The 72,089-nt window shown below is 36.1% G+C and overlaps 1 pseudogene; it reads right to left on the reverse strand.

Moving 5' to 3' along the window:
• Positions 1-23,284: 23,284 nt before the first annotated feature.
• Positions 23,285-58,298, reverse strand: LOC149205255 (putative MYST-like histone acetyltransferase 1 pseudogene; annotated as a pseudogene).
• Between the last annotated feature and the right edge of the window lie 13,791 nt (positions 58,299-72,089).

Genomic DNA, 72,089 nt, shown 5'->3' on the forward strand with positions numbered 1-72,089 from the left:
ATCAATGATCAAAACTCCTCTTTTATATCATATTAGGGTCCCATTCTGAAATTTTTGTTATTCCACCTAGGTCCTCATTCAAAATTTACTCACTGATGGTAGTCTTATGTCAAAAGCCCTACCCTCTCTCAAAAATCAATATTTTTTGGCCCACCTTCTTGTGTCTTATTTTGCATACATTGATCATAAAATCTCATTTCATCATGTTTTGTATTAGTCAAGTCCACATGGAGTATGCTCATTCAAGGTCCCATTAGGTCACTAGGTTTCATTCTTTCAAGATCCAATAATAGTCCATTTCACTGCATAAAGACAACAAAAAGTATGAGAGTGAGAAAAATAATATCCTTTTGTCATTTAAAGAGGATTGGAAAACATGTAATTATGCTTTCCCAAGTTCTAGTTTTCATTCCAAGTATCAGTTTTAGTTCAGATTGTAATTTTATTCTAAAAACAGAGATGTAATATTTTTTCTAATTTATGTAATTTTATGTTCCTAAGCTGTCAACTCAAAAAACTATGTTCCAACTTCATCCAAGCAAATTCAAAGGTGAAAATTGCCAAAACTCCAGCATCATCCACCTGCAAAAAAGAAAGTCAAAGTGTAAAGGGAAATTAGCAAGCATTTCAAAAAGGAGAATTGAAACATTAGAAAGTGGGTTTTTAAAGATAAATCTCAATTCCAATCAAGTATAAAGGCCTTCCTAGCATGTAACCCAACTCCATTTTCCTCCTATCATTTCTTGAGCAAACCCCAAAGCAACATTCCTCAGGATTTTGGGTGAATTCAGCAAAACAGAGGCAGGCGTTGCACACAGGCTGAAGGCATTGCACACAGGCTAAAGGCGTTGTGCATAGGATGAAGGTGCTAAGCATAGAGAAGACCAGCACTGCGCATAGAGTAGACCAGAGTTGTGCACACACCAAAGGCACTGCACACCAGTCAAACCTCGTCCATAGGCTCTCAAACTTCAAGCAAATGTTCCAAGCCCTCAGCACATGGTTTCTAAACCTATTAGAAAGTAATTAAAGCCCTGTCCATCCCTTCTTACATCTGTCAAAGTCATCAACTCATGCTATGAAGTTCATGGTGTAAAATTTGGAATTCTTAAGACTTGCGAACCCTAGCTTCTTTCCTGCACCCCCAAAACGGTTCCTAAGACCCTACTACCCTTGCCACATCACAATAAACTCATTCCCTACCCCTGTGTTGCTAAATACCTATCCCAAATTCATTCTCCCTTAAACCCTAAGTCCTATGCAACAAATTCATAGGCAACCTCTACCATAAACCTGTAATGTAATTATCATTCCCAACTCCCTTGACATTTTCACCTCCTATCACCTCCCATGGTTCCATAATCCCTCCCCTCATCTCCTCAAATTTTTATAGCCCTATCCCTATTCCCTAGACCTATTTCCACTTCCCATTCCCACCTACCTTATCCCTAGGGTGTTAAGAAAAAAGAGAAAAAATACATCATGGAGGAAGAAAACAGAGATTTTTCAAAAGAGGAAGAAACAAAATAGAGGAGACAACACAAAGGAGGAAAAATACTGAGGTTTGAACCTACCAACACTAGAGAATTCATGGCCTCACCTATGACCGTCACTTCTTTCAAGCATATGGGATGTTTTGATTTTTGTGTACTGGTACAAAGGGTTCAAAGTCATCCTGTTTTGACTAGAGTTTTTGTTTCAAATCTTAAGGACAATCAAGTGATCCTTGTTGGTGTAACCTTCACCATATCTTTAGCCATTATTGTTGCTACTACTACAATGCCTAATGTGGGTGAAAGGTAGTTTAAAGCTAAAAACCTAGATTATCAGTTATATGAGCCATACTTGAAGCCTTGGTACAGAAATGAGAGAAAGAGATTCTTCCCTTTTAGCCACGTTCTTGATACATATGCTCCCATGATGAAAATCATCATGAAGTACTACACTTGTGAAGGCAGATTTTCCAAACTCTACACATACCATATCAGATTGCTCATGCACTTCACAAGATTCAGAATGCTAAATATCCCTTATTATTTGTTCAGGAGCATTGAGAAAATGGCATACACAGTTCAGGGAAAAAGGTATGAGCAGAAAATGAATAGTATTTTTCATCACTCGTTGACCAAGATCATTGTCCTCCATCACCTTAATCAGTTGAACATCTCATGGGACACTTTCATTTCCAATGATATTTTCACTGCTCCAAAACCTCCACATGCTGAAGATATGCCTTCTTCATCTCATCCCACTGATCATCATGCTGAAGACATACCCCCTCCATCTCAGCCCACTACATCTATCCCTCCATCATCTCATCCTATTTCATCATCATCATCACCATTGTATGATCATGTAGGGTCACCTAGCAGAGATGAGGTCATCAATCCTAAGAGGGAATATTTGGGCACATTGTCATGTATTTATCAAAGAGGTCATAGGCAGGTGTTTTCCCCACAAATTTTGGGAGTGGCCCTACCTTCTTCATCACTGAATTAGGTACATAAGGGCAAGAAAAAGATCACATAGACAGTTTTTCATGAGGAAATCAAGCTAGAGGATGAGGACCTACATGAGATAGAAACATAGTTTGAACTTGTTGACTTGGATAAAGATGATGATCATGAAAGCACAAGCTTGATCATCAAAGAGAAAGCAACCCAATTTCCAAATCAAGCAATTGCAAAATCAATTGGAAAGAGCTAAATATGTCATTTCATTTCTTGAGCAAGAAAACTAACAATTGAAGACAAAACAACTAATCATGGAGGTGGACCTTCTCAAATCCAAAAGAGAAGAGACCAAGGCTAAGGCCTTACTTGATGAAGCATATGTAAAATTTGGTGATCTTGATGAGCTGGAAGAAAAAGTGACAAGGAAAAGGCCAAGAACTAAAGGTCTAAAGAGAGCATTGGAATTAGAGAAACAAAAAGATGCTGAACTAGCAAAGGAGCTTACCCTAAATGAGCAATTGGCCATAATAATCAATGAAAACAGGGAGCATTGGCTTGAGAGGGTGAACAACCATCTTGAAAAGATGGACTAGACAAGGCTAAAAGGGACAATGACATACAAAGGAGGATGGCAAAGTATTATTGCCAAAGAAACCAAATAGCAAGGTCAAAACTCAAGAAAGTGAAGTCAAAGATTGAAAACCTAAATGTCCAAGAGGAGAAAGGAAAATTGGACATCCTTGTTGAGGCCTCTTTCCATGCTTAGCAAACATCATCAATAGCTCATACACTAATTTTGACAGGATTTTGGGTACTTTTTGGCACTTTTTGGTTTTTTATGCAACACTAGACAATTGTGGCATAGTTGAACTATCCTATGCGCAACGCCCTAGGTGTTGCACATATCCTAGAGGCCTCCAAATGGAAAACCAAGACCACCACTGGATTTAGAAGGCCATGAACATACAATTTTTATTATTGACACACTAAAATTAAAAAATTTGACAAGGAGAAATGGCCAAAAACACCTCAAAAATCACCTTTTTGCCCTCTTTTTTAGCTAGGTGTTGTGCACAGAAGAAGTTTTGGGATATTGAATTTTTGGAGGGCCAAAACTCATCATTTTTTGGAACCAAGTGCATTTCTAGAAATTAGAAAGTATAATCTTTCTAATGAGATATTCTGAGCTCAATTTGGACATCAAAAACCCCTTCAAAAATCAGCTAGAAGAAGGCACTACGCACAGGCTAAGGGCACTGTGCATAGAGCACTGGCACTACGCATAGGACAAATTTCCTGACTTTTTCACTATTTTGCTCCATTTTTTTATTTTCATCCTTGGGAATCAGTTTTTACTAATGTAACTGATATGGTAAATGTAATTATGGTCTTTTAATATTACCTAGGGGTAAATACATTAGGTTAATAGTCTTCATCAAGTCAGCTGAATCAATTTCAATGTAATTAGGGATGAGTCACTTTGACCACCCTACACTCTAACTGTCAGTTCAGATTTTGGTGGAACTTCTCCTCCTCTCATGGATTCAACCCCTAAGGTTGAGAGGAGTTTGTTTTGATGTCTATATCTTCCCTTTATTTACTCTTTTCAAAGGTTGGACTCGGTTGGATGTTGTACTAGTGATCAGAGACATTCTTGTATTCAAACTTTGGCATGGAATATATTGGATGAGTTGCAGCTATTTTGGTGGGATTCTTGTGGCATGGTATTTTGACATTATTTCTTCTTCAGTTACATGTGTGTGAATGTTTTGTATTTTCCATGATCCATTTTAATTCTAAAGATGTTTGATTTTCAAGTATGATAAGAAGAATTCATCTCCTATGCTCTGTTTTGGGAAAATCATCATAATTTGTTTCATTTCTTCGGTTTAAAAAGAATTCATGATTTCCATGCTCGTTCTAGCACCTCATCAATCTAAACCATTTCATCAAGATACTATGAAGTGTTAAAGTACTTGTCTGCCTTCCCCCATCAAATGTCTGCAATTCTGATTTTCTTTTTCCCTGACCTAATTCATTATATGACCTAATTCACTCATCCAGTGATTACCCCAATCAAATCAAATCAAAACCCTGAGCTACTATAACTAGCCTAAAACCCTAATACATCCAGTCCTCCTGGCTGTGATTCTTTGGAGAGAGCCCTCTGCGGCCTTGTAGGGCTAGCTACCAAGTCAAAAGGTTGGTTTGTGGTTAGCTCAGCTAGACTCTTCCTCAGCCTTGGAGTTCCAAAGGAGTGATAACAAAAACTATGCATAATTTCCTCTTTCATTAGGTGCTCTCATTTTCAAAGTTCATGCAACTAAAATTTTGTGCTCGCAAAGGGTGATAAGAATAGAGAGGGTGTTGTGGTCAACGCCCATCTACATAGAATTTGAAATCAAAAGTGCCAAATTTAAATACTCCTTTAGAAATTGCACCATTATATATCCATATCCACCAATTTGGGTAACTCTATATGGCTACTCTCATACCAAAAGTGTAGCCACTTTAAAACATCATTGTTTGTTGAATAGTGTTACAAATTGCTTCATTTCTGGATATCACTATTAAATTATAAGTTGTTAAATTATGAGGTTTTAGGTTGATATGGAAGTAAAATAAAATTTTAAAATTAATGATAGTTTGCAAATATTAAGTCAATACATCAATTTAAACACACGTCCCTCTAATATCAATGCCTTTATCATCGAATGAGAAATTTGTAAATATTAAGTTGTAGCAAAACTACTCATTTAATTGTTGTGCGAAAGGCGCTTTGCAACCATGTACATGAGGGAAATTTATATATATATATATATATATATATATATATATATATCACCTAATTAATGAAAAATAAAGAATATGAGGGAGAATTTTTCACGTAATGTTATATTAAAAAAAATATTCTTTCCACGTAACATTATGTTAAAAAAAATAAAAAATATATGTTGGCTAATTAATGAAAAAAAATGAATATGAGGGAGATGTTTCCATTACTTAAAAAAAAAATTAAAAACATATGTTAGGTAATTAATGAAAAATAAAGAACAATATTAAATATGTTGGCCAATTAAACTTTTTGACAAAAAGCACATATATACAATTAAATTGTTAATAGAAAAAGGAAATTAAGTGTCAACAAAATTCAAGAAAAAAAAAAGAGTATAAGGTTCATTTAGCTATTGTTGTAGTATGTTTCATCTTTAAAAAAAAATCTATATAATCTCTGTAACCTATAGTAATGAAATGAGATTATTTTTCTGTAAATTCTGCCTTGCTTGGCATTGGGACAACAAACTCACCAAATTGTAAATCTTACTAACACCCCATTCCTCATTCCAATTAGATTAGGTTTTGTTTCTAATGTAAAAAACCATATAAGATTATTTGTCAAAATTCGAAATCACAAGTCAACTCTTATTACATGTAAAATGTCATGTGAAATTGGAGTAATTACAAAACTAAAATGGCAAATCCTATTATGTGTAAAAAGTTGCATGAGATTGGAATACTTACAAAACTAAAATATTGTGTGTTGCCTTTACATGAAATTGGAATTGGAATAAAAATAAAATTTTCTTGAAAAAGTATATTGTTGTGATTAAAGTTTCTCAAAAGTAAAAAATAATAATTATTTCTAACATATAAACCAACAGAGTAAAAAACGATAAATACTTCTAACATATAAACCAACATAGATCCATCTTAACTTCGGATTTATCAAACGCCAAGAGAAATCAAATCTATCAAAGTACAAAATCTCTTTTTTGAATGTAAAACTTAAAGAAAAATTTACACCTAAAAAGATTTGATCCCTTAATACTTGATAAATCTGAAACTAAAATGAATCTATATTGATGATAACAAGCATTGATATTAGAGAAAATGTATATAAATTAATGTATCTTTGTTACAATTTGGTGTTTTTATAATATGATATACGACATGGAAGTGACTTTCTAATTTTCTAATTAACAATTTAAATTTCAAATTTTATATTAAAAATATTATAAGTTATTCAATATTATATCAAATATTATACCATTCTCAATATTAATGCCTTTAATGATTTAAAATTTATATTAAAACTTTTTGATATTCATTATCAAATATTTACATGACCCGTAAAGTTTTGGATTGCAATATTTTTAATTTATTTCTAGTTATAATTGTCTCATTTCTATAGAGATTTGATATTTTAAGTTATTTCCAAATTAAATATGGTTTTGTCTTATTAGTGTCTACCAAAGCAGTGAATACTCAGTTTTAAAATTAAAGTTATTTGATTTTCTATTTTTAAATTAAATTTTCTGAATGTTTTTAAAGTTTTTATTTTTATTTTTTTTAATTAATTTAAATATACTAAATTTTTAAAATTTTGATATTATTTTTTTTTTATTAAAAAAAGCTAATGATATGAATATTTTTTTTAATGGAAGAGTTTTTAGGTTTAATGTATTAATTTTTTTAAAAATAAAAAACATAAAATTGGCATTTATTAGAGGTAGAATATGTATATTTCTGTAGGTTTTAGAAATCAAATATCTAGATGCAGGGAGGTCCTTGTCTCACAAACAAAGGGTGTCATACACCGAGGTTCCTGGCTTGGTAATGACCTTAAAATGAGACTATTATTATTATTATTAGCATATCCATCATTTCTGCCATTCATTAACAATTGGTGCCTCATTACAAATCCCTTTCTTCCAATTTAATGTCAATCAATTCTAATGTATCTACCTTATAATACACTCGACCTCCTATGGGGCCTTCACCTTGTTAACCAACATATTACCATGTTCATTTATAAACAGGGTTTCTAACTTATGAAGAATAAAGTCAATATATTATAAGAATGTGGCAAGGGGTGGGATTGGGGGATATATATGTGTGTGTGTGTGTGTGTGTGTGTGTGTGGGTATCTAGTAAAAATAGGGGGATTTTTTATCAGAAAGATGTATTGGGAAGAGGGTTCAACAAAATGATTTTGGTATATACATATGAATATATAGTGAAAATAGGAGTATTGTTTAATATTATAGGAACATGTGTGCTATGCCATAGGTTCATTAAATGAATACCCTATGGATTATTTCTACCATCTCTCTAAGAGTGTTCACCTTTTTTGGTAACAACACATAATATTAATCTAATCAAGAATATAGTGAATTGATATGCCAATGCCAACTTCAATAAAGGAAAGGATATTGTTGATTTGTAAACTAACATGGATATTCCACTAAACACTTTGTCACAATAGATCTGATAAAATTAAACTTAAAATTTGAAATCTACATTATGAGGGTTTATTTCTCCTTAGATTTATGGATCTGTTAATTACCATTTATTGTGAACATATGCAAATTATAAGTATGAAGAAAATAGAGAACATTGAAAGAAAAACTCACAAACCACGAATTAACACAAGATATATCCTAGAAACCTTGATGGGAGAAAACCCAACTGGGAGGTGAGGCTACTCTGTCTCTTTCTCTGAATGGAAAATGGATGCAAGTACAAAGAAAGTGATGCATGTGCCATGCAGGTCGCTAATCATATCTTTTTTCTCTCTCCCTATCCACTCAGCTACTTTTCTCATCTATGTAACAAAATTAACTTGAAATGAATGGAACCCATCTTCCTCCTAGTGGTTTGATTATAACACAACCCGATGGCCTACTTATGATAAGTTTGACTCCCTCAACTTTTAATTAGAGTTATAATATAGACTCTTCTAAAGTATTCTTCATCATGATCATTTGGCTAGCCCCTTTTCCACAAATAATAGGGGCTAACATGGAATCCTTTTGAATTATGGTGGTCAAAATAGGAAGGTCAAGTTCTGAGTAGCATAATGTTTGCATACAGACCTTGATTGAGGCGATTCTTGTGTTGTTGGAAGGCCTCTATTTATAGGATAACATAGAAAGGTGCATTGTTTAGCGGAAAAGTTTTACCCCCAATATATGTCGTTTGATGCCTCAAATTGCTCCCAAAAGATTTCATACCCTAATTTTCCAAAATGGAACCCAATGGTAAAAATGGTCATGTGAGTTGATTCCTCCACTTTTTCCAGATCGAAAGCATCAAGATGGATGAAAAAGATATAATTATCCAATATGGATCTAGTGCAAGAAAAATATATATTCTTCTCCACATAAAATAGTGATGCAAGATTTGGTTCTAAATTTGAAAACTCTCCAAATATTGGCCAACTTTCACTAAGGTTGAAAGAATACATAAGTGAACGACACAACTTCTAATCCAATGCCATAATTAACTTCCAAAAAAAATTAGTATTGTTTATTAGCAATTTCCAAAGTAATTTTCAGTCATCATTGATCTCTTGAAATAAATGCTTGAGATCTATTTGTGTGGTTTGGCTAGAAATGGAATGTTCAAACATATATAGGCCATTCACTTAAAAGATCCAATGATGCACAATAGATCTGGAATTGTTTTTCTAGGGTTAGAATTTTACAAATTTAGGGTTTTTAACAAAGTTTGAAATGGTTTTGTAATTCAAGATATCACCATTGGAAAATCAATCCACCACAACATAATACAAATTGTGAGAACTTACAGAATTAGATTCTTTCATCCTTCACTACACACAAAGATTGTATCCAGCTCAAATCAACTCATAAATGCTAGTATTCGATATGTTGTATCCTTGAGTAACATAGAAGCTTTTTAAATTTCTATAGGATGGAAATATTCTATAGACAACATAAAATTTCACTAGAAAATAAAGAAATCTAAGTTTGTATTTGTTATCACTTAGAACTAAAATTGATATATGTAACTTTTCATCCTAGCCCGATGACAAAGGTCAGTGCTAGTTTATTTTTGTTTTAATTTTCTTCCCTTAGAATATGAAGTTTTGAAGAGTTTTTGAGTCAAGTTATTCTCAGCTCCCATTGGTTCCCCTCCATCTACCATTGTTTTATAGCCACCTGTTATCTTATGATAGTCACTGTGCCTTTTTGTAGTTTCGCAGCGCAATTTTGATTAGGCAGTTTCGCAGCGCATCATTCAAATTTAAAACTGACAGCACTGTGAAATCATGGATTCGTACATTTCGCAGTGAATCTTTCCCGAAATGTCAAATCTGTTAGGTGATTCATAGGCCGTGTCTTCTCATGTCAGCTCACGTACCCCTCTTATCACATTTCACCACTCATTGCCACTATCACCACCACTAGATCTGTTGATACCCACGAATCATCATTTCCAAGAAAGACCACCGTGCATAAATCTTAATGATGGTCGTAAGTCTTGCATGAAATGACAAATCTGTAAGATTACAACTTGAAAGATTTTAAACGGCAAAATTTAAAATTCAACTGCAAAGATAATCAAGCGAGGCTGAATTCAAATAGAAGCTGAATCACAATTCCAACCGGAGCTGGTAGTCATTGTTTGCGAAGATTTGGAAGAATCAATGGAGAACAAGGAGCACAGATCTGGCAAATGTCTAAGGACTGAGCCTGAAGGCTTAGATATAACGCTGAGAAATAAAGAGGTGGAGAAAGCATTTAAAAAGGCTGGGTGCTGGAATTTTTGCAAAACGTTACAAGGAGGACACGCACAGGTAACTAAAGAATTTGCACTTAACTTCACAGGCTTGAATTCAAAAGTAGCCATGATAGAATTGCAGGTTTCGCCAGAAGTGATATCTACTGTGACAGATATCCCACGAGGACAAGAGCAATGGTTTAAAAATTTCAAGTTTGACATGAATCCTTGCAAGGAGTTTTTGAAGAATGAATTTGTAAATGAAGATTTAAGTAAGGCAGTGCCCAGGAGTTATGTCAAAGAATATTATGCTCATTTACTCACCTGCATACAGAAATATCTGACTTGTGAAGGAAGGTATAACAAGGTTTACTCTTACCATTTTAAACTCCTTTTGCATTTCACCGGGAAGGTCTCCATAGACTTACCTTTTTATCTTTTCCGTAGTTTGAGTAAGATGTGTGATAAGGTACAGCTGAGGAAAGAGGATTGTGAAACCTCTTTGTTTCATCATGGTTTGATCAAACTACTGGTTTTAGATGGGCTCCAAAGGGTAGACAGAGATTGGAATTCATTCATTTTTATGGCTGGCTTCAAAAGCCAGACTGGCCTCACTCCTCTACTTGCTAGAGATTTTACAATAGCTGAGCTCCAAACAGAAGCAAGAGCTAAAAGAGTTCCACATTCACAAGTAAGAAAACAAGCGAAGCCACTCATCATCCAAGATCAACCTCAGCAATCAACTAAGGAAAAAGCTCATGGTAAAAAGACTGTACCTGAAACAAGCACATATGAAGTAGTCTCAAGGATAAGAACAAGAAGCCAGATGAATAAGGAAAAAGGTAAAGCTATAGCTGTCGAAGACAGTCCAGTGTCCAAGGGAAGTTTAAATGCCTTATTACAGGCTATTGAATTTGAGCAGTCTCTACCAGTTCAAATTAAGTTGATACAGTCAGAACAAGAAAGCACCAAGAAAGCCAAGGCCTCAAAAAGGCTTAAATTTGATGAACCAGCTGAAGAGTTTGTTTTTAAACCTAGAAGACCTATGACAAGGAGATTCCAGCAAGTACAGGAAGCACTGTCAAGAACAGAGGAAACAGGGGAAGGGACACAACGTTGGCAAAAGAAAAACACAGGCAAAACAGTCATCACATCTAAAGAAGATAATATAGCAGACCTGAAGAGCCAATTAGAATCAGCTAAGCATGAGATTGCCAAATTGAAGAAAGCTGCTAGAAGACATGCAGTCATACAAGCAAACTATTATAAAACTCTATGGGAAGGGAATGCAGCTGTAGAAGCCTAGGTGAATTCAGTGGTTGATGGCCATTCACAATTTCACACCTGGACAGTACCAGCAATCAAAGAAGCCAAGTACATCAGAAGGATCAATATGCAACTGAGAGCTGGGAATAAGGTTATGAAGAAACAAATTGAAGATCTGAAGGCATAGCTAAGCCAGCTTAAAGGACCTGCTAAATGAGTTTTCATTTCAAGTAAGATTCTGTTTCAAAATTTTGATAAGTTTGCTTGATCTTATCTTTCTGAAGAAATCTAAATCCCTATTCGGCCTTTGGAAAGTCTAAAGAAGTTTTTGGCAATCAAGCACTCAGTTAATAAAGGTCTCAGGTCAAAAACAAGTTGTTTTAAATAACTCAGCAGTTTCGTAGCGCGCTACGAAACTGCTGAAAGTGATGATTTCAACATAAATCAAGCAGTTTTGAAGTTGAAGCGGGAAAAGTTTGAAGGACAGTTGTATACAACGAGAACACCTGAAGTTACAACAGCCAATCAGACTAGAACAAGTGGAAATAAATAGTTTGAATCAAAAAGTAGCATTTTGTCATATCATAAGGAAATTGAAGCACGTATCAGACAACTTGAATACATTTTCCTTTTTGTTTTCGAAATAGTGGATGACACATCATCACATTAGGTTTCATAATAGTGGAAAGCACATCAAAACGTGGCCACCATCATATTTTGAGGGACAACAATTAAAAAACCGACTTATAAAGATTCGAAGATCATAAAGCCGAGAAGCAAGGATAGTCTCCTAATTTTTCTAGACAGTGAAGAAGATACAGTATCCAAGGTTAACATGGAGCATTAAACACCCATCTCAGCCAAACTGAAAGAGAACCAAATGTCATAGAAAGGAATCATCTTAATTAAAGCCATCATGCATGTAATATGGAGTTAGAGTCATAGTTGATTTAGATCTCTAAAAAACTCCAGTCAACACTTTGTTGTATTTATTAAGTAGTTAGAGTTTAAGAGTTGTCGGTAATAGAAGTAGTTTTCGAATTCCCCTCATGCTTGAGGAGGAATCTCGATCAGTTAGAATAAGAGCTCTATATATAGCTGAAACAACAATGTAATCAGGGTTGGAAATTTTATGGAAAATCTTGTATTTGGCCTATGTAAAACTCATTTTCAGTAATACATGCTTGACTTTACTTCTCAGGATTCATGAAGGATTTTTTATGTTCAAAATAGGTGATATTGTCCTTTTCTTAATTCTTACAGTGGTATGGATGTATAATCACTCAGAATTCACTGAATGTGCTCTGACTTCCTGTATACATTTATAAACTGTGTGGTCCCATATGAGTTTATGTTCTGAATGTTTAAATGCTGAATGCCCTGACTTCCATGTAGGGTTGAGTTCATTGTTATATTGAGGTGTTGTTGACTCCATAAGCCCAATGGATAGTTTTGTTTAATGTGTTTCCACCATTCATATTTTTCACAGTTGTTTTATAAGAGTTAGCCATCTTATCTTTAATCAAAATCATTAATCCATCAAGAGAGAGCCCTCTCAGGTTGAGGAGGCTAAGCCTCAACCTAAAGTAGGTTGAAATAGTTACTTAGAGTCAACCTGACCAGCAGCCTATCAGGATCTGATTTTGAGATAACATTTTGGTGCGTCTGCCGAGAGCCTGAAGTCTATTCATTCCCAAAATTAAGAGACTGAACTTCTGAAGGTAGCAGGAGCTCAAACATCTTTTTGAGGCTGCAAAACTACCTTGGCGACTCCACACATTGAATAAGAAATTGGAAGGTGACTCCACTGCTAGAAGATCAGTAGTTCGATGAAGTTTCAAGATGAGTTCCACTGGAAGAATGAATGCCAGGTATGCTCCTATGAATCGGTCTCATATCCCTGGTTTTCCAAATCCTATGCCAAAGGTTGATTGGTTAGATGATCTTCCAATATTCAAAGATGAAAAGAAGGACAATGTTGCTCTTCATTTGGTTAGGTTCCATATGCATGTACGCAGTCTTAAGGTTCATTTCCCTGAAGATTGTCTCATGAAGATGTTTATGACCACTTTAGAAGGAAAGGCATGGTCTTGGTATAAAAGTTTGGAAAATGGTTCAATATATTCGCTTTCCAGTTTTCATGATGAATTCTATGAGATGTATAAATAATGTTATCCTTCCTTATTGCTGCTTAAAGATTGCTGTAGGCATTCTTTAAGTCTTATTCAGTACTTGGAGGATTGTTATGATGATGATGAATTTATGGATGAAGAAATTTTAGAGGCTCTTCATAACAATGCATTTCAGCACCAAGAAGAAAGTATAACATCCCATGAAATGCAACATGAATATCAGCAGGGGTTTACTTATGAAAACCATGTTCAATCCCCTGATATGAATGAGAAGATGCAGCAAACTTGCCAGTCTTTTGGTCATAAAGAGTATGAAATTGATTGCAAACACCAAGAAGAAGTACTGGAAGATAGCTTTTACGACCCTCAGGCAGAGGAAAAGGTTGGTTTTTTATGTCAAACTTCTCAGCAGCTTACAGCAATAAATGATCATAAGAAAGAGAAAAATTATATTGTTTATGAGAATCATTCAGAAAAGCAGTTGGATAACATATCAAAGGAATTTTGTGTGGTTGAGAATCAGTTGTCTGAAGATGTAGAGTGTTATGATGATCATCAAAATAACCATGTCCTTTTTGACCCTGTAAGTGATTACATGGCAAAGCTTTGCACACCAGTATTTCATTTTCATTTGCATTATGAAGATCAGGTACATTATAAGTTGATTTGGTCATTTCACTATCATGGTTATTTTGAGGTCAGATACAGTCAAGAGCCTCCAATATCAGAAAAGACAATTGATTGGCTTTATTGGAAATATCATGTTGCTTGACCTACAAGTGGAAATTGATAGGGTAGGTAGGTAGGAAATTGCAAATAAGCTCAAGGTGGATTGAGCCTTTCTCAGTAGATATAGATTTCTTTCTCCTACAGTGATCATCAAGCTTAAGCCCGAGGTGAAGGCCCAAGACGCTGGAAAAGGATGCTTGTCAACTCCATTTATGTTTTCATAAATTGGACAAAGCACTGGACATACGAGTTCTTAGTGTACTACAGGAGCACACTATCCCAAGTGGAGCCACTGTTATCACTTAGAACTAAAATTGATATATGTAACTTTTCATCCTAGCCCGATGACAAAGGTCAGTGCTAGTTTATTTTTGTTTTAATTTTCTTCCCTTAGAATCTGAAGTTTTGAAGAGTTTTTGAGTCAAGTTATTCTCAGCTCCCATTGGTTCCCCTCCATCTACCATTGTTTTATAGCCACCTGTTATCTTATGACAGTCACCGTGCCTTTTTGTAGTTTCGCAGCGCAATTTTGATTAGGCAGTTTCGCAGCGCATCATTCAAATTTAAAACTGACAGCGCTGCGAAATCATGGATTCGTACATTTCGCAGCGAATCTTTCCCGAAATGTCAAATCCGTTAGGTGATTCATAGGCCGTGTCTTCTCATGTCAGCTCACGTACCCCTCTTATCACATTTCACCACTCATTGCCACTATCACCACCACTAGATCTGTTGATACCCACGAATCATCATTTCCAAGAAAGACCACCGTGCATAAATCTTAATGATGGTCGTAAGTCTTGCATGAAATGACAAATCTGCAAGATTACAACTTGAAAGATTTTAAATGGAAAAATTTAAAATTCAACTGCAAAGATAATCAAGTGAGGCTGATAATCAAGCGAGGCTGAATTCAAATAGAAGCTGAATCACAATTCCAACCGGAGCTGGTAGTCATTGTTTGCGAAGATTTGGAAGAATCAATGGAGAAAAAGGAGCACAGATCCGGCAAATGTCAAAGGACTGAGCCTGAAGGCTTAGATATAACGCTGAGAAATAAAGAGGTAGAGAAAGCATTTAAAAAGGCCGGGTGCTGGAATTTTTGCAAAAAGTTACAAGGAGGACACGCACAAGTAACTAAAGAATTTGCACTTAACTTCACAGGCTTGAATTCAAAAGTAGCCATGATAGAATTGCAGGTTTCGCCAGAAGTGATATCTACTGTGACAGAGATCCCACGAGGACAAGAGCAATGGTTTAAAAATTTCAAGTTTGACATGAATCCTTGCAAGGAGTTTTTGAAGAATGAATTTGTAAATGAAGATTTAAGTAAGGCAGTGCCCAGGAGTTATGTCAAAGAATATTATGCTCATTTACTCACCTGCATACAGAAATATCTGACTTGTGAAGGAAGGTATAACAAGGTTTACTCTTACCATTTTAAACTCCTTTTGCATTTCACCGGGAAGGTCTCCATAGACTTACCTTTTTATCTTTTTCGTAGTTTGAGTAAGATGTGTGATAAGGTACAACTGAGGAAAGAGGAATGTGAAACCTCTTTGTTTCATCATGGTTTGATCAAACTACTGGTTTTAGATGGGCTCCAAAGGGTAGACAGAGATTGGAATTCATTCATTTTTATGGCTGGCATCAAAAGCCAGACTGGCCTCACTCCTCTACCTGCTAGAGATTTTACAATAGCTGAGCTCCAAACAGAAGCAAGAGCTAAAAGAGTTCCACATTCACAAGTAAGAAAACAAGCAAAGCCACTCATCATCCAAGATCAACCTTAGCAATCAACTAAGGAAAACGCTCATGGTAAAAAGATTGTACCTGAAACAAGCACATCTGAAGTAGTCTCAAGGATAAGAACAAGAAGCCAGATGAATAAGGAAAACGGTAAAGCTATAGCAGTCGCAGACAGTCCAGTGTCCAAGGGAAGTTTAAATGCCTTATTACAGGCTATTGAATTTGAGCAGTCTCTACCAGTTCAAATTAAGTTGATACAGTCAGAACAAGAAAGCACCAAGAAAGCCAAGGCCTCAAAAAGGCTTAAATTTGATGAACCAGCTGAAGAGTTTGTTTTTAAACCTAGAAGACCTATGACAAGGAGATTCCAGCAAGTACAGGAAGCACTGTCAAGAACAGAGGAAACAGGGGAAGGGACACAACGTTGGCAAAAGAAAAACACAGGCAAAATAGTCATCACATCTAAAGAAGATAATATAGCAGACCTGAAGAGCCAATTAGAATCAGCTAAGCATGAGATTTCCAAATTGAAGAAAGCTGCTAGAAGACATGCAGTAATACAAGAAAACTATTATAAAACTCTATGGGAAGGGAATGCAGATGTAGAAGCCCAGGTGAATTCAGTGGTTGATGGCCATTCACAATTTCACACCTGGACAGTACCAGCAATCAAAGAAGCCAAGTACATCAAAAGGATCAATATGCAACTGAGAGCTGGGAATAAGGTTATGAAGAAACAAATTGAAGATCTGAAGGCATAGCTAAGCCAGCTTAAAGGACCTGCTAAATGAGTTTTCATTTCAAGTAAGATTCTGTTTCAAAATTTTGATAAGTTTGCTTGATCTTATCTTTCTGAAGAAATCTAAATCCCTATTCGGCCTTTGGAAAGTCTAAAGAAGTTTTTGGCAATCAAGCACTCGGTTAATAAAGGTCTCAGGTTAAAAACAAGTTGTTTTAAATAACTCTACAGTTTCGTAGCGCGCTACGAAACTGCTGAAAGTGATGATTTCAACATAAATCAAGCAATTTTGAAGTTGAAGCGGGAAAATTTTGAAGGACAGTTGTATACAACGAGAACACCTGAAGTTACAACAGCCAATCAGACTAGCACAAGTGGAAATAAATAGTTTGAATCAAAAAGTAGCATTTTGTCATATCATAAGGAAATTGAAGCACGTATCAGACAGCTTGAATACGTTTTCCTTTTTGTTTTCGAAACAGTGGATGACACATCATCAAATCAGGTTTCATAACAGCGGACAACACATCAAAACGTGGCCACCGTCATATTTTGAGGGACAACAATTAAAAAACCGACTTATAAAGATTCGAAGATCATAAAGCCGAGAAGCAAGGATAGTCTCCTATTTTTTCTGGACAGTTAAGAAGATACAGTATCCAAGGTTAACATGGAGCATTAAACACCCATATCAGCCAAACTGAAAGAGAACCAGATGTCATAGAAAGGAATCATCTTAATTAAAGCCATCATGCATGTAATATGGAGTTAGAGTCATAGTTGATTTAGATCTCTAAAAAACTCCAGTCAACACTTTGTTGTATTTATTAAGTAGTTAGAGTTTAAGAGTTGTCGGTAATAGAAGTAGTTTTCAAATTCCCCTCATGCTTGAGGAGGAATCTCGATCAGTTAGAATAAGAGCTCTATATATAGCTTAAACAACAATGTAATCGGCGTTGGAAATTTTATGGAAAAGCTTGTATTTGGCCTATGTAAAACTCATTTTCAGTAATACATGCTTGACTTTACTTCTCAGGATTCATGAAGGATTTTTTATGTTCAGAATAGGTGATATTGTCCTTTTCTTAATTCTTACAGTGGTATGGATGTATAATCACTCAGAATTCACTGAATGTGCTCTGACTTCCTGTATACATTTATAAACTGTGTGGTCCCATATGAGTTTATGTTCTAAATGTTTAAATGCTGAATGCCCTGACTTCCATGTAGGGTTGAGTTCATTGTTATATTGAGGTGTTGTTGACTCCATAAGCCCAATGGATAGTTTTGTTTAATGTGTTTCCACCATTCATATTTTTCACAATTGTTCTATAAGAGTTAGCCATCTTATCTTTAATCAAAATCATTAATCCATCAAGAGAGAGCCCTCTCAGGTTGAGGAGGCTAAGCCTCAGCCTAAAGTAGGTTGAAATAGTTACTTAGAGTCAACCTGACCAGCAGCCTATCAGGATCTGATTTTGAGATAACAATATTGATCAATGCATTCATTCTCCCCAACTAAAGTTTTTTCCCAACATTTTTTCAACACACACACACACATATACCTATCTAGATCCATGGAAATAATATCTCCTATTCAAATATAGAAAAACCCTATCTATCCAAATCCACCTCAAAATTACTAATTATCTATATGATTTGAAAGAGATCAAATATCTATATTCAATCAAAGATAAATGAAACTACAATCAAATATTATCAAAAGAAATCTAATTCCTAGATTCAAGGAACCAACCCCCATTGGTAAAACTAATTTGATTTCCTAGAAGTTGATTTGTAGAATTTGGATGATATTCCTACATCATACTCCCAAGGAAAAAATACCCATAAACTCCTATCCATGAGGTCTTCAATGGTACCACCACTTTTATATATCATTGTATCAGTCATCCAAGTTGCATTTTCAACTAGATGATCCTTTCATTTGACCAAGTATTCAAAATACTACTTGTCACTTGTGTTTTTTCCCACTTCTTGTCCAAAATTCGTGCAAGTTCTAAAGGATTAGTTGTTGGCAACTACTTCTTCCATTGAATTTTCTATTCTTATTCATTGTTCTCTATTTATTTTTCAATTTCACTTGCATGATAGGGATATAAATCTGAAATATTAAAGATATGGGATATTCCTACACTAGCTAGAAATTTAATTTCATATGCATTAGCTGAAAACTTCCTCAATATTCTACAAGATTCTATCTTCTTTAGTTTCAGTTTTTTATACTCACCTTTAGGAAATATCTCTTTTCTTAAATTATCTAACACTGGATCTCCTACTTCAAAGTTTACTTCTCTTCTCTTCAAATCAACTCTGCCTTTGTATTTAAGACTACTTTCCTATAGCTTTTGCTTCACTTATTCATGCAACTCATGCATAGATGTAGCAAAGTCTTCACCATTTGTTCATGAACTCCTCTTGGATGCATACCATATATAATTTGAAAAGGACTGAAACTTGTAGTTCTATTTGGAGAATAATTGTAGGAAAACTCTGCCTAAGCAAGTACATTATCCAACTATTTGAGATGTTCTCTAACCAAACTCCTTAGGATATTCCCCAAGCTCCTATTGATGACCTGATGATGTCCATTTGTATGTGGATGGTAAGTTTAGCTATAACTCAATGTTGTTCCCAACTTCTTCCATAAGGTTCTCCAAAAATGTCCCAAGAACTTAGTATCTCTATCTAAGATGATACTCTTGGGTAACCCATGTAGTCTCACCACTTCCTTAAAAAATAGGTTAGCAACATTTGTAGGATCACTAGTTTTAAAACAAGGAACAAAATGAAGCATATTTGAAAACCTATCAACCACTACAAAGATAGAGTCATTACATTTTGTGTCTTTGGAAAACCCAACATAGAATCCATGCTTATTGAATCCCAAGATCTATTTAGGACTGGCAACAGGGTATACAAATCCTTGTTTTGTCTCTTCCCCTTTTCATGTTGACAAATTCTATATATATTCATAAATTTTTGAAAATTAGTCATCATTTTTGTCCAAAAGTGAATTTCTTTTAGCTACTCATACGTCTCATCATGCCCAAAATGCCCAGCTAGTCCCCCATTATGTTTCTCCTTAATTAATTTTTTCCTTATAGAGGAACTTGGAATAGAGAGTTAGCTATTTATAAATAGTAAACCATCTGAAAACATCTACTCAATCCACTTACTATTTTTCTTAATTATTGGATTTTTACATGCCTCGTATGCCTCTTTAAAATTTGTAGCATCCTCATATAGTTCTTTCTAAAAATCAAAACCCATTACCTATATTTGATTGGCCTGTGTTATCAATCTTCTTCTGCTTAAGGCATCTACAATTCTATTAGCTTTGCTACTGATGTGTTTCAATACAAAAGTAAATCCTTATAATAATTCCACCCATTTAACACGTTTCTAGCTCAATTTTGGATATTGCATTATATATTGTAAAGCATGATTATCTTAATACAACATAAATTCTCTAGACATTAAATAACATCTCCATTTTTTTAATGTTTGTACAATAAAATAGAATTTTTTATCATAATATAAATACTTCTTCCTTGCCTCACTCAAATTTTCATTGAAATATGCGATGGGTATCTCCTCCTGACTTAATACAACCCCAATTGCTTCACCACTTGCATCACATTTTATCTGGAAGGGTTTATTGAAATCTAATGACACTAAGATAAGCTTATTTGAAATGTTTTTCTTCACCAAATGGAATCCTTTTTTGCTTCTGAAACCCACTAGAATAATTGTTTATCATTTTTTATAGTTTCTATGATTAAATCACTTATCCTGTTAAAATTATTGTTGTGTTTGTTTCTCGAAGGTAGTTCTTGGCTGCGAAACTATGCCAAGAAACTAACTTTAGGTTCAAACTTTCCCTCGAACCATATTGGGCTCCCTGAAGTGTTACAAGGTTTTAATGTTGTTCATTGTTACTGGATAATAGCCTATGAAACACAATGACCAGATCTAGGGTTTGTTGTATAGGTGGTTGTTGATGAGTCACTGGTCCCTACTTAACAAATAAAGCCTTCTCTTGCAGAGGCCTTATCAAAGTTCCAATGTTTAACTATGATAGAATAACATAGCTTGAAAGGTTTTGATTGAGAAATAGAAGAGAAATTATATAATCAACTATCCTACTTGAATACCTAATCATCTAACAAGAGAAAAAAAAATATAGAAGAACCTCTATAGTGAACAAAAATACATTTAAGTATGGCATATAAACAACAATCTATTGATTTTTGGGTTACCAATTAACCAAATTGTTCAATTTTTACCCAATATAGAAAATAACTTTGCTAGGGATGCTGGTGAGGTTGATACTCAACCCAACCTTTCCCAATGTACTACACTACCTTAAAAATACGCAGAAACGATTGTATAATCTTAGGTAGCACTCACATGTACACAAATTTTCTCAACAAAATAAAGCCAAAAACCCTTAAATTAAAACTATGTAATATCAAGCTTTACAAAAATATGAAAGTCTTTCTAGGCTCAAAATCCACCCATGTTTACATTAAAAACATTTAATATATCGATATTACATCAAACTGTCGCATGATTCTAGGAAACAAAAATCAAATAAAGACTAGAAATAAAACTAAATCTAAATATAATTGCAAGGTGTCTCAGATGTTTTGGAGATAAAGTTAAATTTCTTTGGAATGGAAATGATCAAAGGATGTCATTTGTTACTAGTTGCCACATATATCCATTTGATTTCTTTAGATTTGAATCTCTACTATTGATTCCAATCCTCTGCTTGTAAATGTGAGGTGGTTAAATTGCTTAAATATTGATTACAAATTCTAAACATAGAATGTTTCAAGATATTTCAAAATATTTAAATGATTAAAATAGAGTAGGTATCCAACTGGAATTTTCCTTTTGAATCAATTATACCGAACTACTTCCACTTGTAAAATTATAAGCCTGAAAAATCCTCTTAAAATCTCCTTCAAATCTGAAGCTGCCTGCAAAACTTGACTACTGATTATGTTCCTAAAAACTGGAATTTTTGCCACTTGTGTTTGTGATTTCTAATTTAACTACTTGAAATATGGGTTTTTATTGCCACGTGTGTCCCTTTGAAGCTCAAATGTTGGAATTAATCTGGACAAGATTGATTTTCCTTGCATTAAGAATATAGAGTGTGACCCTATGCATGTCGATTTTTCTCCACTGATCCTGCCATAGATGGACTTAAACTAGACTTATTGAAAGTTGTTGGATGATCTAGAGGAGAACACTTCAAAACAACTGAGCCATCATGGTCACAAATTTCATTTCCATGGTAAACAATATCAATCCTTCAATTTTTTTTACATCAATTTGAGCCACTTCAGATTTCAACCTTACTGCAATGTTTATTCAAGTAGTGTAAGTGTTGTGAGGGAAACTCCTGTATACATGCGCTAGAATCATTTTCCAAATAGAATTATAGGATTGCATAACTGATTTAAGACTCAATACATTCTACTAGAGATGGAGAATAACTTCAATATCCATATGAGAAACCCCATCTACGTTGAATTCATTATCTTTTCCTTACAATGAATTGGTATTCCAAGTTTCAATTGCATCCTGCATACCACGTATATGATCATGATCCGCCACATTTTCTACAATTAACCTTACTGCCTCTTTAGATGTCCTTTAAACAAATTCCTTGAAGATGATAAATTGAAAACTTAGGATGTTTTCAATTTTCACAAGTTGCAAAGTCATTTGTATTTTATTTCATGAAGCTTCTATTTCAATGCCTGATTTACTCGACCATAATTATTCACATATAGGAATGCATACTCTCCAAGGTGATATGGAATCATTCCATCTGTGGATTGATTTATGAATAATGTCTTATGAAGCATAAGGTACTGGGTACCCATGGCCAAATCATTGGATTCCTTTATATCAACAAAGGACATGTAGTGCCATTCAAATAGATGGCTAACTGTGTGCCAGCCAGTTTACCACCATGAAGGTTGCCTCAATTTTCCACAAACCGTGGAAATGTGCTATCATCATCCCTATGATTCTATTCGCCTCTAAAGATCTTAGTGACTTTCATTGTTGGACTTTATCTTATTCATTGGGCCTTTAACAAGGAGAAACATAGGCTAGAGATGCCCACACACTTACATTCTTATCATCCTCTAAATGCCCCCAAATCCTTTTCAAGTTGATCAAATGTAGGGCATGCTTCAAAATAAGTGATATATTTTCACTCCAAAGTGCTAAATTTCCATGACAAATATAGCTTAACCATGATCGCTTAACCTATAATAATACTTTTAGGAAAATATAAACTAGATTTCTCGAAATGAGAAAAAGAATTGCAAACAACATGTATGGTTCTTGCTGCAGAGTGTTCCTTGGAGAAACTTCTCATGGATATGTAGAATCTTCCATGCCAAGAAACCACATTGATAGGGGATAAGTTTTGTTTTCACTGTAAACAATGAACCTCCAAAATTATGAACAATTGTGTGACTAGGATATTTTTTTGTCATCAAACCATGTTGTAGGGGTTACAAAATCAATGGTGAAGCTAAGCCAGTTGAAGATGATTACATGCTTGTGCCCCATCCATCATTGGCACTTGAAAATTAAAGCTTCTTAGATAACCAATCTAACATTCTTAATTTCCAAGCTGTCATTTACTGTATGGTTTCCTTGGTAGCTACCATATCACTACATTCCTTGATGGAAATATTGCTCTTGTGTTTTTTTTTAAAATGTCGAGTGGGACCCTTGACCAGTAACCTTTGTAGCTTAATATAAATGCAAGATTAGACAAGGGGTGACCTAGGGTCCTAACCTTTTCTTCCTTCTTGAACAACTCATATGGAAAGGAAATTAGCAACTTTCCATGTCCTTTTTGTTGGTATGGAGGAAGCGCAAATATGCATGATAAATTATATATCGCTCCTCAGAATGATTCCCCTTTGAAAAGTATCCACATCCCCTCGATCATCACATTCAAAAAGAATGTAAAATAGGAACACATCCACATCATAGTAAAGAATGTGTCTTGTGGTCTAATAGCAACTTGGCCAAATAGCAAAGATTGTGTCCATACACCTTGTTCTTCTTTACACCGACCTCAAACATAACATAGAAAGTGTTGCATTCCGATAAATCTCATCTTCAGGTGGATGTTTAAGATCACATTTCCTCATATGCCGTTGAATTTTCTCCTTCCGCTTCATAAAATTGAGGAAAAATTCATAGAAATACAACTTCTCACAATTATTATATTCAGATGGAAATGGTGAAAAGTACCATGTCTCAATCTCATATCTTTCAAACTCTATTTTGTAATGTTCTTCAATTTTGTAAATTCTTTGTACTCACCCTGGCTCACAACATCAAGCTTGTTACCCTAACTTAGCATGAAATTGACCTTGCATCAAAGCACCAACAATAGTAATTCGGTCTTGAAATTTCCAGTAGAGCTTTAGGTGTCATTTTTTTGCAAATTTGTCTGTCCCAATGAATTGAATTGAAGATATTATGTCTATTGGATTCTATAGTACTTTCGTAGGTGCCCCCCATATATTCAACATCAGAAGCCTTCAGTATTGACCTAACTCTTTAATTATTCAAACACCATGAATATTAACAATATCAAATTTATGGTACTCAAGAAAACCACAAGTTTTATGCGGAGGGGGTAGAATAAAGAATAAAGAAAGAAATTATTTTAACGTCCATGAAGCTAAAGATAGCCTATGGGACATATTGCTTCTTCTTCTGCTTGATGTATTCAACCATTTTTTTGTGAAGCTTCACAATAAATGCTCCAAGCTTCTCGATAAACCCCTCACTAAATAGTTTGTCCCAAGAGCTAGATGCCAACATATCTGCATAATTTTTCCTGTTGTCTTTAAAGGCCTAACATTCTAAAATGAAATGTTTTTCTATTTCCACTTTTACGAAAGAACAAAAAATGCACTCTTTCCTCCGACACTTATTTTTGCCTTTTCTAGCACCCTGTTTCACAATGAAGTTGATGAGAATTAGTCCTTAGCTGAGCAATAAGAATTTTGTCTCTCCAAGAGATATTTGCCTCTATGTATGGTTTTGGTTGATGACTATGAGTGGGATTAATGGTTTCTGTGTTCTTTAGCTGGGAGTTACACAATTATCCTCAAAGTGCCATGTAATCAAAGGTTGTTTTACAAAACAACGCCTTGTGGAACCCCCCTCCATGTTAAATATCGGCTGACTTAGGGGGTCCACAATCGAATCTAAGCCACTGAACCATTGATCTCCAAGTGAAATTATCAACCATTCAAAATCGCTTGTATTTTAATCATTTGGATGGCCTCCATATTTTAAATCTCACGGAAATCCCTAGAGTTGTTCCTTTAGTGAAATGAAATGAAATGGGTTTTAATGAAGTCCATGAGATCTTACAGTCTAAGGAACCACCCACTATCACTTAATCCATATTCAGTTTTTTTTCTAGGTTGATTATACTATTATGGATCTTGAGTAAGAAATTATATGTTTTGTTAAGCCTTGTCTCCTCAAAACGCTCACTAAGGTTGTTCACCTTTAGGATGTTATCAAACTGACGACTGGTAACTTCATACGCTGCATACTCTTTTATAAAATTTCATTTTGTTTCTATGAACTCTTTGTTGAAAAAAATGCAAGTTCATTCTTCCCAATCTTCTTTAGGGACTTCCCATCTACCAGTTTCACATCTTAGATGATAGGAGATAGTCCTCAACCGAGTAATTAAAATTTTAGCTATTCCCTTGATTTAGGAGCTCAAATACTCTTTATCATCATGTTTTCACACTAGGGTAGATTATTTGACATAATTTGCTTTCTTTTTACCTACCTGCTTTGTCCATATGGCAGTCCTAAATTTTTATAACACCCTCCTTTTTATCTCCTCCTTAGCATGGGGGAAATCATGCAGATTTATGTCCCATTTGCCTAACCAATTTTTGTTTTGTTTCATCCACGTATTTTTCCGATTGTTTAGCTCTTCTTCAACAACCAATTTGGGCCACCGATTCTTATCCATATTTTCAACCTTCTTCAGGTAACTTAGCAAATGAATGATCGTTGACGCCTGAATTGGAAACTTACTAGCCTCAGCTAAAAGGATATCATATGGGACCATCGATTTAACTTTGAGGCTACCTATGATCAAGTTCTTTTGAATTCTTTTTATTTGTTTCCATTTGTGGCTTGACATGTTGCTCCCCCATATTTAACAACCATAGAGGATAACTCGCACCACTAATATACCAAAGAGGGTTTTCTTAGTCTTCCAATCCCATAGTTCTGTTTGTCTACACTTGTTTTGAAGGAGGTAAAAATATTTCCACCCTCCTTGGATTCTCTTTGATCTACATGTATCCCAGCTAAGCCTATAGTGAAAATCAATTCCTAAATACTTGTACTCATCTGCCGCCTCCAAGGGGCTTCCCTCAAAGATAAAAGTACCATGGCATTTCTTTCTGTTCAAAGAAAAAATCACGACTTTAGTTTTGCTAGTATTTGCATTCCCACCTCTTGACCAAAGAGTTACAGAGCTTTCAAGTGTTCTCTCAAACCTAGTGCCGATTTAGCAATAAGAATAAGGGAATATACATATAAAAGTAGTTTCACCACATAACTTACCAGTTGAGTGCCTTCTCCTTTGGTATTGTTTATCCACTCTTCAATTTTATCAATATATAAACCAAATAATGTGGTGGAAATAGGACATCCTTGTTTGACTCCTCACTATCAAAGCATTCAGACATGCCTTCCTTTGTTTTGATTTTGGCTCTAGCTCTCTCATAAAAGTTGTGAACAACTGCCCTATATTCATTTGGGACCTTTAGCTCTTCCATTTTGTGCCATAGTTTATCTCTAAGGATAGTATCGAAGGCATTTTTGAAGTCAACAAGGAAAAAAAATTCTTCCACACCTTGGTTGTCCCAAACCTTTTCAATCAAGTGTCTTATAGTGATGCAATGATCAATGGTAGAATGTTTAGGCCTGAAGCCAGCCTGTCCCTTTGCTCTTTTTCCCTCTTTTTTTGCCCATTCGTTGATTCAGGCTCTAGCATGCTCCCAATTTTTTTCCAAGAAAAGGGTTGATCATAATACTACGGTAGTTAGAAGGGCTATTGATATCTTTGATTTTGTGAAGAAGCCTAACAACACTGGTTATCAACTCAACCAGAAAGCTATATTGATTGATTCTATTAAATATCTCCTTGATGTGTGGGGCTAGAAGCTTTATTCCCCATTTTAAAAATTTTACATGTAAACTGTCAATATCTTATGCCTTGCCATTTCCCAGTTTTCTTTATACTTTGTTCAATATCAACAATCGAAAATAACTCTATTGAGGAGACAATTATGGGAGGCTTACTTTTCTCGTTTGTCCACTCATATAGAAGTTTTTCATAGTCTAACCATTGAGCCTCTGTGATATTGTTTTCTATTTTCTTTTTCTTTTGTTATAGTTCCTTCCAAAAACCCTTAGGATTATGTTTTCCCTAAGAAATTAATTCCTTCCTTCTTGAAATCACATGACTTTTGTTTCTTTTATTTTATCAATTGTTTATATATAATCTTGTTTTCTTTGCTTGACTTTTCTTTGAGAAATTTGTTCACGTCCTTGCATTCTTTATCATACCAAGGATTATCTAGGAAGGTATTTCTGATCCTCTTGATAGGCCTAGATCTCTTACATACCTTTAAATATTTATGTATTAAGGGGATGAACATACTACTGCAAACATATATTTTATCTCTTTTGTTATCCTTGCAACCCCTATTGTTGTTTTTCGCCAACTAGAGGTTTTCTTTAGGAGCAACCCTAAAGAGCTGTTGAATTTTCTTAGTTTAAGATAATTCTCCCTTGTTCTAAAAAATTCTTGTGCAAATGATGTGGATGTTCCCCCTTTCAATCTTCTTTATTTATACCAAGCTTAATAAGAAGAGTCAAATTGTCAAAGTCTAGCTCTATAGGGTAGCACTCAATATTAAAGTTCAACAACATCGAAATAGACCTTTGAGAGCATATACCATAGTCTAATGTGTTTTTCCTGTTATATGTTTTACAAGTAATACTATTGGAATTCGGCCAATTTTTCATGCCATTATATATAGCCATCTCATTTAGGATACAAAGGCATAATAGTTCTACTCCAAAGTGTGAAACCTTCCCTTTCCCATCTTGTGATGTCCTCCTCCAAGGGTGCTCTTCATTCTCTCTAAGCCATAGCGAATTGTTATCCTCTCCCATATCGCTTCCCAACTGAATAGATTGATTGTTTGTTGTTCTAGCATTAAAATCACCAATTAGGAATATTTCTCCCTTAGTGCTAAAGTTTGAAATATATATATTTTTTTATTGTTGCATATGGGTCTTCACTATCTAGGTTCCTTTTTTTGTAGAATTTTGAGCTTTTTGGAGAAAAATAACACGTAGCCAACAATATTGTTGCATCCATATATGTTATTTTCAGCCATATAAATTGTTTATTTGGGTCTTCTTTCTCCAATTTTATAATCCTGGTCCATATTTCTTTTATTAGGATTGTTATTCCTCCATGTCCTTTACCTAATTTTGTTTCTTCGTTTGAAACAAAGATTTTAGTGTATCATTCAAAGTTTAGAATTCTACATCCATTGTTTTTGTGTGTTTCCATAAGGGAAATAATGTCTTAACCCTCCTCTATGGGCCCCAACCCCGGTACCCTTCTCTATGGATAACCTCTGCAATTCCATCTTACCATGTTTAGGTACTCCCGTGGGGCCCTAAATCCCTATTTCTTGTGTGTTACTCCATCAGTGACTTGGGCTTTCCTATTTTTCAACCATGCCCACTTTCCTGCCTCTCTTACTGACTTTACTTTCTCCCATTCTTTCCTCCTTTCTTCTTGTTGGGCGAGTGTTAGGTCTTCATCTAAGTAGATATGAGTGCCTTTAAGAATCCCTCTATTATTTAAGATCATCACCTTGTCCTCCGTGCATCTTAAATTAAATCTCACATGTATATACCTTCCTACTCCCATAATCTTTCCTATCATGTTTTCCTATTGGATCGAGCCTATCCAATGCAACACCTCCTTGAGAAAATTTCCTTGCTAGAATATTTTTTCTCCCTTTTTCCCCAAAGTCTTTCAAACCCTTGATGATGATATTTGTTACTTTTTCTTATCTATCCCTTTCCTCTCTAATTTTTCTCTTGATTTGTTTTTCTATAATTTCCTTTTGCTCACTTGTTGTTTCTTTTACCACTTGGGCCTAGGATTTAGCCTCTTTTATTTTCTCCATTAACTTGTTTTCTCTTATTTCCATGTCTACCATTATCGACTAGAACTTTTCTATCTGAATTGTGCTAGCCACTCAAATTGGCTCCAATAATTTTTTTTCTATTGCTTAGTATATTCCATTTCTTGTTTTAAGTTGATCATCTCTTGCTGCCCCTTCTCCATTTTGTTTTGTAGGCTTCTTACCTGTTCCTTTAACAACTTGTTCTCTTTTTCAATCCTCCCTCTAGATTTTGTTATTGCTTTTCCTGGTTGTTTTCTTGTTGTACCTTTGCCTCTAAAATTTCAATCTTCTTTTTCATATTCATGAGTTCATTTACGTATAGTTATCGAGACCATACTAAAGGTGAGGTTGTAGGACTATATAAGTCTTTGTTTCTTTATTGTCCATCCTTACTCTTCCCTTTTGATGCAGGAGCATCGGAGCACCCTTTATTAAAATCAGAATCCAAAGCTGTGAAAGGGGAAAACATGGGCAATCATTGTAAACTGGGGCAAATTCTGTTAAAATAGAGCTAAATTGGTGGAATTGATAAGTCTTTAGAAGGATTGATTATATGTAATTATCTGCCATGTATGTGAATAGAAAGATTTAGGGGTTTTATTGAGTTATTTTAGGTGATTTTTAGGAGGAAATCATGGATATAGATGATATACACTTTTGTAATTTCCTATATAAAGAGAGTCTGTGTTGTGAGAGATAGATAGAAGGATACAATGTAGTCGCATGGCAATTTGTGATTCGGGCCATGAGGCCTTAACCTATAATCTAGCTATGTATATAATTTAAATATGTTGGTTATGTGGATTTTTTGTGTCTGTGTATTGTTTACATATACGTTATTTATCGTAAGTTGATAATTTGCGTGTGCGAGTGTAAGACAAAGTTCCTATGAAGTTCGCCTTAAACAAGTATGGCAGGTTAAATCTGTGTTATAACGTAATTCCACCGATAAGCGAACGAAGAAGAGTTTCAATCGAAACTAGAGTCGATTAAGTAACGCAGTAGCACTATTGGAGCTTCTAGATTGACAGATAATATTAGCGGAACGAGAGAACCCTGAAAAAAATCATGATAACCTGGAGGAACCATCATAGCTATCCAATCAGATAGACCCAGAAGATCCACCAAATCAAACGGTCATTGTGAGGTAACAAGCGCTGAAGTTTAATTCTAAACACGGATGTGAGAATTTATAAAACTGAGTTAATAGCTCAGTTAATCATGACCGTCCTCTTGAAGGAGTCAGATCAGATGGTAATCACATCGGAAAATGCATGGGACTTAATTCCAAAATCGTATGCGATAAGGTTTTATACAACAGGGTTAAAACCTCGTTGAGTTCTGGCCATCCAGACCATTCGTCAGTTGATTGATCAGATGGTAATCACGCGCAAACATGTGTGTGGGTTAACAAACCTGAGCGAACCCTATAGATTTATCAAAGAGAGTTTTAATTTATTTGGATTTCGGCCTTAAATGTTCAAAGAAGGACCGACAGTGATTGGTCGAGTTTGATGTGAAGTCCACCTATTAAAAGACTTCTGATATATATGTGTGTGGGCCCATAACCCACAGGTCCATGTGCTAATTTTGTAAAGATGCAGCTTTTCTATATCAAAGTAGTTGAGCTATCATCATTTTTGGTATCAGAGTAGAAGAAGATTCTGCATACAAAAGGAGGTACATTCATGTTGAATATTGGAAAGTTTATGGTCTTATATTGTCATACAGATAGCGGAAGAAGAAGGTGAGAAGATTGCAGCAACCTAGAACTAGGTGTGCTCAAATGGTTCCAAAGAAGAGAGAACCAGAGAGATGCTGAAAGACTAAGCTCATAGGAGAGAAGCTTGGTGAGGTGTCATGTAGCAAGGAGGACTTGTTACTGCAGAGGTTTTGTTGTAGCTCACAAAAAGATCATAAAGGAAATTCCACAGAGGATGAGGGTAGAATTGCTAAGGGATGGAGAAGCATATGACTAGGAGGTCATAAATTTTTGTACCTCAAGAGTCTAATGCAGGAGCATCCAAGCACCTTTCATTAAAATCGGAATCCAAAGTTGTGAAAGGGGGAAACATGGACAATCATTGTAAACTAGGGAAAATTCTGTTAAAACAGAGCTAAATTGATGGAATTGATAAGTCTTTAGAAGGCTTGATTAAATGTAATTATCTGCCATGTATGCGAATAGAGAGATTTAGGGGTTTGATTGAGTGATTTTAGGTGATTTATAGGAGGAAATCGTGGATCTAGATGATCCACGCTTTTGTAATTTCCTATATAAAGAGAGTCTGTGTTGTGAGAGAGAGATAGAGGATACAATGTAGTCACAGGGAGATTTGTGATTCAGGCCGTGAGGCCTTAGCCTATAATCTAGTTCTGTATATAATTGAAATATGTTTGTTATGTGGATTTCGTGTGTCTGTGTATTGTTTACATATACGTTCTTTATTGTAAGTTGATCATTTGCGTGTGCGAGTGTAAGATGAAGTTCCTATGAACTTTGCCTTAAACGAGTATGGCAGGTTAAATTTGTGTTATAACGTAATTCCATTGATAAACAAATGAAGAAGAGTTTCAATCAAAACAGGAGTCGATTAAGTAACGCAGGGGCACCATCGGATCGTCTAGATCGACGGATAATATTGGTGGAATGAGAGAACCCTGACAAAAATCGTGAGAACCTGGAGGAACCATCATAGCCATCCGATTGGATAGACCTAGCAGATCCAACAAATCTAATGGTCATCACGTGGTAACAAGTGCTGAAGTTTAATTCTAAAAATGGGCGCGAGAATTTATAAAACTGAGTTAATAGCTTAGTGAATCGTGACCGTCCACTTGAAGGAGTCAAATCTGATGCTAATCGCGTTATAAAATGCACGATACTTAATTCCAAAATCGGATGCGATAAGGTTTTATACAACACGGTTAAAACCTCCTTGAGTTTCAGCCATCCAGACTGTTTGTTGGTTGATTGATCAGATGGTAATCATGCGCAAACATGTGTGTGGGTTAACAGACCTGAGCGGACCCGATAAATTTATCAAAGAGAGTTTTAATTTATTTGGGTTTCGGACTTAAACATTGAAAGAAGGACCGATGGTGATTGGTCAGGTTTGATGTGAATTCCACCTATTAAAAGGCTTCCGATATATATGTCTGTGGGCCCATAACCCATAGGTCCACGTGCTAATTTTGTAAAGATGCAGCTTTGCTGTATCAAAGCAGCTGAGTTGTCATAACCTTTGTTTAATGTAGAGGTTTCAATACTAATTTGTTTTGTATTGTATGTTTCATAGGAAGAACATGCCTCTTTATTTTTTCCTTTGTTAGCTCCCTGGTCAATTTGTTTCACTATTAAAAGGTGCCTTATAGTTGTTGCCCCATATTTGCTTTTTGTTACTTTTGGTAAGATCATTATGAGTCTTTTTCCTGTCGTTGTTTCCTTTTCCTAGCTTCCCTGTGCTTTAATATCCCCAAATATTTCTTCTCATTTACAAATATCCACTTATCGATTGAGTTGTTTATGTTAACCTGCTGAAACTCTAGTAAAAGGGGTTTCTATTCCAAGTCATGATATGTCTCTATAGCCATTTTCACCATCTCACAACACTTTGGAGTCCATTTTACTAATCCAAGACTGTGAGGGGATATGTTTTCCACTGAAATTTGGTTTTTACTAGTAGCAAAACTAGAATATCCTATTTTAAAACTACCTTGACCCACTTCAGGCATGGACATGGCTTTAAATGGAATTTTGATTTTGTTTAATCCCTCTATTTTTAGCTCAAATTTATTTCTTTAACCCCACAAGAAATAAAAATATGAAATTCCTATTTCAAAAAAGACATTGAGAAAAATGGGGTAGACTTGTTCCCGTATTTTTGTGTTATGGTCCCACAAAAACACGCTCAGTCGAAGAAAGAATAACCCTTACTTGTGGTTGTAGATCCCTGTCCCCTTAGAAAACTTGGACAAAACTACTTTGTAGCTTGCATGCTTCTCGTTGGATGAATCGCTACTTCAGTATCACTACTTTGATGTCACCATAGCTATTGTTGTTGGCTCAGTTATCTACTCGGATAAGGTATTGCTTCTTGGTATGGTTGTTTCTCTGCATAACTTCTAGAGTGAGGTATCACCACTAGATGAGGTTTTTTCTCTATATAACTGATGAGCACCAGTATTATAGCAAGAATGATGCAACTCATAGGCTACCAAGTCTACTTATCAACCTGGGGTTCATACAAACTTGGAGGTGACAATGCTATATGCACAAGTAAAAGTGAAGGTCCTGCCTATTGTCATTGTTCATCCGGCGAGAGACCCTAGGGGTTCCAAGCTAGAAGTCTATAGAGTTGGAAGAATCTTGCTTCTTGGATGGAAGAAGAGCAAATCTACTCTAAGGGAGCTACTCTACTGCAGTAATGAAGAAAACAATATGTAATGCTAAATCACACCATATCCTGATTAACCATTTAAATAGCTATGCTAAGTAGAGTTTCTAAATCAACACTAAACAAATGCTACTATCTAAGCTTCAGAAGTAAAGAGCATCAAAACATACTAATGTGTAAGCAATAAAACTAAACTAATTCTGTTTTCACTTTTTTGGGTTTTTTAGGCAAAATGAAGTATGCAAATTAATTGTTCTTGTGGATGTGACAGGTGGATGGAAGGTGATTGAGGATGGCTAGAAGGTTTATGGAGTGGTTGTATGGTGTGGAAGGGTCCTAGGAGGCTTTTTTGACTTCCTAGAGGTTCCCCATTAATTCGGTCTCAAAACAGGTCATTTCAAGAAAACCTACAAGATGTACTAGAATACAGGAAACGTATAGGATACAATTGAGAGCTAATTGTGAGGTGTTGGAGGTGTTGGGAAGCTTGGAAAATGTGTATGATGAATGGAATGGGGTGTTATAAGGTCTAGGAGTAGTTAGGAGTCAATATCCAAGAAAAGCGATGGCTAGATTTGCTCAATGTAACTAGAGGAATTTAAATGAAAAATGATAAAAAAAACTAGTGAGGTTGATGGTGGAACAAGAGATGGCTAAGGTGGATGAAGTGGAAGGTGGCTACTAGTGATGAAGTCTAGGTATCCTCCTGAAGTACGTGCTTTGCTTAAAACATGTGTGTCTTCCAAGAACTATGCAACAAGATATATTTTCATAAACTAGAAAAGCATGAATCAATTGCCTATATTATTCATGAAGAAAGTTGTTGAAGGGAATGAAAGCATGAGTGAGATATTATTGCAGAAGTGGAGATGGAAAAAGATGACAATGAAATCTTCCTTGCAACATGAACCAAATACTGAATCGAAGATGACAAACTCCAAAGCTCATGCAAGAACTAGAAATCTATGTTTTTGGGGTTGTTGAATGGTCCCTTCCTCAAGTCATGGTCCGAAAGGGAGGAAGTGAGGCCGAGACACCTACTAACAACCTTATGGTGATCCTTTTTCTCCTTGCTAACCTTCTACTTGAAGGAAGTCACAAATGGAAGCAAACTATCACACAACCAATCTAATCTACACTACTGTAATGGAAATGCATCTACTAAGAAAATGAACAATTAAATTATGAATCTATACTAGCATACCTGTACAATAAAGAGGAGCCTTGGCTGCTAGGGTTGGGCCCTAACCCAAGAGCTTCAGCCCTCGAAGTTAACTCAGTGCTGGCTCAAAAAAAACTCATTCTTATTACCAAAACAATTGATGACATCAAAATTGTCACAAGTCTTGCAACTTGGAAATAGAGTAGATTTTTACAATCAAAACTCTGAATCCTACTGAGGTCCTAGGACTCTCTAATTATACATCTGAAGTCTCCAAAGACTTCCTTAAAATTAGGGAGGCTCGGCTCCAAAACTCGAGATAAACTGGTGCTTTGTCTTTCACTTGCTCGGCTGCCTTCTAGTCCTCATGATTTGGTTGTTTGCACTCCTAGCTGATGGAGGAATATTCGAATGGAGGGGTAGTAAATGAGGAGGATTTACATCCTATAATCCCTCTCCCTTGTCCCATTCGAGTTTTGACCATGGTCTTTGCCAAAATTCCTTGCTTTTATCCTTTAATACTGCATTAAATGCACATTAGACCACAAAGCAAAATATCCAACCCTAACTCATCCCATAAACAAAATATAATCGAAAGTATGCAATAAGTTATGAGAATAGTTGGTTTGACTAAGCTAGGAGGTGAATTAAGGGCCATATAATTACCCAATTATGAGGCTCATCATCACCCCCTACTGAAAGTGTTTCTCATCCTCTGAGAAACTTAGTCAATATCCATATCCTTCATGGATTTGGTAGCCTCTCTGACATCCCATTCCTCTACTCTGGTCTCTTATTCTTGTTCATAGAACCCTGCTTTATTTTCTACTTATTCCCACTGCCTCTTTTATTCTTCTTCTTTTCTCCCTTCTAGCATCGCTAAGAGTAGTGGTGGACTGAGTTTTAGGCCTATCCAATTGACCTTCAACCTTTGCATAAATTGATTATACATAGGTTTCCTGTTGAGTGCCTCTCTTAACCTTTGAGGGGAGTGATAATCTCTTATCTTCAAGTTGTGTGGTAGTGTGTTCCATATCCTTAGGCAAGCATGTATACTATCATCTCCTAGCAGCCTAAACATGTCCTCAAAGTGTGAAATTGCTTGCTCTTGGGCAGCAAGATATATAGGTGCCAGCTGAGGATCATTTGCAATCAAATTATGGGTACTGATGAGGGCCATTGGATTTTATTGTTCAACTCTGATCAAAAGAGGTTCATTTTGCTCTCTGGCCAATATTCTTTTCATCTCTACAACTATTGACTCTTCATGGTTCATCCATGGTTCCAAAGCCATTAATTGTAGATCTCCTAGCTTGGTATTAGGGTCCCAAACATTCATGTTTGTGAGGGCCATGTTGTGCAAATAAAACTTAGCCATTTTGGCCATATCCTCTAGTGTACTTTGATCACAAATATCAATAAACTGCCTATAGTCCTGAAATTGCCTAGTTCCCAACTCTGTGCTAGTGTCTTAATCTGAAACTGCAGCCATTGTTCTTTGAGGTGAAGAGCATAGGATTTATCTGGAATCCTACACTAGATGGCCTCCAAGGAGAGGCTAGCCATACATGGTAGTTGGTTCTCTCTTTCCTATAGTTGTGCCCTCAGCCATGCATTGTCTCTCTCAAGTTGGCTTCTCATTATTGCTTCTTTGTCCCTTAAGCCACTTAGTTCTTTTCCCATTTCTTTTAGTTTCTCTTCCATGTGCCCAATGTCTTCCACCCCCTTTGATTTGGTGATTTGCATCCATCGGTGGGTTCTGGCCCTCTCCTTCTCAAGTTGGACAAACAATGGGATGGAAAATGTTTGAGGTATTACCCTGCCTCCTTCAATAAACCAGTAATAGGATTCCAGGTTAGGTTGGGGGCTTGGTTCCTTTGTCTCTAGGTCTTATTCTTTTGTTTCTTGTTGCTCCCCTACCTTTCTTTCCCATTTTTGTGCCTCCTGTAGTTTCAGTAGAGTATCCTGTAGGACTGTTTTTGCTTCCTATAGGTTTCACTGTGGATCCTGTAGGATTGCCTTACCCTTTGAGGAAGTTGATCTAGTATAAGGCCTCCTTACATAGGTGATTGGTGACTTAGGGGAAGGAATTTTTTCTCTTTGTGTAGGGGAATCTTCAATCTCAATAGGAATTTTTGTTGATTTTTGTGGCTTCCCTTGTTTTATTCTTGTGTTCTTTCTTGTTCTAAAATATACTGGGCTTTGCCCCCTTCTTTTTCCTTTTTACTTAACTGGGGTACTGATAGCAATGAGGGAAGTTGCTGCCTCTCTCTTAGTGGCCTCTGGAGACACCCTAGGTGACTCCTCCTTATGTTATTTCCCCTCTATTTCAATTCCTTCTTCCTCTCTGTTTTTCCTGTCTTCTTCCTCTTGTGGATCTTCATCATCTCTATCAGTTTCTTCCTTAGTTTCCTCCTCTGTTTCATCATCATCCTCCTTCTCTTCTCCCTCTTCTTCTTCTACTTCATCATGTTCCTCTGTGTCAGCTTCTTCTTCATCCATCTCATCCTTATCTTGCTTTGTATCTTCCTCTTCCTGTTTTGCCTCCTCTTCACTGATAGTAGGACTAACATCATAAGTGAGGGTTTTGATGTCATCCTCTGCTGGCAAGTCTCTGAAGACTGACCATGTTATAGGGATTCTGAGGTTTTGGAGGGCATCTTCAATGAGGATCCTAATCAACCCATGGTGAGCTAATTGTTGGGAACTCCCTTCCTTCACTTTTTTGCCGGAGTCTATGAGTGATTGCAACAAGAAATAGGGTATGCTAAGTCTTTGGTGAGGTGGTGTTTATATCCCAAATATTAATTCCTCAAGGATCCTGAAATGATCGCCATAAACAACACTATATCTACCCCTCACATGAGATGTATTTGATGATTTAGTAGCCTACCTGACTCCATGGGTATGGCAGATTGTCCCTCCTTACTCCATTTTTGTCCTTAGTGGGTTCTTCACCTTCTAAAAAGAATTTCCTTTTTTCCACCTGGCTATCTCCTTTGTCTTCTTTTCTCCATGGAATTCTTGGGGAAGTGTGGTGACCCTATTGATGATATTTGGGGTGAGATATATAGTTAGGCCTCTTACTAAAATAGTGGCATGGATTCTATTGTGTGGAGTGAGGGAGTGATCAAATTCTTGAGCCACCTCATCATCATATCCTGTGAAGTTTCCGAAAAACCTCATCTAGTTGTGTCTTGTAAAGATTTCAAGAACTTGGGGGTGTTGTATTCTCACAGTCTTTGTGGGCTCTCTCCTATTAAACCCTCCTGTCATCTTATTGGTGAAAGTTGAGGAGAAAATGAGATGGTTGACACAATTTTTTTAAATGCAGGAGAAAACAAAGTTGACTATGTATGTAATTCACTAGTGACAGTTGCTAACTTCACTAGATTTTAGAGTATCTCTGGTTCATTTGCTTGCAAATGGGAATGAAATTTTAGAGCCTACCTCTTTAGAATGGTTGCAATGGACAATTCCTGTGATATCCCCTCTTGAATCCTTCTTTGCCTATCCTGTATACTATCTCTGTGTATCATATAGACTGTATCATGTAGGAATTTCTATGCATGCTCCTGTAGAAATTCCTCTGCAGAACAATGGATCTTTGCTTTCGGTGGGTGGCCTGGGTTATTAGAGTGACTTGAGTGAGGGAGTTTCGAGGAGATGAAATGTATGAATGCATGGGAACAATGTTTTATTTCCCTTTATGGTGTTTCGGGGTGAGGTGGCATGCTGGCAGCAGAGGTACATTTCCATTTTCAAACCATTGGTCCCCAATACCACCTCATCATTTCCCACTCCTTGTAATCAACTCCCACCTCGTAGATCCATAGTTTAACTTCTTTTTGTCCTACTCCTTCTCTATCTTTGAGTTGACTGTAGCAACATGTGAGAGGACACCTGGTTCTGCATGTGCTGACTGAACGAAAGTGGCCAAGTTAACTGGCCACCTTTTCACTTATAAACCAACTATCCCGTAACCTTTACAATTTTTTACTGCATGATGCATATGAGTGAGCGAGCAGGATACTTATTTGTGGTTTCGATGCCATGCTGCAGTTGTCAAAGATCAGAGGTATTGTGTTGTTTATTTGCTGCATGCCATTCTTCTTCCTCCTCTTGCTGTCTGCTAATGGTTTCTTGGATTATGCAGGTATCTGTGGCTGAATATATGATGCTACTACTACTATGGAGCTCTTGGATCATCCTAGTGAAGGCCTGTTGCTGGTGATTGGCATTCTGTGGGATACGCTGCTACAGGGTGTCCTGTAGCTACTTCTCCCTCATAATTCTTTAATCATGTTGTTGGCTGGGGCTGTGAGGATGGTGTAATGAATGGAAGGAAGTAGTAGGAGTGTGTGTAGAACAAAGGACACTTAGGTAATGCTCTTACTCCTCTCTATTTTCCTTTTTTTTTGCTTTTTTCTATGACTGGCAGAAACTGTTGAAACTGATCTTTTTTTTTTGTTTTGAATGTTGAGGGCAGGGATGATGATGGTGGACGAGGTGAGGTGTTAGATCATGCATAGGGTGAATTTTAGGGACCTAAAAAACCTATCATGTTCCCTTGTATTTCTTCCTATAGGGTTTTTGGGCCACTGTAATTCCTATAGGATCATCATGTAGGTTTTCAGGGGATCCTATAGAAAACACAGTCTTCGCATAAATCAAAGAAATGGGGTGGAAAAATGATAGAAATGATGGAGTGATGCATGGTAAGGAGTGGAGGAGATGAATATGTGTGAGGCAGGGTTCCCTTTGGATCCTATTTTTGCTCCTTGATTGTCTTTCTTGCCCACCTGCAAATAACAATTATATATTTTTCTCTCTTTATTTTTTTTATTTTTGAAAAACAACTAGGCTGCCTCAAAGAGGTTTTCACCCTAGCTGTTTGCCTTGGGTGCCTTAAGGAAGATTTTCACCCACGGATATTCTTATTCTTATTATTTTTCTTTTTTCATTATTGGGCCACCTCACGAGGTTTTCAACCCAAAGATGGGACTCAGGCGCCTCATGGAGGTTTTCACCTAAGTCCTTATTCTTTTTTTCCCCTTTTTAGTGACTTGATGAGGGAAGAGTTGGAACTTGCTCCACCATCATCACTATTTTACTGATATTGTCAATGAACTCTTGTTTTGATAAAGGTATCTTGTACATTTTCAATCGGTGCCCATTAACAAACAACGGAATGGATTCTTCATCTATAGTTCTAATTTTCACTGAACCCTTATCATGGCATCTTTCCACAACATAGGGTCCGAGCCATCTTGTCCTTAGCTTGCCCTTGAAGTCTTTATGCCTAGAATCATATAATAATGCCCAATTGCCCACCTGAAATTGCTTCTCCTTAATATGTTTATCATGTCAGATCTTCCTCTGAAGTTGAAATATCTCTGCATGTAGGAGGGCCTGAATTCTGAATTCATCCAAGCCATTCTATTGGAACAATCTCTCTTTCTGTGCATGACTGAGATCTAAATATAGTTGGGCTGCCATCCTTAATGTGTTATATTCAAACTCAATGGACAATGAGGCATTTTTCCCATAGACCAGCTCATAGGGTTTAAATCCAATGGTGGTCTTCCATGTGGTATTATAGGCCCAGGTGGCCTCAAATAGTGTTTCTTCCCAATCCTTCCTACTACTTCTCACTACCTTGGTTAAGATGCCATCCAGTGACCTGTTGGTCACCTCCACTTACCCGTTAGCTTGTGGATGATAGGGAGTGGAGGTCCTGTGCTTGATTTTGTGATGACTGAGTAGTTCTTCAATCATGTTGGAGGTAAACTGGTTGCCTTGGTCTATGACTAGCTCTCTAGGGTACCCAAATTTGTAGAATACGTTCTCCTTTAGGAACTCAACCACCTTCTCTTCTGTTGTTGCCTTAATTTCCTTGGTTTCAGCCCACTTAGTCAAATAATCACTGCACACAATAATGTACTATTTTTTCTTTGAAGGAGGGTTGATAGGCCCAATGAAGTCCATGCCCCACTCGTCAAATGGCTCGAAAGTCACTTGAGGCTGTAGGGGCATTTCACCTATTGGAGTAGGCTTTCCCATTCTCTGGCACTGATCACATTGACTAGTGTACTTTTTCACATCTTGATGAAGAGTGGGCCAATAATACCCTGCTTGTAACACTTTTATTGTTGTCCTATTTACCGCAAAGTTTCCTCCACAAGGCCCATCATGACAAGTCAAAAGGATGTCAAAAACTTCCTCTTCCCTTACACACCTTCTCAAGATTTGATCTAGGTCAAGTTTGAAAAGATTTCCCCCAATCCAAGTGAATGGGGCGCTTTTCCTGACTATCTTGATCTTTTCTTTGGACAGCAAGTTTGGTGGGAATTGTATTGATACCAAATAGTTTGCTATATCAGCAAACCATGGAGAGGGAACTGAAATAGCAAACAAGTGCTCATCTGGTAATAGGTCATCCACCATTCCTTCTTCACCTATAGACACATTTACCCTAGATAAAAAGTCCGCAACAACATTTTCCTTCCCAAGCTTATCAACAATGGTTAGATCAAACTGCTGTATAAAAGCAACCATATTATAATTCGAGCATTCACATCTAGTTTTTTCATTAAATATTTGATTGTAGCATGGTCAATATGCACAAATGTTTGATAGCCTGTAATGTAATGCCTAATTTTTTTTAATGAATGCATAATAGCTAGGAGTTCCTTTTCGGTCACTATATAATTTAGCTCAGCCTTTGACAAGTTCTTACTGATAAAATAGATGGCATAAGGAAGTTTTTCCTCTACCTAACCTAGGGCTGCTCCTCTGGCTTTGTGTGAGGCATCAACATGAATATGAAAGTGAAGGGCCCAGTTTGGGCCTCAGAGAATTGGTGCAGTGGTTAACTTACCCTTTAGAATGTCTAAGGCCTCTTGACAACTTCTTGACCATATAAACCCAGAATCTTTGGCCAACAACCGAAATAAAGGAGATGCCAATTTGCTGAATTCCTTTATGAACCTTCGATAGTATCCAGCTATCCCTAAGAAACTTCCAACATCTCTCTTCTTTTGAGGAGGTGGGACCCTTTGGATGATGGCTATTTGTTTTATGTCCACCTACAGTCCTTGCTGAGATATTAAATGACCTAGTATGGTCCCTCCAGTCATTAAGAATTCACATTTTTCAGGGCTAAGAGACAGGTCCATTACAATGCATTTGTGCAGTACTTTGCCTAGGTTAGTTAGGGATTCTTGAAAATCACAACCATAAGGTGTAAAATCATCCATATAAATTTCCACCGAATCATGGACTAATTCAACAAAAATACTCAAGACTGCTCTCTGGAAAGTGGCAGGAGCATTGCATTAATCAACTTATTGGAAATGGGAACATCTTTTATTTCCTAGAGATGGGGTATATTTACACATAGATTTTTCAATTCTACCAGGAGTTCAGTTTCTTCTAGGCTAGGCTGGAGTGGTTGCGCTAATCTCTCAGGAAAGGGTGGATTTACTTTAAGTTTTATTTCCTCTCTTTCTTCCTAAACCTCCCTAGGTAGAGGGGGAGGTTTGTTATCTGGGAGAACTCCCCCAGATCCCAAGTTAGTCTCTTGGATTTCCACAACATAAGCTAGATATGATGTCTCTCCAATGTATAATTGCTGAGCCTGCCTATTGTTTGGGTTTAGATTTGGCTGGGCATGCATCTAGGGTTGCTTGGGTGGAGGATAGTGTAGGAGTTATGGTTGGGCAGGTGGTGGAGGCAATAGCGCTGGAGCATTTTTTTATTGGGGCCTCCACACCTGGAGTGGTGTATTCCACTGAGGTTGTGGCGAAGCGTAAGGTTGAAATGGTTGGCTGGCTGGCTGGCTGGGAATGATACTGAGATGCATAGGACAAATGAGGGGGTGTAGACCAGGAAGGATGAGCAGGGGGTCCCCAAGAAGGTATACCTATGTTTTGGTTGGGGTTGTAATATGCATGGGATGACTCTTGCATGCCCTGCTGGTATGGTCTAGGCCTAGGAGGTCTCCTTTGGTTAATGTAGCAAAGCTGCTCAGTGATCCCTTCAGCTCCTTGATATACAACTTTGAGTCTGGGTAAATAAGGGAACTTGTCTATGGAATGGTTTTCTTCACAGACTAAGAAAATTTCAATACAGTTCAATGGACATTCATTCCTAGGATGCCTCCTGGTGCATCTAGGACAAAAATATGGCCAAGGCTCTCTCTGCTTCATCTTGCTTCCATTAATGTTCATGGTGTCCATTTGCAAGGAAAGGGTTTGCAACATCTCACTTTTGAAATCTTCCAGCATATTTCCAATTTCACCCTTAATGGATGAGTTGGAAGATGATGTATTGGCCATTCATTGACTACCCCTACACTTTTTCCTGGCTGCCCTAGAATGGTTTCTAAATATAGTCTTGATATCCTCATAGGATAATTGGTAGATATCTCCTCCTACTAATAAGTGTAAGGTATCCAGAAGGTCTTCTCTTACTCCCCTGAGCAAGACTAGCTTTAGTGACTCAGGGTCAAGTGTGCACCTGGCCCTTTTGTCACTAAGTTGAAATCTTTCTTCGTAGTCTTCTAAGGATTCATCCTGGCCTATGGTCATCCTGAAAATTTCTTATTTAGTATCCTTTGACCTACAGTAGTCTTGATATTTGTTGTTAAAGGCCTGCTATATCTAAGCCCAAGTTGTGATGTTATCTCCAGGCAAGCCCATGAACCAACACAATGTTGCATCCTTGAGGGTAGATGGAAATAGTTTTAACTTTTACTCATCATCTATATAGTCATAGGTTTGGCATATAACAAAAAACTCAAATAGGAAAGTGTCAGGGTCCTCTGTGGTCAGGGCATGGAAATGAGGTAGGGCAGAGGGACTTATATTTTTCATCTTAGTGTCCCCGTTGGTTTCCATGATGGGGAAGGAACCCTCAACTCTCTCTCTATTCCCTCTGTCATTTTGGTTTTCGGCCATTGGTTCAATAGGAATGGGTTCCTCTTCTTCTTCTTCCCCTATAGGTTCTTCAAATATATCAGGTTGCACACCTAAAGGTTCCTCCAATTCATAGCCACTGAAGAAGAGATAAGTTTGGTTGTTGGATGCAGTGGGGGTATTTGGCAAAAATTTCCGTAAGTTGTCCCTATTCCTACTAGGCATGAAAGGAAATGTTTTTGGGTTGGTTTTGTATTTTTTTCTTAAACTGGAAAGAACTTTGTAGAAATGAAATTACTGATTGAATGAAAATCACTGACAGAATGAAAAAGCTACTCGCTGAATTGAAATCCTACTTGCAAACTGGAAAGGAAAGCAGATAATGAAAAATAAAAGAAAGAAAGAAACTAGATTACTTTTGTAGAAATAAACTAACATCAGAATATTGAAGACAAGAAATAGAAGAAAAGAAAGCAGTAATCACATTCTACTCTGACACCTCCCCAGCAACGATGCCAAAAAGTGATGAGTGCCAGTATTGCAACAAGGGTGCTGCAACTCCTGGGCTACTAGCTTTACTTATCAACCCGAGGTTTGTACAAACTTGGAGGTGACAATGCTATATGCAGAAGTAAAAGTGAAGGTCCTGCTTGTTGTCACTGTTCATCCAGCAAGAGACCCCAGGGGTTCCAAGGCAGACTTAAATAAATTCAGAAGAAGCTTGATTCTTTGATGGAAGAAGTGTAAATCTACTCTAAGAGAGCTACTCTACTGCAGTAATGAAGAAAACAATATGTAATGCTAAATCACACCATATCCTAATTAACCATTTAAACAACTAAGCTAAGCATAATTGTTAAATCAACACTAAAAAAATGCTACTATCTAAGCTGGAGAAGTAAAGACCATCAAACCATACTGATGTGTAAGAAACAAAACTAAACTAAATATGTTTTCACCATTTTAGGGTTTTTAGGGAAAATCAAGTATGAAAATTAATTGTTCTTGTGGATGTGACAGGTGGATGGAAGGTGATTGAGGATGGCTAAAAGGTTTATGGAGTGGTTGGATGGTGTGGAAGGGTCCTAGGAGTCATTTTGTGACTTCCTAGAGGTTCCCCACCAATTCGGCCTCAAAACAGGCCGTTTCAGGAAAACCTATAGGATGTACTAGAAACCTACAGATGATCATGTAGGAATTACAGGAAACCTACAGGATACAACCAAGAGCTAATTGTGAGGTGTTGGGAATGTTGGAAAAGGTGTATGATGATTGGAGTGGGGTGTTAGAAGGTCTAGGAGCACTCAGGAGTCAATATCCAAGATAAGAGATGGCTAGGTTCACTCAATGTAACTAGGGGAATTTCAATGAAAAATGATAAAAAACTAGTGAGGGTGATGGTGGAACAAGAGATGGCTAAGGTGCATGAAGTGGAAGGTGGTTGCTGGTGTTGAAGTCTGGGTCTCCTCCTGAAGTACCTGCTTTTTTTAAAACATGTGTGTTTTCCAAGAACTATGCAACAAGATACATTTTCATAAACTAGAAAAGCATGAATCAATTGCCTATATTATGCATGAAGAAAGTTGTTGAATGGAATGAAAGCATGAGTGAGATCTTATTGCAGAAATGGATATGGAAAAGGATGACAATGAAATCTGCCTTGCAACATGAACCAAATACTGAATCAAAGATGACAAACTCTGGATCTCATGCAAGAACTAGAAATATGTGTTTTTGGGGCTGCTAAAGGGTCCCTTCCTCAAGTCATGGTCCCAGAGGGAGGAAGTGAGGCCGAGACATATGCTGATAACCTTATCGTGATCATTTTTCTCCTTGCTAACCTGCTACTTGAAAGAAGTCACAAATGGAAGCAAACTATAACACAACCAATCTAATCTACATTGTTGTAATGGAAATGCATCTACTAATCAAATGAACAATTAAACTATGAATATATACTAGAATACCTGTACAATAAAGAAGAGCCTTGGTTGCTAGGTTTGGGCCCTAACCCAAGAGCTTTAGCCCTCTGAGTTAACTCAGTGTTGGCTCAAAATAAAACTCATTCTTATTACCAAAACAATGGATTACATCAAAACTATCACAAGTCTTGCAACTCAGAAATAGAGTAGAGTTTTACCATCAAAAATTTGAATCCTACTGAGTTCCTAAGCCTCTCTACTTATACATCTGAAGTCTCCAACAAGTTCCTTAAAATTAGGGAGGCTCGAATCCCAAACTAGAGATAAACTAGTGCTTTGTCTTTCACTTGCTCGGTTGCCTTCTAGTCCTCATGATTTGCCTGTTTGCACTCCGAGCTCATGGAGGAATATTCAAATGGAGGGGTAGTAAATGAGGAGGATTTACCTCCTATAATCCCTCTCCCTTGTCCCATTCAAGTTTTTACCATGGTCTTTGCCAAAATTCCTTGCTTTTATCCTTTAATCCTGCATTAAATGCACATTAGACCACAAAGCAAAATATTTAACTCTAACTCATCTCATAAACAAAATATAATCAAAAGTATGCAATAAGTTATGAGAATAGTTGGTTTGACTAAGCTAGGAGGTGAATTAAGGCCCATATAATTACCCAATGATGAGGCTCATCACTAACATTGCTCGGCTAAGGTACTATTGTTCGACTCAGGTATTGTTGTTTAGCTTAGTGGTACTCTACTCTAGTTTCAAAAAAAACGCAGCACCAACTTCCATTTGAAATTTCATCAATTAAACATTGCATGTATCCTTGGAATTTGGTTGAATATATGGTTGCAATTGTACATTCCATTTGGTTCGTTTAAGGCTTATTTGACACACAACCATTAAGTCTCACACTTGGCACTTTAATATTTACCTTTAACATGAACCGCGTGTTCATATATATTTTTTTGCATGGGATATATATATCGCACATTTGTTATGCATTTGAACTTCCATGTGTTTATATATGTCAGTACTTCATATTAAATCAACACATAGTGCAAGGAAAAATTTGCCCTTGTGGGTTATTCCTGTGGTTTGACATGTTGTAATTAGCACTATATAGTAACTTGTGATGCTTGTTGGTCATTCGGCCTTTGTTGAACTTGGAGAAATAATTTTTACAAAAAGTTTTAAATTTTAAAAGAATAAATTTTATAAAAATATTTATCATATTTCTATAAATTTTTAATTTATTTAAAATTAAAAACTTTTATTACAAAAAAAAGTTCAAGAACCTATACAAGACCCATTTTCCTTGAAAAAATTGTATATGCCCGAGTAATAGCTAGAAAAAAATTAGCCAATTTTAATTATTTTTGTAGTTTTCCTCTGGTCAAGAAAATGCTACAACAATTCCTAATGAATTTTCTATAGAAACTAGAAAGACCATGGAAACTTATAACTTCAAATATATTCCTAGGAGAAGGCCACTCTACGATTTCCCTTATCTTCTTAGAATTAATTTTTAAACTGTCTCCAGATATAACAATACCTAAATAAACAAGTTTTAATTTATAATTTTTATTGCTGCAATTTTTTCAATACATTCCCCAAATTCCTCAAATTCTCCTCTCTAGACTAACCTATGCCCCAAAATATCATCTAGATACACAATCACAAACTTTCCTCCTGATTCCTTTTACACCTCATTCATTAATCTCATAAATATGCTAGGTGCATTAGTCATCAGGAGCTCAAAATTTTCCCAAAAATCAAGGTTATTATAATGGTGTGGAACTTGAATGACTGCGTAGTGCTCGTCATCCCAAATTCGACACAACTTGTTTCACGCGAAATAAACACCGTATGCTCCCAGAAACGCGATTTGTTCACTTTGTCAAACAGGTAAAAATTTTGCAGGTGACTGACTGAAATGCTGTCTGGGCATCCATACAGCCTAGGTGGCAAAAGGAATATTCTCAGAGTATTCCCAAAATATTCTCGGAATATTTAGTTGAGCTGGTGAAGACCTATTTGTCCAAATGTTTGGGTTCAGGCTAATTAGGAGGTGACACATGGCTAAGCTGGACGCTACCATGTGTCCTCCTAATGGCATTATAAAATTTTGTATGGCAGACAGAAAGGAGGTCAGGCTCGACTATAATAGTTGTTGTAATTGCCATCGTGACTACCAGACCACTGCATGTGAGCGCTCCTGCTAACCGTCTGCAAAGAGTTACATTAATTGCTGGAGGGAGGGGGTCAATGTCGGGGCTAGCCCCTGGGCGCATGGCCCCCATATGACCCATTTTTTTTTCTCAGGCCTTAACGGCTAAATTAACGGTCCTACAAATCTGCCCGAAATCCTAGGAATTTGTTACTCTATTAGCGGAAAAATGGGCAAATTTTTAGGATGATGTCAGATTTGGTGCAAATTGTAGAGTGAATAGTGTAGAAACTAGGAGAGGTCATAATTTCTCCATTTTTTGACCAAATTGGGTGAATAAATAGGTTAGATAGCCATTTTTTGACATTCTGGACTCATTGGAGTAGGTCTAAGGATTAAAGGAGCACTTCTGGATAGGATTTTTGGAAAATTGAAGCCTATTGGTGCCATGGACAACCAGAGTGTTGATTCAGTTTATGGATGAGTTTGAAGATGGAGATGACCTTGCAGGGGTCTTCTAGTAGGCTTCATGTGCTTTATGCAATAGCCATTATATTAGTGATGTAGCCCTATTTCCTCTTTTCTCTATATGTGTTTTGGAGAAGATACTTTTTTATGAACTTCAAGTGGATTGTGGTACTATTTATGTTGTTTGAAATTGGAGTATGGGGTCTTGGTGTAAGATGCCTATGTTTGCTAAAGGTTTGCATGTTTGACTATAGGTTAACATATGTATGGAGTGAGAAATCTTGCATAATTTGTTTCTTTGAAGGAGAAACTAGTCATTCCATTTCAGAATTTTATGTACTCTTCCTTTCTAGACATTGAGCATAATGAGAAGGGGTCATGCCTTTAGAGATGATCCAAGGAGATGTAGCCCTGTAGAAATTTTGACTAATATGACACTTATTCACAGAGATTATCCCAATTATACACTATTTCGGAATACATGCATAATACATAACCTCCTCTACGTTGATCATCAATTTAGCAGCATTAAAAACAATGAGACATCAATCGCATGCACACATTAACACAAAATGTAACCTGAGGAAAGCATATAGCTAAAAACCCCACACTATCTGTATATTATAATGATTGAGAACATGTAACAATACATAGTACAATACTCCTCACAAGTACTCAGTACTATCTCCACCTGTTACACACAAAACTAGCTCAGATCTGAATCAATCACAAGTTCAAATCTCCTCCACTGCTTTGCCTGCCTCCAATGCGCAATCCTGCATGAGAATAATGATGAATGGCTGAAGAAAACTCGTCTTTTTTCTTGGCTGAACCATGCAATCCTCATTGGCAATACTCAATCCATGCATGTGCAAAATCTCATGCACAACTATAGTCACAACTGATAGCAATCTCAACCTCTAACACCTGTCTCCACTGAACTGTCCATGCACTGAGTTAACTGATGTATTCTTTAGTTGCTTTATGAGTTAATAATTAGTGAATTAATTAATAATTAATTCACATCACTCATCACTAGTGTATTCTGCAGTTAGACTAAATACAACTAGTTCAACCAAGTCAAGCTAAACACAACTCCATCAACTCCTCAATCAACTCCACCAAACTCAATCACTTGAGTTATAATTGAATTCCATCATGCAATAGCTCAATTGACCCATAAGAAAAGCATATTTCCTTCTGACAGCTGCATGTGCCACATCCGTAGCTTGAACTGAACTGCTCCAAGAGGATAAGATAATGTTTATAGTCCAAATATTATTAAGAGCTAATAATATTTGATTGTTCTATTTTTAGCCTGGCAGTCTAAAAATAGACTCCGCCCATATGTCTAAAAATAGAAGTCCATCTATTTTTACCAACATGACCAATCATCCACAAATAGCATCCTGCAACTCATAGACCATGATCCATATGTCTAAAAATAGACATAGTCTAAAAATAGACTTTGCGCCAAAAATAGCCTGCGGGCCCACTTAGTGAAGGTGACTTCTTTTCACTAAGCTCTATCATTTTGTTGCATTTTCAACACTCCATCTCAACAATATATGGATTATCTGAAACCCCTATCCTGCCTCAGAATGTTCTACATGCAACACATTTTCTCGGTCCACTTGCTCCAACAACACTTGGAACAAAAACACTCCCAACTGACCACTCTGTTGGGCTAGGAACATACTCTGATGCTGAAGCTCTACCTGCTGCTGACAAGTGCTCCCTCTCTGACATCTGCGCTACTGCAAAATCTCCATGCATCTCGCACCATTGTACACTTCTCTGTGCCACCTAGCACTGTGCAAAACACTTGTTCCTCTCGCATTGCTGCAGCTTGCTAACTATGCATTGTCTTGGGATTCCCTACACTGTCACTCTCTCTACCACTTCATCTGCATCTATCTCTACCCAATTAGCCAGTTCTTGCTACTCCACATTGGGGCTCCCGTAGCAAGGTCTCATCCAAGAGGTTGGGTACCTCAAGGATCCTGCCCCTACTCCTTGGACAATCACTCTATATCTCCCCACCTTCTACCTGGTGGTATGGCTGCATGTGATCCCTCAGCCCACCTGGCTCGAAGTTTCCCCCTACTGGAGGTCTCTGCATGAGTAGATGTCTCTACTCGATCTCCTCTCAACTTCCATTGTTGTGGCTGCTCCACAACCTCCTGAAGCTGTTGCACCAATCGTGGCTCCTCCACAATCGTCTGAGACTTCTTCTGGCTCTGCATGTTGAGAGGTAATATACGCTCCCTCTTAACCACCAAGTCTCCATCAGTTGCCTCACTGCTCAAGGCTTTGCATGCATCTTGAACCTCAAGAGCATACAAGTTCTTGACCCGTGAACCAATCTGCTTCACTTATCTAGTGATGATGTGTCTAAGGAAAAACTTTCCCTTACTGAAGACTACATCATAGCCTCTGTCTTCCAGCATCGTGATTGACACCAAGTTTCTCTTCAGTCCTGGTACATACTTGACATCGGTCAAGGTAAGGCGAGCTCCATGCTCCCTCTGAAAAATAACCGTGCCTACACCTGAGACACTATACTTCTCATCATTACCCATTGCTATGAGTATCTGGAGATCATTCTCCTCCAAAGTATTGAACAAACTCTTGTCACCGGTCATGTGGAAAGAAGCTCCACTGTCAAGAAACCAACCACTTCCCACCATGGATGAAACCATGCATGTGGAGAGCGTGAAATCCAACTCAAACTGTGAAGCAAGTGCATCACCTTTAGATCCTTCCCTGGATCCCTTCTTGGATTTCCTCCATGCACAATTTGCAGCATAATGGCCCACCTCATGACAATGAAAGCATCTCACTTTCTATTTGTCAACCTTATTCCCATCATTGGAAGAACTGGATTCGGAAAGAGAACCCTTCACTTTCCCCTTCTTCACCTTACTCGCTAAGGCACAGTTCTCCTCATCATGCATGGATGAAGAACTGTCTCTGGTGCTCTGTCTGATCTCCTCTTGCACAAGATCTAACCAAAGTCTCTCCCATCTTGGCAATTTCTCCCGACCATTGATAGAGTCCTGATAGGAATGCAAACTCTTCGAAAGACCAAGGAGAGCCAAGCTCACCAAGTCCTCATCATCGACAGTCACCCTCACACTTCCCAACTCATCCCGGCATTGGGTGAACTTTGTGAGATGCCTAGGCATACTATATCCATTCTCACACTTAATGTTTCTGAGTTTATCCTTGAGCGCCAAATTCCTCTGGTCACTCTTGCTTTGGAATAAATCTGTCAACGCTTTCCACATAAATTATGAAGAATCCTTTCCATGCAAGCTGGACACAATGTGATCCTTCATACCCTCCAACAGAATTCTTCGACACTTTGTTGTCTTCTTTTGCCAAGCCTCAACTTGCGCAGTATCAGTAGGCTTTGGGACCTCAGCCTATACGAACTCCTTCAGGCCATTATCATCTAACACCACCTCTATATTGTCTTTCCATGCAATATAATTCGAGCTGCCCTCAAGAGCATACTCCAATTGCAATCCGTTGAAAGACATTGCAACGTTGACACCAAGAAAACACTGCTGCAAATTCGAATTCCACCAGCTCAAAACTCAACCGCTTCTGATCTAAAATTCGTGAGAACAAATTATTTCTCATACAGAGATTGAATATATGGGCTTTTATTGGATATCTCACCTTCCTAAGGAAGGATGAATCCAGAGGCTACCTGGCCCGATTACAGACTCTGCCTGAAGAAATAAAATGTAAACACTTTCTGAATAATAGATCTGATGATCAACTCTGCTCCGATACCATGTAGAAATTTTGAATAATATGACACTTATTCAAAGAGATTATCCCAATTATACACTATTGTGGAATACATGCATAATACATAACCTCCTCTACATTGATCATCAATTTAGCAGCATTAAAAACAATGAAACATCAATCGCATGCACACATTAACACAGTATGTAACCCGGGGAAAGCATACAGCTGAAAACCCCACACTATCTATATATTATAATTATTGAGAACATGTAACAATACATAGTACAATACTCCTCACAAGTACTCAGTACTATCTCCACCTGTTACACACAAAACTAGTTCAGATCTGAATCAATCACAGGTTCAAATCTCCTCCACTGCTCTGCCTGCCTCCACTGCAAAATCCTGCATGAGAATAATGATGAATGGCTGAAGAAAACTCATCTTTTTTCTTGGCTGAACCATGCAATCCTCATTGGAAATACTCAATCCATGCATGTGCAAAATCTCATGCACAACTATAGTCACAACTGATAGCAATCTCAACCTCTAACACCTGTCTCCCCTGAATTGTCCATGCACTGAGTTAACTGATGTATTCTTTAGTTGCTTTATGAGTTAATAATTTGTGAATTAATTAATAATTAATTCACATCACTCATCACTAGTGTATTCTGCAGTTAGACTAAATACAGCTTGTTCAACCAAGTCAAACTGAACACAACTCCATCAACTCCTCAATCAACTCCACCAAACTCAATCACTTGAGTTCTAAATGAAGTCCATCGTGCAATAGCTCAACTAACCCATAAGAAAAGCGTATTTCCTTCTGACAGCTGCATGTTCCACATCCGTAGCTCAAACTAAGGTGCTCCAAGAGGATAAGATAATGTTTATAGTCCAAATATTATTAAGAGCTAATAATATTCGACTGTTCTATTTTTAACCTGCATTCTAAAAATAGACTCCGCCCATATGTCTAAAATTAGAAGTCCATATATTTTTACCAACATGACCAATCGTCCACAAATAGCATCCTGCAACTCATAGACCATGATCCATATGTCTAAAAATAGACATAGTCTAAAAATAGACTTTGCACTAAAAATAGCCTGCGGGCCCACTTAGTGAAGGAGACTTCTTTTCACTAAGCTCCATCATCTTGTTGCATTTGCAACAAGCCCAAGAGGGGTGAAATCCTTTAACAATGGTTGGTGTATTACTAATTGATACATGCTTCCATTCAGTGTTTTGATTTCATGTTTAAAGTTTTTCATGATACTAGCTTAAGAAAACGCACATAGAAACTCATGTTTTTACGTGCTATTTTGGAGTACAAACCTCAAGAACATTTTTATATTCTGATGAGGATCTTAGCATAGAAATATAATATTCCTAAATTAGATCAAGTTGGCATCAAAGCACTGGTTTTCTTTGTGCAAGGAGGAATTGACTATTTTAGCAAGTGAATGTGTTTTGAAGCTCAAGTGCGGAGAAGGTTTTGGAAAGGAGATCAAGATTGTTACAATCTCTACCACCCGTTCTACCTCAAGTTGCACGAGAAGGTTCAAGAAAAGAATTTCCAAAGGAGGAGAGACTACAAGAATGTCAGAGGATGTGAAGGATTCTAGAAAGTTTTTCGTAGATATGGCAGAAATGGTGAAAATCCTCTATAAAGAGAGGAATACCAAATTGCAAGGTGAAAGCTCTAGACCTCCAAGAGGATAATGTTCTCCAAGGGAAGAGAGTAATAATAATGGTGATAGACCGCCATATTCTCCACAATATGCATGTTTTTCTACAACTCTTATGCAATATTCTAGTGTAGAAAGTCCCTCAAAGAAGGAAGATGGAAAAATTTGTACCTTTTATCCACATGATGTGGAGGATGAGGTTCTATCAACACCCAAATTCAAGGAGCTAAAAGAAGAGAGCCAAAGATTCCAAGAGGACACATTCATATTCAAAAGGTAGTTTGAAAACATATTTGTATGTCAATCAAAAGATGAGTCAAATGGTAAGCATTTACATGCTTCTTCTTTACATGAAAGTGTTGATGTAAATTCATTTGCAGCCTTTGAAAAAAATAGTAAGGCATTCAATCCAAGCTCTTGACCAAGATGGGTTACAGGGGAGGAGGCCTTCGAATGAAACATAAAGGCATTAAAAATCATATTGAAACAAAGGAGAGGCCTAAATATGAAGGCTTGGGTTGTGTTCCAAAAGAAGAATGGTCTTCTAGTGACAACTCATGGGTATTATGTTCCTTTTGCCATAAGAGAGGACATGAGGAGGAAAGATGTTGGGATTTGCATCTAGAATTGGTACCTACTTGGTTCCTCAAGAATAAGGAGGACTTGAAGTGAAAAAAATCTCCAAAGAGAGATGAAAGTTGAAGAAGAAACAAAGTTAATTTCTTCTTGCCATGCAAGTTCCTCACGCAAGAAGTGTAAGCTAAAGGACAACAAAAAGAGGTATAATCATCCTGTTACTTCAAATGCTTTTCATAATGGAAAACAACATGTTGATTTGAATAACATGTTGAGGAATTTGTTTCCATGCACCTTTTTCCTTTCATCTAACCATTGTGTAGATAAGTGCTATAAAAGAAAAGCAATCATCAAGAATATGTTTATGTCTAATGGAATTGAGACCGAAAAGAGAAAATCTCATCCAAGGTTAAAGGCATGTAAACCAAGGGAAGATCAAAAGAAATTTTGCACTCAATGCAATATCAATGGGCATCAGGTCGAGAAATTTGGAAATTGTTTCCACAACTTCATCCTGGTAAGGGAAAGCAAAATATGCCAGCACTAGAAGAGGAAGAGACAAAAGAAAAAGTGGTGCAAGATGTGACCATCCCTGAAGCATCTTCAGAAGAAGAAAAAGTTCAAATAGAGGGTTCATTTACCTGGTTTGGTAAGAAATGGGTGGACTATTTGTCCAGCTGAAGTTTGTAAATCTTTGTTTTTCACTAGTTGCATATCCCCATAGTTGGGTAACTTGTAAAAGTGATGTTCATAAATAAATCACTTATATGCAACAATGTTTTCTTTGAGCATTATTATGCTAGTTTGGCTTGTTGATAGTCAATTTGAATGGAAAATTTGGGAGTCAAGTTATTCCATTTTGTAAAATGCATTTCTATTTGTAGTTTAAGAAAGCATTTTAAAACTGTTGTATGAGTAGTTGCAACACATTCAATATGTTACAAATGTGTTAAGCACTCAAGTTATACAAGTATTCACTATGTGAAGCTTGTTTTGGTTCATTTTTCAATGTATTTTAGGATCTTATCCTCGATAAGGATTTTGCAGATGAGAGCCTTGGAATTCTTCTTGGGAAGGATGTTACTGTGGATGACCATAGTGACATGGACAAGCCAAGAAGAACATCATACTTGAATTCTTTGGTTAAGTTATATTTCAAGTTCAGCTTGAGAAAGAGCTAAGACAAGTACAAGTCATGGCACTACAAACATCGATTGGACCGAGTTTGGAAAAAGGAAGGAATTGTACCTTCAAATGTTGAACAATTGAAAGTAAAATTTTGGAGGCCAAAAATTTTTCAGTGGGGAAGAGTGATCAAGAGCTCAAAATTTTCTCAAAAATAAATTTTTTAGAATGGTCTGGAACATAAATGACCGTTTAGTGCTTGTCATCTTGAATCCGACACAACTTGTTTCACGTGAAATAGACACCATATGCTCCCAGAAACACGATCTTCTCACTTTGTCAAATAGGTAAAAGTTTTGCAGGTGGTTGACTGGGATGTTGGCTGGGAATTTGTACAGCCTAGGTGGAAAAAGGAATATTCTCATAATATTCCCAAAATATTCCATTGAGCTAGAGAAGACCTATTATTCCAAGTGTTTGGGTTCGGGCCAATCAAGAGGTGACATGTGGCTAAGAAGGAAGCCGTCAGGTTTCCTCCTAATGGTGTTATAAAATTCTATATGGTAGATAAGAGGGAGGCCAGGCTTGACCCTACTACCTCCCACACAACAAACGAAAGGTCTCACCAATGCACCCAAGCAGTATGACTTAACATATAATTCATACAGATTTGTATTAAATTTTACTGACTGCTAGGGTTTGGGGGTGGGTGGACTTAACTGCCCCCCATGTGAACACCTATCTGCAGACCGTAATAGTTTTTGTAACTGCCACGGTGACCGTCAGACCACCGCATGTGAGCACTCCTCCTAACCGCCTACAAAGAGTTACGTTAACTACTGGAGGGAGGGGGCTAGCGTCAGGGCTAGCCCCTGGGCACATGGCCCCCATATGACCCAATTTTTTGTTCTAAGGCCTTGGCGGCTAAATTAACGGTCCTACAAAACTGCCCAAAATCTTGGGAATTTGTTACTCTGCTAGCGGAAAAAGGGGCGAATTTGTAGGATGATGTCGGATTTGGTGCAAATTGTAGAGAGAGTAGTGGAGAAACTAGGATAGGTCATAACGTCTCCAATGTTTGACCAAATTGGGTGAAAAAGGAGGCTATATAACCATTTTTGGACATTATGGTCTCATTGGAGTAGGTCTCAGGATCAAAGGAGCACTTATGGATAGGATTTTTGGAAAATTGAAGCCTATGGATGCCATGGACAACCAGAGTGTTGATTCAGTTTATGGAGGAGTTTGAAGATGGAGATGACCTTGTAGGGGTCTTCCATCCTCCATGTGCTTTCTGCAACAGCCATTACATTAGTGTTGTAGCTCTATTTCCTCTTTTCTCTATATGTGTTTTGGAGAAGAGACTTGTTTATGTACTTCAACTGGATTGTGGTATTGTTTATGCTCTTTGAAATAATGCCTATGTTTGCTGAAGGTTTAGATGTTTGAGTATAGGTTAACATGTGTATGGAGTGAGAACTCTTGCAGAACTTATTTCTTTGAAGGATAAACTAACCATTCCATTTCAGCAGTTTATGTACTCTTCCTTTCTAGACATTGAGCATAATGAGAAGGGGTCATGCCTTTAGCGCTGATCCAAGGAGATGTAACCCAAGAGGGGTGAAATCCTTTAACAATGGTTGGTGTATTACTGATTGATGTATGCTTTCATTCAGTGTTTTTATTTCATGTTTAAATTTTTCATGGGACTTGCTTAAGAAAACACACATAAAAACTCATGTTTTTACTTGCTATTTTGGAGTACAAGTCTTAAGCACATTTTTATATTCTGATGAGGATCTTAGCATAGAAATATAATATTCCAAATTTAGATCATTTAGACAGACCAAATGGCATAAACAACCAATCATACAAGCTATCATTAGTTTTAAATGTTTTCTTCCACTCATCTCCTTCTCTAATCTTGATCTAATTGTATCCACTTTTTAGATCTCTCTTGGAGAAATATTTACCACAACTTAAAGAGTCTAATAAATCATTTATTCAAGGTAAATGAAACATGTACTCCATTTTGATTTTATTAATATATCTTGAGTCTTTGCACATTCTCCATCCACCATATTTTTTTGGACTTAGCAATGTTTGCACGATTCATGGACTTTAGACTCTCTCTAATCAATCCCTTATCTAACAAATCTTGAACTTGCTTCTTCATTTATTCATTTTCTTGAGGAATCATTTTGTACACAACCTGTTTTGGTAAACTTGCCCCAAGGATCAAATCAATACGATGCATTATGCTTCTAACAAGTGGAAATTCATTAGGAAAGTCATCCATAATAATATCACTATACTCATTCAACAATTCTTGGATTTCAATAGGTAAATATATAATTGTAGTAGTTCTAATTTTTGCTCTAGGTTTGTGAACTAAAGAAAAAATTACCTCATTTTCCTCAACCTACTACAAAATATCCTTTCCACTTAACAACAATGCCTTTTGGTCATTATTTTGTAGTTTACCATCCTTCTGTAGTTGTACTAGTGTATAATTTATCCCATCTTTCTTAAACTTGTAAGTATTCCTCTTTCCATCATGCACAGCATTTCTATCAAACTACCATGGCCTACCCAATAGAATGTGGCACACATCCATTGGCATGACATCACACAAAATTTTGTCTTTGTAGCTACCCACCTACAACTCCACTTCACATTGCTCATTCACTAACAATTGATGACCTTTTTGAAGCCAAGACACCTTATAGGGTGTCAGGTGTTTGAATTTATTCAAATTCAATTTTTCCACCATTTCTGTGGAGACTTAATTATCTATATTACTGTCATTAATAACCACCTTGCAACACTTCCCTTTGACTTTACAAAAAAACCTAAATAAAGCATTCCTCTAAGTTAGCTCAGTTTCTTCCTTTCTAGGCTTCAATAGCACCTTCTTCAACAATAGGGACTCCTTTGTCTTAGGTACATTTTCTGCTTCTTGTGCCTTCACCTCTCCTTCTTCTGCTTGTGAAACAATAACATTTCTTTGAATTTTACCTTCATTCTCTGGGTACTAAAATTATCCATGTCCCATATTTCCACACTTGGAACATCTAAACTCTCTTCCTCAACCTCTATTTCTTCCTCTAGAAGATCCTCTTCTACCTTTAGAGTCACCCATTGATTATTATTGTTGACTTGAACTACTAGCACCATCTCTTTGTGTTGTAGATCTTCCTCTATCGGAATGTTGTCCTTTTCCTCCGACAAAACTTTTTCCTATGCTAGATTATTTCCTCATGAGATTATCCTCAACATTCAAGGAAATTGGGTTTTCTCCTTCTACAGTTTTAAGAGACAACATTCTTATTTCATGGTGAATGTCCAACCTAAGGACATTTATATACTTAGCTATATTTTATACAATTTCTTCTACATAACCTGCCCTTATATTCACCTTATAAAAATATTCTATGTATTCTTGTACAAACATTAATATTTTCCTACGATTCTACATTTGTCTAAACAAATAAGTTGTTAATGTTTAGGAAAAAACTTACCTCTGGGTTTTGTAATCATTTTGTCCCAACTCTTGATATTTTTCTTCTTCTTTCTTTTTCATTCAAGTTGCAAACCATCCCATGATAAGGTTGCATCTACCTTCAAATTGGTGACAACAAACTTTACTTTCATGTCATTGATCCAATCCACAAGGTCTTCCGGATTCAGATTACCACTATAATTTGACACCTCATTCTTGGGCCTTGAAGTAGATCCAAGGACTACTCTTAACATTCTAAGTTTAATTAATTCTTCTGCTACTTCTACTTCTTTTGGAGACTCCTCTAAATCAATCACATCTCCAGATTTAGGATCTCTTTGTCTGCTAGTTTCAGTGGCCTCTAGCCTAGTTTGTAGTCTTCTCATTTCTTCTTGTAGTCCTATATTTATTGTCGACCTTCCTCTTTGACCACCTTGATCTCCTTTTCCATGTCTATAGGCCATGAATTAACACAAATGATCACTTCTATATCTAAACACATTATTTTCTTTCTTTCTTTGATACCATAAATGGTGCATACAATAGATATATTATTCTCCACATAAAATAGTGGTGTAAAATTTTGTTATAATTTGGCAGACTCTCCAAATATTGGCTTAATTTCACTAAGGTTGAAAGCATGCATAAGCGAACACCACAAATTTTAACCAAAAGGTACAATTAACTTTCAAAATAAACTTATTATTGTTTATTAGCAATTGAAAAAGTAATTTTCAATCACCATTGATCTCTTCATGTAAATGCTTGAGGTTTATTTGTGTGTTTTGGATGGGATTGGAATGTTCAAACATATCTACATCATTCATTTGAAATATCCAATGATGCAAAATAGATTTGGAATTGTTTTGTTGGGATTATCATTTTACAAATTCAAGGTTTGTAATAGATTTTCAAATGGTTTTGTAAGTCAAGAGATCACCATTGGAAAATTAATCCACCACAATGTAAAACAAATTGTGAGAACTTACTAGTAAATGAATTCTTCCATCCTTTACTACATGCAGAGATTGTATCTAGTTAAAATCAATTCATAAATCCAAAATTTGATATGTTGTATCCTTAGGTAACCCAAAATATTTTTAAATTTCTTTAAGATGGAAATATTCTATGGACAACATAATATTTAACTGGAAAACAATGAAATCTAAATTTTTATTGATCAATGCATTCATTCTCCCCATCTGCATTTTTTTCCAATGTTCTTTCCATAAATATTTGCAAATATATATAAAAATAATGATGTACCTATTTGGATCCATGGAAATAAGATTTTCTATTCAAATATAGAAAAACCCCATATATCCATATCCACCTCACAAATAATTATCTATATGATTCAAAATGGATCAAACTTCTTTATTCAATAAAAGATTTAGGAAACTACAACCAAATACTATCAATAGAAATATAAATCCTAGATTTAGAGAATTAATCCCCATTGGTAAAAATAATTTGACTTCCTAGAAATTGATTTGTAGAATATGGCTTATGATCTTGCATCAAGATCACACCCCCCCATTTTGGGAGGCTTTTGGTCCCCAAAAGAGTTTAATAAATGAGGTGATGAAAATTTTCCTCCACCTTCCCTTAGTTGTACCATTTAGCCTTGCATGGAAGATATCCTTTGAAAACCCAATTTTCCAAAGTTCATGTTGCCTCTATATTGTAATTATGGACCTCTTATGCAAAACTTTATACCCTTTCAACTTTGCATATGCTTTTGGTGCCAAATCCTTTACAGAAGGTAGGACTTGTTCCTCTTACTAATCTAGCGTAGAAGGTTGACAAAGTTTCAAATTTTTTACATTCACCATTGAGTAAGTGTGCATGTATGGGGGTATAATGAGTGTATAAGCATTGTATCCCACCTTTTCCATTATCTCAAAGGGACAATATTACAGATCTTTGATTTTATTACAGGGACCCTATTGCCTGTCGTTGTTCAACGATAGCCATACTCTATCTCCCAACTTGAAGGAATTCCTTTTTATGTGTTGATCATGCCTGACATTATATCTTTATTGTGACTTATGTAGTGTGTCTTATACCTATAGATGGATCTTCTAGGTCTTTTGTAGAAATTATTCTTCCCTCAAGGCATCCCCTATAATATCCTCCCTCACTCCTCCTTATTTTCCATATGCTATATCTGAAGCTGAAGGTGGAAAATATCCAAAACCAGTTTCAAATTGCGACTTACTAATAAAAGTGTGAACTAATCTATTATAATATTGTTGTAAATAAACCATATTTTTATCCTAGAACTTTGGATGCTTCTAATTGTAACCCCTCAAAGGCTACACCAAAGTCTTGTTGACTACTTCTGTCTATTCATGTGCCTGTGGATGGAATGTGGCAAAAATCTTTAACTTCATTTCCATATTCTCCTAGAAGGTAATCCAAAATTCACTAAGAAATCTTGTGTCCCTATATAAAATTATGCTCCTTGGAATCCAAAAGTGCACCCAGACTTGTCCAAATAACATCTATTCTTATGGTTCATTTATGGTATTTTATAGGGCATCCGAACACACATCTTGTTGAACCTATCAACTACCATCAATAGGTAGTCATTTCCCTTCCTGGTTGTTGGTAAAATTCCCACAAAGTCCATGGAAATGCTTTCCTAAGGACGAGTGGGTACACATAAGGGATGGTATAGACCCGATATACTGTTAATAGGCATGTTAGTACAACAAAAAAATCATCCTCTTATGGAACTAGCTACCTATTCTTACATCTTGGTCCAATACACATATCTCTGCAATTTGGAAATTTTCTTCCGTACACCAAATTTCCCTACAACCTTGGAGGTACGAGCATCTCTAATAAGCTTTAATAGCTCACCTTTAGGAACACATGACTTTGTTTGAAATTTTGGATTAACCACAGTAAATTTGTAGAAGTGTCTACGTTTCTGGTTCATAAGTGGATCCATCACCAAGACATAAAAGCACAGGAGAAATAATGTCGAGAGAACAATATAAATATGAAAAACAAAAAGAAGAAAGATAAAAGAATGTCAGTTATAAAATATTAAACATTATTTTTTAATAAGAGAATGCCACCCTTTAAAAAACTAAAGATTAAAATTAAAAAAAATAATTATTTAAATTATCAATATAATCTATTATTTTGATCTATTAAATTATTAATGTAATCTATTATTACATTAAATTACTAAAGTAAAATATTATTTAAATTATTATTATATCTATTTTATTATTAAATTCTTACTAATATAATAGATATAACAATGTTAATATAATAATATAATAATATTATTATTTATTGTTATAATATTCAATAATAATGTTATCAATATTATGTTATTGTTATTATATCATAATAATACTAATTCATTATCTTTTATTTTCTATTTTTAAGTAATAAAATCATTACATAATATAATGAGAATGTTGTTTAGAAAAAAAATTATTATTATACAAGAATAACGATAATACTTTTATACAAGTAAAATAAAAATATTCTAGGTAAGTGACATTATTATTATTATTAAATAATATCGTAATTATTATTTAATCAGAATTTTATAGAAAACGAGACAAAGCGGAATAAAAAGGGAATAAGAATATTTAGGGGAAGGAGAGTGGGAAGAAGAATAAGTTAAGAATTCTTAAATTGGTTAATGATGGGAATCCAACTATTGTTGAGTTCTAGGCCATTATCTTTGTTTAAATTATTAGGGTTTTTTATAATCTCCAAGACCTCCCTGAGGCGTATTCTCAAATAATGGTTTTCCCTAACAATGATTTGAGAGTTATCAAGGTTTATATGGTGCTTGGTTTTGAAGGAGTGTTTGGCAAGGGAAGAAAAGCGAACACACTCATTTCTACTATCAACAACATGTTCTTTCATTCTTGTTTTAAATGATCTTCTAGTTTCACCAATGTAACATTTACCACATGGGTAGGTAATTTTATAGATACCTTATGTTGATGTGGGTCAATGTTATCTTTGATGGATCTCATCTCCTGATTAATAGTGCTCATAGGATTGAAAGAGATGGACAAATTCTTCTTTCATAGAACTTTGGCAAATTTTTTAGTTATACCTTTGATGTATGGAAGATAAATCCTTTTACAAGGTGGTTTGGGTTCGTGAGGTCAGAGCCTTCTTTTCTAAGAACTTTTAAAGGCCTCTATGATATCTTCTTCTTTGTAACCAGTCTTTTTGAAAGCTTTGAACAAATGATTTTTATATTGGTTAATGTGCTCTTCATTTGATATTTTGAGGGATCTCATGAGTAAGGTGTTGAGGGCACCAATTATTTAATAAGGGTGATGGTGGGAATTTTCATGAAGGTATCTGTCGATGTGAGTCTTCTTTCTGTAAACATGGTGCCTTAAGGTAACATCATAGTTTTTGGTGACCAACACATCAAGGAAAGGTATTTTGTTGTTTTCTTCAGTCTTCACGGTAAATTTGATGTCCTTCAATCTAGAGTTAAGGTGGTTGAAAAATATTTCAAGTTTAGTACGACAATGAGACCACTTTACATTAGCATCATTGACGAATCTTTTCCACCAGCCAGGTTTTAATGGGTAATATTCAAGGGATTTTTTCTAAAATTTCTCCATAAAGAGGTTAGCCACAATGGGAGAGAGGGGGGAACCCATCACAACTCCACACATTTGTTCATAATACTTACCTTGGAAGCTAAAAAAGGTGGAGGAAAGGAAAACTTTAACTAGTTCGGTAAATTGGGGATCAATTACTTCATTGATAACCTAAATGGCTTCATCAAGGGGAATCATGGTGTAAAGGGATACTACATCAAAGCTGATAAGTGGATCTCCATTTTCAACCTTATCTTTTCCAATCATTTTAACAAAATCATTGGAATATTTTATGAATGAACAAATATTACCAATGATAGGCTTAATGATTTTAAAGACATATTTTGCAAGTTCATAAGTGGGGGTGATCCAGGCGGCTCTAGAAACACTCAAAAGTCAAAGAGGATCTAGGAAAAGCTAATAAATAAAAGTTCTTGGACTGCAATGAAACTAGAGTCAAATATAAGAGCTTGTTTCAATAATTCCAACAACACAAGCAACACCTCAACTTGAATTCATATGTAAAAGTTATGGCCATAAAATTTTTTGGTCAAACTAGGCCCATTGGCTAAATTTGGTAGGAGCACCAACTAAATTTGGAGGTCTGCTACAATTGGAGATCCGCTTAATTTGGCGGAAGCCACTAAATTTGGTGGCCACTAATGAGCCAAATTATTGGCGATAGATTCCAGTGGTCGGAACTGGCGGATTTGTCACGTCTTTAATATTTCTAGTGACCCTTAAAAATCAATCGAATGGTTTTTCACAAATTGTTTTAATAAAACATAAAGTTATAAAAAAGGGTGTGGTGGGCCACCACCCTAGCCATCCCACTCACTGCGTGTATATATATATATATATATACATATACATATACATATACATATACATATACATATACATATACATATACATATCTATACATATACATATACATATATATATATATATATATATATATATATATATATATATATATATATATATATATATATATGTATACATATATATATATATATACATATACATACATATATATATACATATACATATATATACATATATATATATGTATATATATATGTGTATATATATATATGTATACACATATATATATACACATATATATATACATATATATATATACATACATATATATATACATAGATATATATATACATAGATATATATATATATATATATGTATATATATATATATATATATATATATATATATATATATATATATATATATATATATATATATATATATATATATATATATATATATATATATATATATATATATATATATATGGGGTAGGCTGCCAATGCAAACCTGCACCCAATGACACACTATGTATTAAAATACAATGGGTCGACGGGGTTTGAACCGACACCGGCCGGTGGTGGGACCACCCAATTCACTGGCCCAATTCAAACCAGGAAAAAAAATCACACCGACAAATAGTAAACAACACAGGGGTCTCGCGGGGTTTGACCTCAAGACCTCCCCAACACCAACCGAGTTTCCAACAGAGCATGTTGTACAATTTGCCCATAATTTTTTATATAAACTTGAAATTTTCATTCGCCCGAGAGATAGTGGAGGTAGGCACGCAAAATGAGTTCATAGGGAACCCTAACATAGGGAATCTTGAGGAATCTAAAACATTCTCTTGGAGGCTGAATTTTTACAGTGGCAGAATCATGCGAACTTTATACTTATTTCACTCGGAATTTCACCAAGAATCTAATGGTGTTGTCAGTTTTATGAATTGAGCAACATATTTTCTTGAGACAGACTGATGAAGGCAGGACCATGAAGCTGGAACCATGGTGCAGGAATTTGCATGGAATCTAAAAGATTCCTTGGAGGTCAATTTTTGAAGGGGACCGAACCAAGCTCAATTTATACTCGTTCTTCTAGTTTTTAATAGGGAATGTGATGGTATGATTAGTTTCCTCATCGGAGTAGCAAATATTTAGTCAACCTTCAAAGAGGAATATTTGTGGAATCTTGAGGAATATTTGAGATTCTTTAGAGGTCTGAAAACAGTAGTTTCATAACCAAGCTGACTTTATTCTCAATTTACTCAATTTTTCACAAGGAGTGCAATGGTGAAGTCAAATTCATCATCCAAGCAATGGCTTTTTTGCCCATCTCCAAAAAGAAATATTTAGGGGAATCTTTGAGATTCTTGGGTTTCTAGAATTTATAGCATCAGAAAGGGGTAGAAATTATAGTAATTTGACATGATTTGATGCCACGAATTCAATGACGCAGTCCATTTCTTCAGCCGAGGTACATTTTTAGGCCATCCCTGGAAGTGGAGGTATATGATGCAGTGATACCATGTCTTTCTTTTTCTTTGCTGAGATGATTATTTTGATGTTGAGATCCTTGTTTACCATTCTGTTGGATGATACTTGTATTCCACTTCATGTGAGAATTTGATATCTTGTCATGCTAAAGGAGGGCACATATGAGTGAGAGTTCCTATAGGAGAACGTCTTGTGGAGAGGCATGTCACTCTAGTTAAGAGATTTTGTACTTGCAATGAAAATGAATACACCATGTACTCATCATCATCTTACAACATTTAATGAAGCGGCCTCCCCATTCTTGACACCAGGCCTAGAGAAGTAACCCACACTGGGTGAACTCCATTATCAAGTTGTGTGTGTTCTTTGATTTGATTGTTTCCTTTATGTTTCCTCTTCTTTGAAGTATGCACATGTGGTTTTTTATGCTCTTTCACATGAAATTCTACTAACATCACAGAAGTAAAAGATATTGGTTAAATCTAGAAGCGGAGAGAATCCAAATCAAGTTTGGTATCAGAGCAGTCTTCTTGCTAATGTGAATTGAAAGTGTGAATGATTGAACATGTAGCTAGAAAGAAAATGGAGGATGACAAATATCTCTATGATGCCTTCTACAGGATGGCAAACATGGTAGATATAACATATGTAGATTATGAGGAGAAAATGGCAAGAGAGGAAGATGAAAAAGAAAGAGCAAAAGATGATGCTCCATTTACCTTTTCGAGTGAACATTATTCTTCTTCGTCATCTTCTCATCATTCAAATGAGTAAATCAATCAAATCCTTCAAGAAAATAATGATGAATTGAGGAGACTTCTATAGGAATAAAAAGAGGAGAAGAAAATATTACAAGTTTAGTTACGTGCCATGGAAGAGGGCTTGGAAAAGTTGAAGCGCAATGAAGGTTTAGCGAAGCCATCATCACCTGCTTTAGAATTGACAACTAAGATAAACAATGTTGATAGTTCTTTAGTGTCATTTTCACATGATGTTGATGATGATTTGGGTGCTTTTGAAAAGCACAATACAAGCATTGGTTCAATATTATTGAAAAGTATGGGATATGAAGGCAAGGGCCTAGGAGCTAATGGGAAAGGCATTGTGAATCCCATCCAAGTGGTTGAATTACCACGACATGCAAGATTGGTCTACATCAGAAAGGAAGAAGAATCTTCATGCAACAAGTTTGAAACAATTAAGGATGTTGAGGGTACCTCACAAGCCTCCAATGATCATGATTGCAAGTCATTTCCAAATGGGAGTCAGCATTCAAAAGAGAAAGCCAAAGAAAGGTATAAAAAGTCTCAGTATTCTAAAGTTCATTTTAATTACAAGCATATTATTAATGATGAGAAGAAATCATGGTGTAGAAAACCATGTAGTTTTTGTGGCCATTATAACCATGTGTTTTTCGAGTGCTGGAAGAGAATGACAATAAGAAAGAGGATGAGACATGAAATACCTTCTCCACGTCAGAGAAGGAAGAAGCTTAAGTAGGTCTGAAGGAAGAAGAGTTTTTGTAGTCATAGCAACAGATATTGAAATCCAGGAGCCACATGTTGGAGGCTCCATCCAAAGTAGCGTCTAAAGGACAAAGTGCACATGTAGAAACTAACTAGTGAAGATGTTCAACAAGCGAATCTGCCACAGAGATATGAAGATGTTAAACAAGCGAATCCACCATAGAGAGATGACCCATTCACTTTGATGAGTGATATATGGTTTTACTAGATATAATAGCTTGTAATGGCCGCATTTTGTAAATAATGTGTTGCGATATAATTGTAAAAGTGATGATGTGTTTTCCATCACTTATTAAAGTAATGATGATGTTTTTTGCATTTTTCGATAGCTGGGGTATTGGTTTCTATTATGATGTACACTTCACCAAAGAGTGTGTGTTATAAACTCTTGGAAAATCAAGGGATTCTTGGGTCATGATTGTTCATGTAATTGAAAGTGTAGTTTTCAAATATTGTACTATAGGTTGGCAAAGGATGCAGGTGTCGGTTCATCACTTATGGCTCCAAAGAACCAAGGTGCGGGAGAAGGAAGTATGGCCTATCAAGATACTTGTTATGCAGACAATGGAACACTGTGGATGCAAATTATGTTCATGTTTTTGGAGGACCAAAAGCTCCTAAGTGGGGAGGAATGATCTAGGTGACTCCAGAAACACTCAAAAATCAAAAAGGTCTTGGGAAAATATCAAAAATAAAAGTTATTGGATTGAAATGAAACTAGGGTCATATATGAGTTCATATGTGAAAGTTATGACCATGAAAATTTTTGGTCAAACTAGGTCCATTGGCTATATTTGGTAGGAGCGCCAACTAAATTTGGAGGTTTGACATACTTTGGCGGAATCTGCTAAATTAGGCATTCACTAATGATACAAAAATTTGGCACTTAGCAGGGACCAATTTTGGTAGCCAGAACGAGCAAATTTTTGACCTCTTTACAATTTTCGGTGACCCTTAAAAATCAATCAAATGGTTTTTGACAAATTGTTTTAATAAAAAAAAAATATTAAGGCCTACGACCCCACTAACCATATATCTATATATATATATATATATATATATATATATATATATATATATATATATAAAAACATTTATGGGGCAGGCTGTTAATGGCAGACCCTCACCTAATAGCGTAACAACACACTATGTATTAAAATATAATGGGTCGACGGGGTTTGAACCCGTGTTGGTTGGTGACCTAATTCAAACCAAAAAACAAATCATGCCAACGAACAGTAAACCACATAGGGGTCCCGCGGGATTTTCTCCTAGACCTCCCCAACAACAATTCTTAATTAACCCTCTGCCAACTGAGTTGAAAACAGAGCACGTTGTACGATCCGCCCATAATTTTTTATATAAACTCAAAATTTCCATTCACTTGGGGGACACTGTAGGAGGGCACACACACAATCTTGAGGAATCTAAAATATTCCTTGGAAGCTGGTATTTTACAGTGGCAAAATCATGCAAACTTTATACTCATTCTACTAAGAATTTTTCTAGGAATCTAATTGTGTTTTCAGTTTTCTGATCTAAGAAATAGATTTTCCTGAGATAGACTGATGAAGGCAGAACCATGGCACAGGAATCTGTATGGAATCTAAAATAGTCCTAGAGGCCAATTTTTTAAGGTGACAAAACAAAGCCAAATTTAAACTCATTCTTCCCAATTTTTTGCAGGGAACATGATGGTATGATCAGTTTCTTCGTTTGAACAATATATCTTCAGTCAACCTGCAGAGAGGAATCTTTGTGGAATCTTGAGGAATCTTTGAGATTCCGTGGAGGCCCAAAAAATTATAGTTTCATAACCAGGCCAAATTTATACAAAATTTACTCAGTTTCTCGGAAGGAGTATAGTGGTGAAGTCAAATTCATCATCGGAGAAGCGGATTTTTTGACCATCTCTAGAAAGGAATCTTGAGGGAGGTCTTTGAGATTCCTGGGTGCCCAAAATTGGTAGTGTTAGAAAGGGGTCGAGTTTACAGTCATTTGACATGATTTCACACCACGAATTCAATAGTGTAGTTCATTTCTTCAGCAAATCTATGCATTTTCAGGCCATCCCTCGAAGTGGAGGTATATGATGCAGTGATGCCATGTCTTTCTTTTAATTCACTGAGATGATGATTTTGATGTTGAGATCCATGTTTACCATTCTGTTGGGGGATACTTATATGCCATTTCATGTGAGAATTTGGTATCTTGTCATGATAAAGGAGGGCCCATATGAGTGAGAGATCTTATAGGAGAACATCTCGTGGAGATACATGCCACTCTATTTGAGATATTTTGTCGTTGTAATGACAAAGAATACATCATGTACTCATCATCATATTGCAACATTTAATGAAGCGCCCTCCCCACTCTTGACACTGGGCCCGAAGATGTAACCCACACTAGGTGAACTTCGTTATCAATTTGTGTGTGTTCTTTGATTTGATGGTTTCCTTTAAGTTTCCTCTTTTTTAAAGTATTCACATGTGGTTTTTTTATACTCTTTCACATGCAATTCTACTAACATCACAAAAGTAAATGATCTTGTTTAATTTTGGTAGTGTAGAGAATCTAGATCAGGGGGAGCCAATTGTGTTGACAATAGGTCTCAAGGGAACCCCATTCTTATGGATTTTAGGAAGACCATAAATTATTGGTGTAATTTCACATTTTGGGATTAGATGTTTCTTAGTCCATTCATCCAAGTTAGATTTCTTAATGATTTTCTTGACCTCTTTAATAATCTTGGAAATTGGGTTAGTTTATAGCCTTCTATAATAACCACTATCGTTAAGGTATTATTCATCTTCATGATGTAGTCACTATTGTTCATAACAACAGTGGCACCACCCTTATTAGCTTTAAGAACCACAATATTGTCATTGTTCTTGATGCTTTTGATCATTGAAAGTTCTTGGATGTTGAGATTGTTCTTAGGAGGCTTGGAGTTTTTAAAAATAGAAGCACAATCCAATCTTATGCCCTCTTTTTATTCACTATTAAAATCAATAATGCCTTCTTCAGTACTACAAATTATGGTTTCAAAAGGAATATCTTTTGGAGCAATTGCAAAATTAATGCCCTTGTTTAAAAAGTTGTATTATTCTAGAGTTAAATGGTGAGAGGACATATTAATGAAATGTTTAGTGCTTTTATCAGGGCTATTGTTTCTAGGGGTAACAATGTTGGCCAAGATATTGTTCAGGGAATTGTTGACGTTATCTATGTTGTCATAGTCAATGTTGGTTCCAAGGACTGATATCATGTTGTTGTTAGCAATAGTTGAAGTGCTCATTAGGTCAGTTCTATTAACATAGTTGTTTGTGCCTATAATGGAGTTAAGGTTATTATTGGTGGCTAAAGGATCAATATTTGAGTTAGATGGGCTTCCATTGTGAACGTTATTCAAAACTGAGGGGTGAAGGTATGAGACAACGTTGAATTTTTCGTTAGTATGTACATCCATTCTTATGTTATCATCGTTCTCAATGATGGTAACTGAACCATTGATGGTGGAAGAGGAGATTTTGGTGGAGTCGTTGCTGGAAATTCCATCCAGGGGATCCCTATTCAAATATAATACATTATACTAATCTAATGCCACATTATTTATTACAACCTTATTAGGGTGTGATTTTATTGCAGTGTTGTTAATCAAAGTGTTGTTTATTTGAGTGACGAGAGTGTTGTCATCATTTATATAATGCAAGTCACCTCTATATATGAAAATTTGATTATTACTACAATCATTAATATAGTATCATGTAGGATCAATAGACAATTTTCTTGAAATTCATCCCAACTTTTTTTAATATCCATTTTTAGCTTTCACTCTCTCATTTTCGGCTTTAATGGTAGCTATGCCATTGATTTTGTTCCAGAGATCTGGATGAATGGAGGATGCGAGTTTCAAGTGGGATGATAATTCTTCCATGCCTAATTGATTTAGTTTGGCATCGATTATTTTTATTTCAAGTCTGAGCAATGAAATGCTAAGTTTAAAGAATGTTTTGGAGGTATAACAACTTTTCAAATGGTTTCTTATCTTGGCAAAAGTAGGAATTATATTGAGGTCTCGACATTTTTTTGAAAATTGCATATTTACAACTTGCTTTTGGATTTTGATCGTGTTCTTCTATAATAGACAAATTTCCTTCCATATATCCCCTCTATACAGGGAAATAACACTAGTTTTTATTTTTTTGTAGTTGGAATTATTTGTTAGAAATTTCAAGTTAACCACAGTAAATTTGTAGAAGTGTATATGTTTCGAGTCCATAGGTGGATCCATCATCAAGATATACAAGCTCGAGGGAAATAATGTCGAGAGAACAATATAAATATGAGAAACAAAATGAAGAAAGATAAAATAACATCAGTTATGAAATCTTAAATATTAATTTTTAATAGGAGAATGTCGCCCAAGAAAAACCTAAAGATCAAAAAAATTTATTATTTAAATTATCAATATAATCTATTGATATAATCCATTAAATTATTATTTTTTGGTCAAATAAGAGTGGAGCCTTCTATTAACCACATGAAAGATTACATATGTTACATGGCTTTACAATGTAAGGACCAGCAAGGGTTTTCCCTATGAAGGGTAACCAACTACACAACCCAAAATAATTCTGAAACCCTCAACCTAAGGCTTACAAAAAAAGTCTCCATCCAAGATCCCAAGAGATCCAACAGTCACGAAACTATCGTCTCAGCAACATGCACCCCTTTTACCTAGTTCACGGACCTGATAAGGATTGTGAGACAAATTATATAAATTTCGGGTTTGGTTTGAAACTTAATCTTTGATCACTTTTAGATCCCGAAAACCATACAAAAAAACCCATGTTGATCTGATGGTCCTCTGAGATATCGGAGCGGAAACTTGCATGGTCTTTACTTTCCTTTTCAGACCCGATGATGATTGTAAATCGCTTATCTAAAAAGCATCGGGTCCGCTTTGGTGGTTAACCTTTGATCAATTTTCCACCCGATGGCCATTCGATTA

This window comes from Pinus tabuliformis, chromosome 1_2 (assembly GCF_031772625.1).
Source record: "Pinus tabuliformis cultivar Carrire ecotype Pingquan chromosome 1_2, CPIR1, whole genome shotgun sequence".
Classification (NCBI taxonomy): Eukaryota; Viridiplantae; Streptophyta; class Pinopsida; order Pinales; family Pinaceae; genus Pinus; species Pinus tabuliformis.